The sequence below is a fragment of the Sorghum bicolor genome, chromosome 5 (assembly GCF_000003195.3).
Source record: "Sorghum bicolor cultivar BTx623 chromosome 5, Sorghum_bicolor_NCBIv3, whole genome shotgun sequence".
Lineage (NCBI taxonomy): Eukaryota > Viridiplantae > Streptophyta > Magnoliopsida > Poales > Poaceae > Sorghum > Sorghum bicolor.
The window spans coordinates 62,685,431-62,741,331 of NC_012874.2; the positions used below are offsets into that span (position 1 = coordinate 62,685,431).

A 55,901-nucleotide genomic window follows, 5' to 3' on the forward strand; every position below is an offset into this window, starting at 1 on the left:
TATTTGAAAGTTACTAATGTTTGTAGTTATTATGGTTTGACGATTATAGTTTATAATACCTAGTTGAACACTATGGGTCCAATCATCATAAAAGCAGTTTCATAGTAGTATAATTATGTTATGTTCTGTATATATATAAATAATAACATTGTTATGGGTTAACTTATGTTTTGTGGACCGCATAATTTTTCAAAATACTGATAATATAATACTAGTACTACTTTTCTATTCTGTGTCACTGTGTATGAGCTGGAATACTTGCCCCCACTATAACATAGTCAAATTGGTCCTCACCAGCATTGTTCAGGGGTACATGTTGGAGAAATCAGAGCACTGAGTCAAACCATCAAACAACCTAGACACTGTACACACTACAACTTTCACTAATACTGCATGCTTGGAGCAGTAATTTCCAGCCTGAAAAGTGAAAAGGGAGGACTCGTGGAAACCCATGATTTTCACTAGGAACAGACAGAAGTGATCGACGCAAATTCTGAAACAGTGGGAGTGAATCACAAAATCCCCATGAGACCACATATTGGACATCAACCAAGACAATTGTATCGAATCGTATAATGGCATAGGAAGAACAGATTAAGCTGTATGATCAAGCCTGCTAGTGATGTCAGGCTGCATCATCATCTTCCTCCAGATCACTGAAAGATACATCTTCATCATGTGCTATTGGAATTTTTGTGTCTCCTGGGTCACCTGTCTCCTCTTCGAGCCATTCATCCCCGTCGTCATCTTCGATGTCGCCATCCTCAACATTATCAGTTTTCTGAATGTCAACTCTTGATTGCTCACTGATGTCAGCCAGTGGCTGTTTCTGTTCATCATCTTTAGGGGCAGAGTTGTCCGTCAATGGTATCTCATACATTTGCGCACTCTGTTCTTCTTTTGCTGCATCTTCTGTAGAGAGATTGTGCGTGCTTTCTTCCATCCTAGATAGTGTGACCACGGTAGTGTCTTTCAATATGGGCAAAAGCTGTACAGGTACACTGCTGCTGATATTATCTGAAGGAACAGCTCTGGTCTCGCTGATTGTATCATTTGATAGAATATCCTGGTTGATTGGTTGTGGCTTGCCATAGTGTATGTTGCTAAAAGATGTCAGCATCGCGGAGTCATCTTGGCCCTTTAATACACCCAAAACACCTACAGGAGAACCTAAAACACCATCTTCATTGCTGAAAGGCACATGTATGGTGTCTCCATAGCTGCCTTGTAACTTCGTCCGGTACTGCAAATCGTGTGACAACTTGTCTCTAGCTTCCAAAATCTGTGCCAAGGCAATCAGGAACTGATAAGTCTGCTAGCAAACAATGTCTTGAGCTGGTAGATATCAGCTTATCTTTTGTGCAGTCAGCACAAATAAAATGTCTGTTCATACATCATAACTAGTAAGAAAGCAAAATCATCAGCAGAAACTACTAAAGCATTGAGAACCTATGGAAAATGATGTTCTGTCAATATATCTGCCCCTCAAGACTCATGCATGCATCTGAGGACTAAAAAGTATAATGAATTAATCAAAAATAGGAGCTAATCATTTTCGTCATATTGCACTTTATGTCCCATGGGCCATGGCTTTTGTTGAGTTAATATTCACTTGATGGCTAATTCTGACTTTTTGCTATTTGACATGTTTCCTGTATTCACTTTATAACATCACACTTCAGAGCTCAGACTCATGCAAAGCATCATTCTGGGAACCAAATTAGACTAAGGAAGAAACTGAATCAAAAGAAATACAGACAAAGCACTCAGTTATTATAGAAAATTAGTAGAATATAACGAAACACTTGAGCTGTACAGAACAAGCTAGTCCCATTCAAAACTAAGGATGTATTTGGATGGGTAGCCCATCATGACTTGCAAGAAAGAAATTTAATAGAAACTACTAAAGCATCAGAAACATTAGACTTTCTGTCAATATATCAATGTCTAAAGCATAGATGCCAGGGAGGGTTGTTACAATCACAATGAACAAATTTAGCTATAAATTCTATGGTGAGCTGTTGGCCTAGTGCAATATTCCACTCAAGGCACTCCCCACCACCCAAAGAAAAAGGAATGCAAACTAGTTTCACTTTTAGGCAGGAGGAAGGGAATGTAGGAAGTCACTAGCTTAGATGACATAAATGAGGTGTTGGTATTCGCATTATAATCCACCATATTTGTGACACTTACACTTCATAACTAAAGGCTTCATGATCTTATCTGACAAAAACGATAGGTTCCATGTCAGGCACAGAAGCACAAAGCTCGAGAATGTGCGTAAGTGTGCCGCATGAGGTTATGATTAACCAATATATTTTTATGATTGTTGAAAATCGAAGAAATCAATGTTTGAAATTAAATTCCAGAGTGAGGTCAAAGTGTCAAACTAATGATCAAGTTTCAGATGGAACATTTGGTAGCGTAAAGAGCGAACAACAATATGTCAAACAAACGTCATTTCATTTGAAGAATGCAAGTGCCTAGCCTTGCACAGATCGCTCACTCATTCTGAACCCGTAACTATGACGCAATTTTATTTTATTTGTTTTTGGTAAAAACACAAATTGCTTATGTACATTTTGACCATATTCAAGTCATGCATACTAACGCAGTTCTCAAACGAACATGATTGCCTTACCAGGACACAAAGCCTTAGGTGCAAGATATACCAAATCAAAGTGCAAAGCAATCACAAGCACTTAAGTTTCTTGCCACCGCAATCTTCCATGATTCCAAATACCAAACATCAAAATGTGAAACGCAATACATTCTCAATTTAACAACCAATCTAATCCTGCATCTGATTCACATTCCATTATTCACCTCGGCTAACAGATTTTAGGCTGTTATTGGTCCACAGGTGAACTTATTACTGAATCATCAAAGACAACTAAGGCCTTGTTCGTTTCGAACGGGAACGGCATGGAATGGCTTGGAACCGCTTGGAATCGTCCTAGCCAGGAAGCAATCCATGTTTACGTGGGAATGAGTGTTCGGTTAAGTCTACCATGGTTTGAAACCTGGTCCATCCTGGTCTTTCCTGCCCAATTTAGGCCGGGAATCAATCCATGAGTCAAGAGGTGTGGAACCAATCCCGGTATTTTGCTGAGTCTATTTTATTGCAATTAGCTTAGCTAATGGATTGATTCCATACCCTACCGAACAAGACTTTTGATAGAAAGGGAATAAAACCTTGCAAAAATAAAACCAGCCCTTGGATCAAATGACAGACATGGATTTACTCGATCCGTGCCGGGAACCGTTCCTAGTCGGAAATGAATCATATGCAACCGAACAAGGCCTAACTTAGTTAACTAGCATCAAGGAAAAATCCTCAGGTACTTGGTGAACTTGTATTACTAACTCATTGAAGTGTTTAACTTAAGATGCCAAGGAAAATCACCTGTGGAGTGGATAAAATCTCAGCATCATCCTTCCTGAGCTGAGGATGCAGCAGCACGAAGTATACCTTCCAGAAGCAGCCCTCGCTCATGTGGCTGGGGCAGAGTTCGATCCTCAGATCAGCCAGCTCTGGCGCCAAGCTTTCCACGGCCAGTGCATGATCTTGCTGCGCATCAGTCATGTCAAAATCTGCGCTCCATGTCAACAATGCAACTGACAATTAGTACATCTTAACTGAGACCAATGAAGAAGAGCATCTGGGGGAGGCAAGAAAGGATAGCACGAAGCCACGAACCATCGGAGTCGGCGTCGTCGGGGAGAAGGGGGAAGTCGAGCCAGAGCTCGGGCCGCGAGGCCGCGTCCCGCGCGAACGCGACCACCTCTTCGGTGACCCCCGCTGCTGCCTCCGCCCAGTCCGCGTCGCCCTCAGGGGGCAGCAGCGAGGACGCGATCTTGGCGAGATCCGCTACGGCCTGGCGGCCCGGGAGCCGCGCGAGGCCGGCGCGGAACCGGCCCGCGATCTCGGCCGGGTCCGGCCGGCGCAGGGCGCCTCCGCCTCCATCGGGCGCGGGCGCGGGCGCGGGCGCGAGGAAGGAGGCGAGGCCCTGGAAGCGGTTCGCGAGCGCGCCGGTGAGCTCGGAGAGGTCCTCGCGGACGCCGCGAGGGGGAGAGGATGACCCCGGGGAGGCCGAGGGCCCCGGGTCGCTTGCTTCGGGTTCGTCCACGGTAGCGAGGAGGGAGTTGGCGATGGAGCGCGCGAGCCACGCCATTACCGACGGCGAGGTCGGCGGCGGCTGTGCGGCGCGCGATTGGAGTTGGAGCGGAGGGGAAGGTAGCCTTGTGTCGTGTGTTCCCCTGTCACTGTCGGATGGGCCCGGTAGTTGAGGATTACAGTACTTCGTCAGGACAACCTGAAAACCAAAATCTTTTCAAGATTCCCCGTCACATCGAATCTTACGCCACATGCATGAAGTATTAAATATAAACAAAAATAAAAACTAATTGCACAGTTTATCTGTAAATCACAAGATGAATTTTTTAAATCTAATTACTCTATAATTGAATAATGTTTATCAAATAAAAACGAAAGTGCTACAGTTTCGAAAACTTTTCAGTTTTCGAAACTAAACAAGGCCGTGGTGAATTTCTTCTTCTAAATAATAACACGTTCGATGAAGCAAAGGGTAAACCTCCAATATGCCGATACTAGCAAAAATGTCCGTGCGTTGCAACGGAAGAAAAATAGCTACATTAACAGAAAAAAAGACATATATATTATACTTTTAAACTATAATTCTTTTATAGATTTATCTTAACATTGGTAATAATATCACAATGTCCCGGTAAATCTATATTGAATTAAAATTAAATCTTCATAGTTTTTTCTCTTATTGTAAGGCATAAAAAATATTTACTCCGATTCATGGACGGCCAGAGCCCATAAGCAGATCGCATGGCCACCCCCACCGCTATGTGCGGCCACGCACGTGCAAGCCTCTGTGGCATCGCTATTCTGAGCTCCGAGCTCAGCTCCTCCTGCACCTCCGCGTTGGCTTTTTCTACTTCGATCCTTATCATGGTGTATTTCCATGCCCCATACCGCTGTCGCTCAGCCTCGCTTCTGCATGGTCGGCTCCTTGCTCCGAGCCACCATCGGCTGGCTTTAGCTTCTTTCTGCGCGGCACTGCCAACCTTGCTAGCATCTATTGCCTGCTGGCAAGATCATGGTGCGCGCTAGACTTACACGTGCAAGAGGGCTAGAGTGAGCTGCGGCGCAAGATAAAGAAAGATGTGGTTCTCTCGATGATAGTAGCTTTCTAGGTACTCTTTGTCCCAATGTTTTCTGATCGGCTTATCGTTTCTAATCGGTCTGGCACCGATCAGGACGATCAGGACGATTAATCGACAATCAGGACGATTAATCGACTCCTGATCGGTCTAATCGTCCAGCATAAAGCAGGACTATATAAGTATATATCATATATATATATATATGGTATATATACCATATACTATATATTTATATATTACACATCAAGCATCAAGACTATATTTCTGGTTAGTTGACTATACTTCTAGGCAGCAGGGAAGAGGGAGGAGAAAGCAAGCAGCAGCGGGCTACTTGGATTGGAGCTGGAATAGGGAGGAAGAAGCAGGCAGCAGGGAAGAGGAGGAGAAAGCAGCAAGCAAGCAGCCCGCTGCTTGGATTGGAGCTGGAATGGGGAGGAAGAAGCAGGCAGTAGGGAAGAGGGAGGAGGAAGCAGCAAACAAGCAGCAAGCAGCACGAGCAGGAGCAGCAGCTCAGTAGCTGACGGCTGGAGTGGGAGTGAGGACTGAGAAGACAGTGGGGGTGAAGTTATAAGGGAAACCCTAATGGGCCTAGTCCAATTAAATATATCCCAAGCCAAAAGCAGCCAATCTTCCGGTCAACTCTGATCGATCAGGAGGCTTCCAGTCAACTCTGATCGATCAGGAGGCCTGATCGGACGATTAATCGACGATTAATCGAACGATCAGGTTTCTGATCGCTCTAATCGAATCGGAGACCCTAATCGAGTGCTACAGACTGATAAGGATGATTAATCGCGATTAATCAGACGATCAGAAAACACTGCTTTGTCCTCGTAGTTTGATTCTAGCCATCATCATTGTACACGGAAATTTGTAGGACTTGTTAGAAATGAAATCAGAAACCATATGTGTTAAATTTAGCATGCATTTTCAATTCACAATTGTGATTTATTTAGACCTAGGACGTGTTTGGTAGAGCTCTGACTTTAGTTAAACCAACTTCAATTGTGGCTTAATCTATGAAACAACTTTTTAGCTTCTTTTGTGAAATAACATTTTGGTAAAAAAACACAACTTCTCTAAGTCATTAAAATAGGATAGAATATCCATAGTACCCCTCTATTTTGTTGTTTTTCCCTTTTCATTTATTTCTCTCTTTATTTCCTTCCCTTGTATCGTTCTTATCCACAGCACTTGCAGAGCCACTCTTCTCCTCCAGCATGTATCCAAGCGCCGCCTCCCAAGTACCTCTTTATGTTTTTTTCTTTATTTTCTTTTCATGTGTCGTTCTTATCCAGAACCACATCTGCACGGGCGCTCTTCTTCTCCAACGCACATCCAAGCGCCGCACTCTCCTAGCTCGCTGCAGCTCGGCAGCCGACGTCACTCGCTACAATTCCTCCATGTGAAAGTCCAAGTTTAGTTTTGATAATTAATGACACCAAGTTGCTAATACTTTGTGTTTAAGTGATTTGAGTTAAGCATAGCAACACATGTGATGAAGGTGCATGGTGGCATAGAATGGTGGCCACATGATCACAAAAGGATAAAGCATGAAGTGAAGATCATGGTGATAGACGAGGAGTAAAGTGATCAAGGCAAAGGTATAAACATAGGATTTTTCTTTTGCCGGTCTAATATGAGTAGAGAAGTGAATGAGCGGGTTTAGGATAGATAGCCGACTATCAAGAGGGGAAATCACGGTCATCTCTTGAATCAAGTGCTACTAGGTCTACATCTTGAGCATATGCATTAGGATCTAGTAAAGTGCTAACTTAACTCCTTTGGTGAAAATGTTTATGAAAAGCTAACACACATGCACTTTGGTGGTGGACACTCGTTGGTGTTAGCACATTTACAAAGGAGGTGGTTTTCCTAGGGTTGAGAGGGATGTGGGTTCGGCGGGATTCGGCGCTTTTGAGAAAAATAAGTGTATATTTTCTATTGCGCCGATTGAAAATTTTGGAGAAGTCACGGGAGTGTTTTCTCACTGAGAAACACTCACCGGACGCTGAGTGCGGAGGCACCGGACGCTGGCCTCAGAAGTCCGGTGTGCTTGACCCTGCTAGAGTTAAGCACCGGACGCACTCTGAGAGCGTCCGGTGGTTAGCGTCCGGTGTGAGGAGGTTTTGCAACCCTCCCTGTGTTTAAGTCCGGTGAGCACCGGACGCTCAGGGTGTGTCCGGTGCCTCACGTCCGGTGACCCTACAGGTTTGCGGAACTCTCTGCACATGAGTCCGGTGTGCACCGGACGCGTCCGGTGTGTTGCAGGTAGCCGTTAGAAACTGACACGCGGGATTCAAGAAGGACACGTGGCATACCCCTGAGCACCGGACGCTGGGGGTCGAGCGTCCGGTGATCACTTAGTAGCGTCCGGTGCCTCCGATTTCAGCCCAGTGAAAGTGGCCAATGGCTAGTTTCTTTGAGGGGCTTATAAATTGAGGGTGGCCGGCTTTGGGAGGTAAACTCTTGCACATTTGATTACTTGAGACATACATTGAGCTAGAGAACACTCCCTCCACTCATCTCCTTGCTTGTTTACTCATCCTAGTGAGATTGAGTGAGATTCAAGTGCATTGCTTTGAGAGTTGCATTTAGTGGCACTTGATTCTTGAGTTCGCTGTGAATTTCTTGTTACTCTTGGGTGTTTCTCGACGCCCTAGACGGCTTGGAGCAGCGGTGGTGTTGAGCTCGTGATTGGAGATTGTTTCGAGCCTCACCAAGTGATTTGTGAGGGGTTCTTGAGCCTTCCCCGTGGGAGATCGTAAATTGGTTACTCTAGTGGATTGCTCGTGGCATGGAGGATCCCCATCTTGTGAGTGGATGTGCGGCATCCGCTGAGGGTTTGGCTTTGGATTGCCAATTAGCTCATCAAGTTAGTGTATCGCCACAACGAGGAGTAGCTTGCCGGAAAGCAAGTGAACCTCGGTAAAAATCTTATGGCATCTCTTGCCGAGGATTCTCTTGTGATTGTGAGTGATTGATTGGATATATCTCTACTCTACAACGTTGGTATAACAATCACTCTCCACTCTTTTACTTATTTGTATACCTTGCTAGTTGTTTAGCTTGTTTAGTTTAGTCTTCTTGTTTAGGAGTGTAACTAGCCTTCTCTTGTTGTTGTGCTTTAGTGTTTAGCCTTGTACTAGTTGTATAGGTGGCTTGCATAGCTTAGTTGAGCTAGTGCTAGAATTGCATCGCCATTTGTTTTACTAACTCACTTGCTTAGTGAAGTTTGTAAAAATTTTAAATAGGCTATTCACCCTCCTCTAGCCATTTGGACCTTTCACCATGGCGGCCTCACCTCCCTCTTCTTCCGGCCACCCTCCAACCGCCACCCCCTCCCCTCCCCTCCCCTCCCCTCCCGGTGGCAGCCCACATCCTAGTCGGACTGTCGTTCCTGAGCACGCCCGTAAGCCCATTGTCTCTCTTGCTACCATGGTGCGCCCCCGCTTGACCGTCGCCATCGGCGCATTGGCAGGTGGGAACGGGGGCAAGGTTTCCACGGTCGATGCGTGCCCAAGGCGCTTGCCCCCGACATGACCTAGCGCACGCTCTTGTGATGTCGTATGGCCGCATCGCTAAGGTCGTCAACGCCTATTGATTTGATTTTATAAGTTGTCTTTCTAGAGTTTTGATTTTGGTTTGGATTTGGATGGCTGTGGGGATTTTGATTCAGTCTCGGTTTGGTCCCTTTTCCTAGCGCCTCGCTTGCTGATTGATTTGGGTGACCTGAGGAAATCTATCTCATCTATTCGATTTTGGATCGAGATGGTTAGAGAGGGGGCCAGACGAAAGTTTGATCCAGACGAAAATTTAGGCTTGTCGCTCCACGAGCATGTGCGTCGTCGCATCGCCACCTCGCATCCTCCGCCTGCTCTTCTTCTAACTGTCAATGACCTCCACCGCCTGCGACGCCCCGCCAGAGCTCTGCACGACACCCCCGCATGCGCCCTCCGCCGGCCGCGACGTGGCCCGCAGAACTGAAAGGTCTTTGTTTGGTTTTGGTAATTGAGTGACAACTTAGGTGGACTAATAGTGTTTATGTGAGATACATAGGACATTAGTCCACAGGTGATTATATGATGATGGAGGAGCTCATTGCATATGAGACATGATATGGAGTCATATGACCAAGGTGGAGAAGATCAAGATGAGGCTTGGCTCGATAGACCGGTTGCAAGAGTGAAGGGCAAGTTAGAGGCTTTGAAGCGAGGGACCGCGTGTGACGGTGAAGCTTGAGCAAGACTTGGCGCCGATGTACCGAGGCAATGGTGAAGAGCAAGTGAGGTCAAGATCGATGAACCAATACGGTCACGTGATGATATGAAGTGGATCATATCATTTGGTGATTAGTTGGTGCATGTGTTGCATCAGCATTGGAGGAGATGGAATGGAAAGTGCAAGGCAAAGGTATAACCTAGGGCATTTCCATTTCACCGGTCATAGGTGTGTAGAGAGGTTTATGACCGGATTTAGGATAGATGGCCGTAATATCAAGAGGGGCAAACTTGTTTGCATATCGGTCATGTAGTGCCACTTGAGCGATCTAACTTTGCATACGTGTTAGGATCGAGTGGCGTGGCAAGTTGAGAGGCTAACTTCTTTGGGAAAATATTTGTGAAAATGCTAACACACTTGCACATGGTGGTGTACACTTGGTGGTGTTGGCACATTTGCAAAGGAGAAGGTGTTGGAGTTGATTTTGTTCAACTTGGAGAAGAGAGAGAAGTCTTTCGGTGTTCTCCGGACATTAGGATGGCTTTTAGATTAGAATACTACTTTGATCCATTTTGATTTGTATTGATTATTCATATAGATTGGATAACACTCTAAGTAAGCTTTCCAAAATGTCGAAGATCATCGAATTCGGAGTTCGGAGCTAAAAGTTAGCAACCTAACAAGTTGACCTGCAGGCACAGGACGCTGAGAGTCCGGTGCGCACAGGACGAGTCCGGTGGCACAGGACGCTGAGAGTCCGGTGCGCACAGGACGAGTTCGGTGTCACCGGACGCTGAGAGTCCGGTGCTGCTGCAAGTTTGTGTTGCTCTCTGCGTATGCGTCCAGTTCGCACAGGACGCGTCCGGTGTGAAGCAGCAGAGCGTCCGGTGCTACTGTTCCAGACGCGCGTGCGTGTACTAGTCGTTGGCGGCAACGGTCGAGTTCAAACGGCTAGTGACACGTGGCTGTTTCTAGAGCACCGAACGTACTGTTCCAGCGTCCGATGCTACCTACAGTGAGTCCGGTGCTCACGACTTTTGCCCAGTAAAGGGGCAACGACTAGTTTAGCCCTTGGAGCTATAAATAGAAGTGGTGGCCGGCCTTGGCTGGTGTTGAGCACCCTTGAAACTTAGTGTCCATGCTTAGGGAGTGCTAGGAAAGCCTCTAACTCACTTGTGCTTGCAAGACTGCGAATCAATAGCGAGTGAGTGATTCTAGTGCGTTGCATTGAGAGATTGCATCGAGTGACACTAGGTGTTCGTGTTGCAAGCCGGTGGTGCTTGTTACTCTTGGAGGTTGCCACCTCCTATACGGCTTGGTGGCTTGTGACTCCGTCGAAGCGCGCAAGGAGATTGTGCGGTGCTCCGGAGAAGAGATTGTGAGGGGTACGGTGCTCACCCCGCGGGGATCGCGAAGAGCAACTCTAGTTGAGTGAGACGTGAAGAGCGACAAGTGGTCTAGCCGGGTCAAGTGCTAGAGCTTGTGGTAAGCACTCCACGTGGGAGAGTGTGACTTGCGGATCACCACTAGCAAGAGGACCGGCGGCAACCTTGGAGCTTGTCTCAACGGAGACGTAGCTTGGTGGCAACCAAGTGAACCTCGGGAGAAAATCATCGTGTCAACTTTGTTCTTCCCGTTGGTTTGCAAGTCCCTAACACAAGCTTGTATTTACATTCATATATTTGTGCTTGTGTAGTTGCTCTTGTAATTAGTTAGCTTGTGTAGCTTGCTAGTTACCTTTTTGCTTGTGTAGCTAGAAGTAGTTCCCTTGCGTGACTAATTTGGTTTGTGTAACCTTGTTAGTCACATTGCTTAGTTTGTGTAGCTAAGTATCTTGCGCTCTCTAATTTGGCATTGGTTGCCTTGTTATTGAGCTTGCTAGTGAGCTTAGGCTTTGTGCGCTTTGCCTCACTAGTTTGTGTAGGAGCTCCCCCGGTATGCAAAGTATTAGTTGCATAGGTTTGTGTGACCTTGCTTCTAGAATTGATTAGGTGAGCTCTTGCTAAGGTAGCACCTTGCTTGCTTGTTTAGAATCTTTTCAAGGTGCTAGAGAACTTAGATAGAGGGGTGTAGTCTTGGCTAGACCGATAATTCTGTAGTATTTGTTTCGGTTAGCCGGCGCGATAAGTTTTAGAAAGGACTATTCACCCCCTCTAGTCCGTCATCTCGACCCTTCAAGGACGCCGCACCGTACCGACGGCGCCGGGTACGCTACGGCCCTGTACCAGCGTTGGCTTGCCTCCCGTCGCACTGCTCCACAGCAGCGCGGCCGCGACGTGCTCCGGCAACATCGTGGACCCACCCCCGCCCATCTCCGGCCACAACTGTTCAGGTAGAATCTCCTTTCTTTTTGTTCCTCGAGCGGTTCGTGCCCCACGCCCCCGCTGCTTTCTGGATTTGTTTTGATTTTTATGGCGGAGTTGCGGATGGACACGGCGAGGGATGTCTAGGCTTAGCTTCGAGTCGCAAGAGGTCGGTCTCCCTAACGTATTCGCACTGGACGCTCCAGTCTCCCTGTGGTATCCGTGTTGGACTTTGCCAACGTGCGTGTGAGGGCTTATAAGTAGCCCAGACGAAAAAAAATCCAGATCAAAAAAATGACTGAAATTTTGCCTCTTTAGTATTAGGTATAGATGAGTTTTGTACATAGGAGCATTTAGTTACCCATAAAATGTAAAATACTAACTACTTTAAAATAATAAAATGCAAAAGGCTAAAATATTAAGAGTTATATTTAGTTTCATTTAAAATACAGAATTTATTGTCCTTGTTAAAGCCACTTGAGGCTCTTTTAGGCTTTTTTTGTCTCTTTAGACCAAAATCTAAAATAGAGAATAACCACCTTTTTGCAAAAAAATTTTACATAATGTTTAATTCAATTATGTAAAATGAAAAACTAAAACCTAAACTTTTTTAAGATAAAGGGGAACTAAACACTCCTATATGATAATTTCTTAAATTCTAAGGTACATAATTTATTGCATAACGACCACCTGCCAATTGCAAACTTAGGCCTGAGGAGGTGAAAATTTTAGGTACTATAGCACTTTTATTTTTATTTTGTAATTATTGTCCAACTATGAACTAACTAGTCTTAAAAAATTCGTCAAGCAAATTATAGACAAACCGTACAATTAGTTATTTTTTATTTATATTTAATATTCCATATATGGTATAAGATTTGATGTGATGGGAATCTTAAAAAATTTTAGGTTTTGGGTGTAACTAAACAAGGCTCAAACAATAATGGCTCCTCTTGGAGTATGGTGCTACAGTGGCACTATGACGAAAAGAGTCATACATGATGCAGGGCTCTAGGGCCGTGTTCAGTTCGCGATGGAAAAAATTTTGTGACACTGTAACATTTTTGTTTGTTTGTGGTAACTATTGTCCAACCATAAACTAATTAGGCTCAAAAGATTCGTCTCGTAAATTTTGACCAAACTGTGCAATTAGTTTTTATTTTCGTCTATATTTAATACTCTATGCATGCGTCTAAAGATTCGATGTGACGGAAAATCTTGAAAAATTTTGGATTTTTGGGTCGAAGTAAACAAGGCCCTTGTGTTTCTGACAACAAAATGCTACAACTTGAGACTTTAACAACAACTTAGACGTAACTTGATCAGGACGAAATCAGCTTAATGTCACGACGGCGGTTGACTCTAGATATCAATGGTTATGTTGGTTGACTTTAGACAGTTTGTCTATGATTTATGAGACGATTTTTTTTAAATGTAGTTAGTTTATGATTAAATAATAATTATTAAATATAAATGAAAGTACTATACTAGCCAAAACTAAAAAAGTTTACCAACTAAACAGCCCCTAGAATCCACCGCCAAAGTCATTCATGAATAACCACCAAAACGTAAGTTTTCAATTGTATTAAGCCTGCCAATTTCGTTCACGCTTAGCGACGAGCAAATGATGAAAAACATTCTCTAAACATAGTGATGGCAAAAATAAAATGACATGAGAACATAATGGAAGCATTGTAGGAATAAGTGTGAAAATCGAAGATTCCAAACCACGTGAATTTGATGTTGAAGAAGACACTCGTTCAGTTCGCTGTAAACGATTCCTTCCCGAAATGCTTCGTAGAAATGGTATGCTAATTTATGTAACTTTATCAGGCGTGGAACAACTCATTCCAACATTACTCCCTCCGGCCATATTTAGGTGTTGCAGTGAGAATTATATTAAGTTTAATAAAGTTTATAGAAAATATTAACAACATTTGTATCTTTAAATAAATTTATTATAAAATTAGATTTAATGATCTATTTAGGGTACTAATTATAATATTAATATTTTATTTCATATTTTAGTTAAGTACCTTTAGTTTTTTCAAGGCAAAAAATAAGAATGACAAATAAAAAGAGAGTATATTTTGCACTATTCATGCACTGTTTACATTAGCCTTTTATTTTCTCTCGTCTTCTCTCCTCCTCTCACAGAGCCGAGTGGGTCAAGCTAGTTTTTTTAGATTCATCTGCTTTAAGTGGGGCTCTGTGAGAGGAGAAGATAGGATTTAGAAAAAAACTCTTATAAATAGTACATGAACATTAAATACATCACAGGTGGAAGCCCTACCAAACTTGAATCTTACAGCACGTATATGGAGCATTAAATATAGATAAAAAATAATTAATTGTACAGTTTGCATATAATTTGCTAGACAAATCTTTTGAGCCTAAATAGTTCATGATTGAATAAGGCCTTGTTTAGTTCACAAAAAATTTCAAGATTCCCTGTCACATCGAATCTTGCGGCACATGCATGGGGTATTAAGTTTAGACGCAAACAAAAACTAATTACACAGTTTGTCTGTAAATCGCGAGATGAATCTTTTGACCCTAATTAGTTTATGATTAGACAATATTTATCACAAATAAACAAAAGTGCTACAGTACCCAAAATCCCAAATTTTTGCCAACTAAACAAGGCCTAATATTTGTCAAATACAAACGAAAGTAATACGGTGTCCATTTTTCAAAAAGTTGGAAGTAAGGCTTTATTTAGTTCCAAAAATTTTTGGGAAACGACCACGGTAGCACTTTCGTTTGTATGTGACAAATATTGTCCAATTATAGACTAACTAGACTTAAAAGTTTCGTCTTTCAAATTATAGATAAACTATGTAATTAGCTTTTATTTTTATCTATATTTAATGCTTCATGCATGTGTCCAAAGATTTGATAAGTAATCTTGAAACATTTTGGGCCGGCCTTGTTTAGTTCTGAAAACTTTTTGGTTTTCGGTATTGTAGTATTTTCGTTTTTATTTACCAAATATTGTCCAATTATGAACTAACTAGATTTAAAAGATTCATCTCGCGATTTACAGGTAAACTATGCAATTAGTTTTTATTTTCGTTTATATTTAGTGCTTCATACATGTGTCGCAAGATTTGATGTGATACAGAATTTTGAAAAGTTTTTGGTGAACTAAGGCCTTGTTTAGTTCCGAAAACTTTTTGGTTTTCAGTACTGTAGCACTTTCGTTTTTATTTGATAAATAGTCTTCAATCATGGACTAACTAGATTTAAAAGACTAACTAGATTCAAAAGATTCATTTTGCGATTTAAAGATAAACTGTGTAATTAGTTTTTTCATTTATATTTAGTGCTTCATGCATGTGCTGTAAGATTCGATGTGACGGGGAATCTTAAAAAAATTTTGGTTTTTAGGGTGAACTAAATATTTAGTTCCAAAAAATTTTAGGAATCGACATTGTAGCAATTTCGTTTGTATTTTGACAAATATTGTCCAATTGTGGACTAACTAGGCTCAAAAGATTCATCTCGTCAATTCCGGCCAAACTGTGCAATTAATTTTTACTTTTGTCTATATTTAATACTTCATGCATGTGTCTAAAGATTTAATGTGACGAGAAATCTGAAAAATTTTGCAAAATTTTTTGGAACTAAACAAAGGCCTAATGCTGTCTCCAACAGAAGACTCATTTGGGAACCCAAACCTAAAATAGGTCTCCAACACAGTATCCATACAGAAGACCCATTTGGAGTATCGGGAGAGACATAACCCAAATTTGTAAAATTCCATATCATCATAAATAATAATAATATAATAATAATTAACATTAAAACACATAACTTAATTTACTATAACTGAAATAAAAAAATAAGTAAGATGTTTTTAACTTCACAGATAGAGAAAAAAATAAGCAACAATTCATTGTTTTTTGTTTATGAGACTAAAGCGCTCAAGGTGATCTCGTACACCTTTAGGTATGTTGGCTATATTTTTGTTCCCCGTATATGTGAGTAGGTGTGTTGACGGTCCTTAAGTACCAAATATAATCATCAAATAAATAAAGAAAAGGATCCAAATGCAACCAACACCTAGACTTAGGGTTTTATCTGACAGAATTCCACGAGTTTGGGTGTTTGTCTATTTCTACAGGGGGTTATCAGGAAATATGAAGGAAAGGCCCACACGTCGGGTTTACATAGAGATATTAACGTGCCGCGCAATTTTCTATTATCTAGAAGACTCCAGAAGCCACAGGAACGAACGGGAGGCCGAACGGGCCCAGGGGCAGGGCGCACGCCCACCCCCCTTGGGCGCCTGCCCTGGTACAAGCACCAATCACAGAATGGAGTACAGCATTACAAAGATCTCGTCGAGCTGATCGAAATGCATATATTATTTGTTATATTTAGAGTTCGGAATCAAGAGATATTAATAAAAGAAGGACTCCACATAAAAGTGCTGCGGGATTAATTGGGCCCAAATTAGATTTTGGTCCATTAAAGCCTGTGTGCATTTTAATGAGATATGGTGGAAAGTTTAGTACCACATCGCCTGCTGAACCAAAAACGCACAAAGGAGAGGACTATATAAGCAAGGCCCTTGGCCCATGGAGGAGACAAGTTCATCATAGAGTTGAGAGAAGCCCTCGAAGGAATACCTCTCCTCTAAATAAAATTTCTTTTAGGCTTAGCATCTAATGTGAGTAGAATTAGATCTTCTAGTTTCTACTAGATTGAGAGATATAGAGTGGAGGTGTAGATCACAGGAAGCCCGGCCTGTCGGTGTCTACTCTGGGATCAAGTCTCCTAACCCGAGGCTTGCTCCTAAGATTCTTCAGTAATTCGACTTCTAATTCTAGTAAGTTCTTGTTTTATTGTTCTTTGGTTTTGAGTTGACTTTAATCTCTTCCGGTTGAGTATTAGAGTAATCATTGCTAGCGTAAACGTGGTGTTTAGGCTAGGGTACTCATAGATATCTCCTGACTAGCGGGACCGTGGTAGTAGCGAGGAACGTGACATTTCCGAGTTACCTTTGTATCCCACATCTCGTTAGCAGGACGGGTAGGTTTATAGGTGCGGGTCGAACATCCTCTGTGGTGTCTAGATTCTGTAATCTTCCCCAATAGAACAGTAGATCATCCTTACCAAGGTTAGAACGAGACTACGGTTGCAGTCTTCTCTATACATCACTCACATCGAGAAACATTCTTTGTAGCCTAAAGGGGTAGTAGCAATAGATTTGGTTAGTCAGATGCACCCTTTCTCCCAGTGGTAAAAATATAAATACGATAACTCTGGATAACCTCCCGGGTGAAATGCTCACCGATATCCGTGCGCTTGCGGATCATTTCCTTATTGCGTTACCAAATATCAACAAGCATTTCTGGCGCCGTTGCCGGGGAAAAATACGGTTTGCTGAGATAACTTTTAGTCTTGCTATTATCTTGTATTATACTTTTATACTTTTATTCTTTTATCTTTTTATTTTTTCCATCTTTATGGATAACTCAAATTCCACACCTATTATTGAATTCTTTGCACCTTCGGAGACCAGCCATAGACCATGGGAGTCAACAAGTCCTGCCCCTAATTATGATCTGTGTCCGGAGTTGATTGCAATAGGTCAAAACCAACCCTTTTCTATAGCTGAGGTCCTATCTTTTAATCAAGGAGATAATGAACTTTTAGCTACACCTAGGGAATCTGTTAACCTTTCTATAAATTCTGGTTTAAACCTAGCCCTACAAGACCATGTTTTTTCTCAATATTTTCACATTGGTCTTAATCATATAACCTTTGGTAGAGTCTTTCTTTCTATATCTATTAGTAAAGGAAGGTATGTCTTCATTTGTGGACATCCTTCTTGCACTAGTCTTCATAAAAAATCCCTAGAGATAGAGAAGGAATCATCTCCCAGACAAGGAAAGGAAGTTTCAATAGCCAATTTTCAAACATTCCAATCCCATGAATCGGCTATCCAACCCATCCTTGAGCCTAATAATTTCTACTATGCTCTTTCTCTTGAACCTCCCGATAATCCTATGAATCTCTCTAGACATCCCATGCATAAGGAGGATCGAGAAGAGCAACATCAATGGCTACAGGGCATTAAAAATCCATGTGCTATCACCATTGAATGGATGGATAAAACAAACTTGAGAGACAATCCTAGAGGAATTTTAAGCATTCATGAAGAATCATCCTTGGAGTTTAAGAATGAGAGAAACAACAGTGAGCATGGAAGTTATTTCATAAATACCTCACCAAGTCCTTGCTCATATAAAACATCTCCCCAATCAATTGGTCTCTCCAACCATACCACATTTGAGATCTCCAACCCCCTCTTCCTTTCTATTTATAAAAACTTTAAAAGGGCGGTTGTCGATGCATATGTCTATAATAAATATTGCAGATCTCGTTGAGTTGATCTTGATATAGGTCAGCGTTGGAGGGGAAACCACTTCACCGACATAAATTGATGGTTTCCCAAGGACAAGCTTAGTGTCCTAAAACAAGCACTTATCAGATCGTAACATGAACTTCTAATTATTTGCAACATTGCCTTGTGTATTGAGCATATAAAGATATTTGTAGAAAAATTCCTTCGGGTATTCATGTCACTAACCTTTCTAGGATTGGAGCAAGAAGATATGAGGAATGACAAGCGCAAGGTATGCCCAACCAATCATCATGCAACATTGAATTAAAATTCATCCAATCTTGAGTTTTGCAAAATTCAAGCTTGGGGGAGTACTTCACATGAAAACATCCTTTGCCAAGTTGCTATGTCGGTTGTCCCTACCTTTGAGACATGCTTGATTTGTTAAATACTAGTCACACTACTTCATCTCCACTTGAGTAGATCTCTATAAAAGCCATCATGCTACCTATGTAGTAAGTGTTGGTTTGGAAGTACTGGACATACTTCCATTGGCATTTAAATTAAGCGTGGTGCTTAGGTTAAATAGCCTTCCTTAATCGGATTAGACATGGAGTCTAGTTTGGTTACTGAACTAAAAAATGCTTGAGTAGGCATTGGTATATTTTGTCGAACTAACCCCTGCAGGAAAACTTTCAATATCAACCTGGGAAGTCCTGAGATACAAACTTACATTGGAGATAAAGGAGACACATGAAGTTTAACAATTTGCATAAGAAGGACATAGCTCATTCATCATAAAGAGATGACCCATGAAGGGTGCCACAAACACGATGCACAACCGCTAAGAAAGGAAAGCTTCCACAAGGTGATACTATACCATCACTCTTCAAGTAAGGTAACATCTTAAGGTACGCGACTAGCACTTTCATAAGCTTCTCCTTAGTTCTAGCATACACATTAATAAAAGAGACAAACATGTATGATTTGTAGCTCCAAATTAACCAACCCAATTAATTCAACATGTTTAGTCCTTTAATCTTTATTCTTAGTACTACCTTCGTGATCCCACACTCCTAATTATATAAGCTAAAGTATTGCACATTCAATCTTTGGAAGATATAAACAAAACATAAGTATAGATAGATTATCTTTCCATTAGGTTGAGCCATCTGATCTGACAAATGTTTTAAATACTACACTCATGATCTTATTATCCATCAACTTTGTCTTGCTCACTATGCTTAAGGTTAGAGAAGAACAAATACACTTTTGGTTCTGTTGGTGTTTTCCACCAACAGGGCCCATGCACTTGATCTCTGCCTTGTCTCTATGAGCAGGTACACTTCGAGCAAAACCTGAAGGAGTTTTACAACTCCTAGACTCCACCAAGTGAAGGACCTGGATCTACGAGCACAAACACACTGAGCAGGATATTGCCAACACCGCACTTCGAACTGCTAGACAAACAAAGAACAGAGGTGATACCGTATCAAGAGGTGCAGATGTCAAGGTCCACACCTAATCAAATGATGCACCTAAAGGATGAAGACGGTGAGAAGTCTTGTCCAGAAGACATAAAACATTGGATCCTTGTCGGAGGAGGTCAAGATCGTCGACTCAAGTCGCCTTTCCTGATCAAGAAGGACGACCCTGGTGTTCCAAGCATCGAGTGCACAATCAATGGATACTCTTTTCAGAAGACACTCTACAACACCGGATCTGACAATAACATAATGGCCGTAGTCACTTATTAGCTCCTGCATGAAACCATGCTCCTACAACCAAGATACATTCAGCTCCAGACGATTTTCTGGTCATTGACATGGGAGAAGACGAGTATGATCCACCCACCATCCTTGGAAGACCGTTCCTCAACACTACCAAAGCCATCATCTATATTGGAACCGGAGAAGTCCACATGCACTTCCTCTCTGAGAAGGTACGCCACTACTTTAATGATTCTAACTATATAGTTGAAGATTCTAAGAAGGTCAGGACAAGAAGAAGGCGACGCAACCGAAATCACAGGAGGCAAATCATCAAGGACGGATGGGTAGACTACGAAGGAGAAGTGATAAGGTCTGAAGACATACAGCTTGAACAGAACTGTCCTGAGGAGACCGTAGCACCGAGTCAGGTGTGGAGAGAGAAGATAGTTACACATGAAGAGGAGGCGCCGCCGGAACCACCGACTACGCCATCCAGCGAATCCTAGGACGATTGAGAAAATAGAGAGTCCCGTTCGGAGGACTTAAAAACACCGAACGCCTTGCCAAGAGGTAAACTTGGTAGTTATCCTTTTTCCTTTCAACTATTTAAAATAGTTTGCTTAGTTAATTTGGTTCATATCATCTCGAAAAGAAAATAAAAATGTCAAAAATAGTAAGCCCCATGTGAGTATGCTCATGGCATAAAACCCATAGGTATATTCATTGTGGTGGCATAAAATAAATATGTTTTCATCTTACAATAAAAATATAAATAATAAGTGCATGATCCTGCTAAATAAAATTTATTAGGAGGAAACTTAATATGATAAAGACAAAGAGATTTTATGCTAACTTAACCAGTTCCACAAAGCTTTGTTGTCTATTTGAGCTCCACAGAATTCAAAGATCAAAAGAAGACTAGCAGACGGAGGACATCCTAATCGCTGTTAGGGTGCTGCCAACTTTCCAAAAACACCTCCACCACCTGCTAGCTACATCATAAGAAATTACGTCAAAATCCAGCTTGGGGGAGAGCACCCCCATTTATCCAGCTAAGTGTTTCTACTTGCGTTTATACTTTACTCAAATAATAAAAAGATGCATAATCATAAAAACCCAAATAAAGATTTTGTGCTTTTATATATATCTTTGCTTAGTTTGCTAAATAAATAAATAAATAAAGTTTGCTATGAACCCTTATGATAAGCTCTCACATGAAAATGATGAATAGTTTCTCTGCCATGACTAGTTCTTAAAATTGAAATCTCTCTCAAGTTTAGGCATAACTGTTATAATTTAAACCTGCTCTAAATCTGAACTTGTGAGAAGAGTACTTGATCTAAAGTCTAAGTTGTTAACGGATATGATATGGGAAGGTTGAGCTGTTGTTTATCTATTCCTAGAGATGCTAGAATTCTAGAGAATTTTATCTTTGAAAATCTTTAAAATAACACATGATGAGTTCCTGTATGATGAGAGTTTAAAATCCTACCACAGCCATATATACATGCTTATTAGACTTTGAGCCACACATTTACTTTTTACTGCTTATGAGCATTGAGTGTGGTCAAGCTGTGTAGACCCTTAGGAGCTTGTCATGCGGTTAAAATCAAGATTCACTTGCACGTTCACTCACATGCTACTTCTACTCCGGAAGTACGCATCCACATATATCCACTCATTTCCATCTCTAGAGCCACCCAAAAGTATTCTACTTCTAATCTGGGAGAGAATAGCCAAAAACATTTTTGTTTTTCCCTGTGAAATAAATGCTCGAGTTATCTTGGTTACTACCACTTGCTATATTATTTCAGGAGATGAGTGCTCTCTAAAAAAAGAGAAAAAGAAAAAAAAAATATGAGCAAATAAAAAGGGGCAAGTGCCCGGAACCTCGAAGAAAAGAAAAAGTGAGACGAGAGGTAAAAATAGACAAGTGTCCGACAGTAGAATTAGGGGTACAAGATACCCACCTAAGAGGAAAGAAAATAAAATATAGAGCATCTCATTCTCCTCAAAAAGCTTCAAAGTGCAAGAAAGGTATGTATCCCCTAAAAAGAGCAAAAGTAGAATTAGACTTTCACCATTGTTATCACCATACACCATTCACTCGCCACACATGCACATCTTGATTTGACTTATTGACTTGTTTCTCTCGATCCATGGTTTGACTATGCAATAAATGTCTTGTAAGTATGTATTAGCTGTCTCCCACCTATGAGCTCCAGATATCAAAACCTTATTAGAGTAGGGTGAGAGAGAAGGCAATATCACTATGCCTTATACCAAAAATACCACATACTTTGAGAGAAGGCATATACCATTACTGCCTTGGTAAGGATCCAGAAATACCACAAAAGAGAGATCTGAGAGAGTCATACAAGGAATCTCTGAGTTTTATTTGGAAATCTGCAAAAACTCCAGAGCTATAGTTAATCAAAGAACAAGAGACATGGCGCTTAACTTGACCGTTCTATCTTTTAACTGCTCAAGACACAAGTGACGGTTACAAGCCCCATGGTGAAAGGTAAAATGAGTAAGTTTTAAGTCTTAACAGTTTATTCTAACTCAGAGATGAGATCTTGCTTGAATGCGTGTGTACTTTTAAGGCATGAAACCACTGCAGAAACTCTTGAGTTCATCCTTGCTCACGGACGAGCAAGAGGTAAGCTTGGGGGAGTTGTTGACGGTCCTTAAGTACCAAATATAATCATCAAATAAATAAAGAAAAGGATCCAAATGCAACCAACACCTAGACTTAGGGTTTTATCCGACAGAATTCCACGAGTTTTGGTGTTTGTCTATTTCTACAGGGGGTTATCAGGAAATATGAAGGAAAGGCCCACACGTCGGGTTTAAATAGAGATATTAACGTGCCGTGCAATTTTCTATCATCTAGAAGACTCCAGAAGCCACGGGAACAAACGGGAGGCCGAACGGGCCCGGGGGCAGGGCGCCCGCCCACCCCCCTTGGGCGCCCACCCTAGTACAAGCACCAATCACAGAATGGAGTACACCATTACAAAGATCTCATCGAGCTGATCGAAATGCATATATTATTTGCTATACTTGAAGTTCAGAATCAAGAGATATTAATAAAAGAAGGACTCCACATAAAAGAGCTGCGGGTTTAATTGGGCCCAAATCAGATTTTGGTCCATTAAGGCCTGTGTGCATTTTAATGAGATATGGTGGAAAGTTTAGTACCACATCGCCTGCTGAACCAAAAACGCACAAAGGAGGAAGACTATATAAGCAAGGCCCCTGGCCCCTGGAGGAGACAAGTTCATCATAGAGTTGAGAGGAGCCCTCGAAGGAATACCTCTCCTCTAAATAAAATTTCTTTTAGGCTTAGCATCCAATGTGAGTAGAATTAGATCTTCTAGTTTCTACTAGATTGAGAGATATAGAGTGGAGGTGTAGATCAGAGGAAGCCTGGCCTGTCGGTGTCTACTCTGAGGTTGTACCTGCGCGATCAAGTCTCCTAACCCGAGGCTTGCTCCTAAGATTCTTCAGTAATTCGACTTCTAATTCTAGTAAGTTCTTGTTTTATTGTTCTTTGGTTTATGAGTTTACTTTAATCTCTTCCGGTTGAGTATTAGAGTAATCATTGCTAGCGTAAACGTGGTGTTTAGGCTAGGGTACTCATAGATATCCCCTGACTAGCTGGACCGTGGTAGTAGCGAGGAACGTGACATTTCCGAGTTACCTTTGTATCCCACATCTCGTTAGCAAGACGGGTAGGTTTATAGGTGCGGGTCGAACATCCTCTATGGTGTCTAGATTCCGTAAGCTTCCCCAATAGAACAGTAGATCATCCAAGGTTAGAACGAGACTACGGTTGCAGTCTTCTCTATACATCACTCACATCGAGAAACATTCTTTGTAGCCTAAAGGGGTAGTAACAATAGATTTGGTTAGTCAGATGCACCCTTTCTCCCAGTGGTAAAAATATAAATACGATAACTCTGGATAACCTCCCGGGTGAAATGCTCACCGATATCCGTGCGCTTGCGGATCATTTCCTTATTGCGTTACCAAATATCAACAAGGTGTAGCAATATATGCTTTCTCACTTCATAATTATCCTGCCAGATTTTTATACGCATATATAATTATAGTTAAACAACTATATGAGGTGAAAAAAGAATAATTATTTACAAAGGATAATACTCACGTATTGCAAATGGATGTTTCTATCCTTTTACCATTCCACGCACACATGGCAAGTAGAACATTAGATAAGTTCCTGAGAAAGCATTAAATTATTACTATTATATATATAGTAGAATATTAAAAGGAATAGTTTCTATTGTAAACATTATAACCAAATCATTATGACTTGCTCGGTTATAAACTCTCTATTACGTGAAGCATTAGTCCATTGTGACTGCATTTCTTGATTAACTATACTACGAGCAATAATTACTTCATCCTCATCATCTACATAAGTTGAACAGTAATTACAACAGATTATTCATCAATGATCCTCTTATTGTAGGCATTGATGTCATATTAACAACAGTTAAATTACTTGCCAGCCGATTGGATATAAGTATATCACCAATATTCTTTGCATAGAGTAAACAATCATTTGTTTCATTAGCATCCATATTTTCCTTGTTTAGTACATCCTGTCCATCTACCAATTGCGACATAGCACTACGAGAAACATGAATAGTAATATCTATATTATTGTTCACCAATATTTCTACTATACAACCATTGACAGTTTCGATACACAGTTGTTGCTCCTTTCTTCTTTTATATGCTTCTCGACGTTTTTTGATTTTTTTTCGTCCTTTTTCTCTTGAGACATTGCGTGCCATCGAGCCTTATCTCTTTCTCTCCTACGCTGCACAACATCACTTTCTGCAATATTACATCCATATATACTATAGGTTATCATTTATATATAATATAAACAATACGTTGAATTGAATATAATAATTGTCCTTCTATTTTGGTTACTTTCATTAATAATGTTAGTCTTGTCACCCAATGGTGCAGGAGAGCCCCTATTTATTGAAATAACCCACAATTCCTGTAGTCTACCTGTTCCTTAAAAAACATAGAGACCATCAGACCACAACCATATGAGCTTCAAGTTCTATTCTGCCATCAAACAATCACTCCAGAGTTACTTAAGCATTCAGGTACTATTTTTATCCAAATTACTTATTCTCAAATTCTAACGCCCAAGCAATAATTTGGAGGAAGGGAAAAAGAATTGTACAATAAAAAAACAGTGAAGCACGCACAAAACCTTGACTAAATATCTCAGTCATCTAATTGTTGGCTAAAGAATTTGTTATTCGGCATGGGGTATACTAGCATTATGGCCGGACCTGCTATGCATAGACTAAAATTATGATATGCAAGGAGATATGCTTCGACAAAGAATTTGTACTGAGCCGGAGGGCACACCAGCAATATGAATGGACCTGCTATACCAAAGCTCCAGGGAACAACAGATAATCAAAAGTAGCTATGAGAAGTAGATGCAGCGGATGGAAATCAATCAAGCACACAGAACTGCAGGTCACAAAGTCACTCAACTTGCAATTTTATATAACTGAGAGCTGAGTTCATTTCATATATGCCGTACTGAACATTGCTACAGGAGTCTTTTTTGTACATCCAATAAACAATGAGCAAGTAACTCCAGAACAAGAACAAGACATAATGGTAACAAGAGAGATCGTGCAATGTCTTTGTGGAATACCTGGACAGGAGGAAGGGGATGTGGAGACGGAGAAGAATAGTATTTGATGGCCTACACCAGGTGGAGTAACAGACCACTCCAGATTACTTAGTCACAAATACTCCAGAGTCACTGCTGAAACGTGCTTATATTGCAGCAAAAGGAACAGATAAAAAGTAAGAAGCTAGCTTGACACAATGGTTTAGGTAAAAGATTCAGAGAGATGAAATTCAGAACTTTCATTTTCTGTTAGTAGATGCAGGTGCTATTAGACTTGTCGAGTTGCATTGATCAAAGGATAATGAAATTTTATATCTTTGTCAACCAAATTGTATAGCTCAGAAATCAGAACTGTCACTTTCTGTGGCAGATAAAAATGAAAGTTGGGGTATGCTGCCGAGACCCAAGACTCACTCATTTGCTTGTTCGATCTTAATGAGATTTCACCTGCTGGCTCACTTGGGTATGCTGCCGAGACCCAAGACTAACTCACTGCTTGTTCGATCTGAATGAGATTTCACCTGCTGGCTCACTTGTCCGCACTCCTTGTATCTTTAACAGTGTAGTAGGTTCGATAGTGTGCAATAGTTTGGTTTCATTTTCCAGGTAAACAGCGCAACAAACCAAGGGTGTAGGACAGCATCATTGTGAACCTTTTTTACTTGTGGGCCATTAATTCATGATTGTTTGAAATACTTGCCAAACTAAAATTAGAATATGGAGGGATTATGTCTGTATGCTAATAGATGTCTTTAGTGTGCTATTAGGGTACCAGATATATCTAAAGAAGAGTTGAAGATATGGAAGCAAAGAGGAGGCATAGGAGTTGTGAATGCTTAAAATCGAATATTCTATTACAAGTTTTCTTCTCCTATATGTTAGTTAACTAATACAGTTAATGACAACTTATACAAGGGTTGAACCCATTCTACATGGCAATGCACACATTCCTAGACCTAGGCCTTGAGCTCCGGCGTGGACTGGGCGTGGGTCTTGACCCTCTGGATTCAGCAGTATTGTCTGTTTCCAGCGCTGGTGTTTCTTCAGTTTTAGTGGTGGTAATAATTGTGCCTGACAAATTAATGTCTTCTTGGTTTTCCAGACAAGAACAAGAAGTTTGTAGTTGCTTTCTGACATTCAGATAAGCAGTGAAGCAGCAACTTAGTAAGTGTGCATAATTTGTTTAGTCAGGGCCTATCAAGTTCAGATAAGATTTCTGATTGGCCCAATCATGTTACAGTGATACATCGATCCTTGATTACTAAGTGTGCATAATTTGTTTGATTAGGTTATTTTCAGCGCTCAAGAATCATCAAAGTCACAAAGAAAACCCTTAAAGAAGACCTCTTCTAATTGATATTATTGATTTCTGATGGGATCTTAATAGGCTTTGAGTTGGTATTGAAATCAGGAAATGCAGTATATGTTCTTTCTTCCTTTATTCACTGGAGAAATCAATATCAGCAAAAACAAATCGATTGGCGCACCTGGAGGAAGATGAAAAACTTGAAGAAGCACAGTTCAGCTTGAACAAGAATACATGCTAATGTAACCACTTCATGATTCAATGATCCTGTTGGACATGAAAGAATACTACCTACAGTTCAGTTTTTTGTCAATGATAGGGAACAATGCTCGACAAAAACCTGAACGCAAACAGCAAAAGAAATCCCATTAGAAAGTAGCAGAATAAACTAATCCCAAAAGGTAGCAAAATAATAACACTACAATGTTGCAGGCACTAACTAATAAGGTTATCTACTTCTCTATACTACTGAAAATCAGGATAGCTCCTCTGTAGGTTGAGTGAAAATGCTCAAGATCATGAGGATCTCTACAACTCTCCTTTCAAGATGCTCCTAGATGACAAAAACTCATAGTTGATATGCTAAAGACGAAACCCATTTATGGATAATGGAGAATGCCACATTCTGTGTATAAATACACCAACAGGGAGCGTCTTTTCTGTCTTCTACATGCATGACAATAAAATACTAACAACTACGGCAATCTTAATGGATAGGACTGGCAATCTTAATGGACAAGACAGGACTGACAACATAATGACATCTTCAGCAAACTCTGAGTTGTTGAAATAAATGAGCCCAATAGATAGATGAATAAACACACACAAACCATTAGCTTAAACCTCAGGTTCTGAAGCCACATCTTTCGCCTCAACTCTCTACCATGCCTGTGGAAGCTGTCAGCCTGAAATAATTTTTTTTTAAAAAAAATTCTCAGTCAAAGTTGAATGCTGATTCTTGTAACATGAGTTCAATACATCATCATACAGACATCGAACACTGAATAAATACCTGTGACCGTAAGGTCTCTGTCTTACCCACCAAAAGTTCAATCTTCTCACGACGATCCAATATCTGAACAAAAGTTCAGAATAGTCAGGAACTAATTATCAGAAACATAAGAAGTAGAACTCACGATTATGTTTAAAGATAAGAAGTTGTCTTTGTTGATTGCAGTGATTCTCCTGTTGAGTGCTAATTACAATGAACCCTAAAGATAGATTGCTTAGCTATACTGCCAGGTAGAAGACTTGGGATAAAAAGCACACAACTGAAACAGCTCAATGGCCGCACCTGGAGGCGCGCGCCCAACAGTGAGGTCGACGGCGCGGGCCGCCCAACTGCGAGGTCGACGACGCGGGCCATGATTGCGCTCCGAGGACTCGTGCGGGGAGCTGCCGAGCTGTGCAGCGTGGGGAAGCTGGGCGACGGAGAGGGCGACGGCGCGGGAAGCGATTGCGCCCTGTTGCCTCGCGTGGGGAGCTGCGATGGCCGCACCTGGAGGCGCGCGCCCAACGGCGAGGTCATGTGGTGGGGAAGCTGGGCGACGGAGAGGGCGACGGCGCGGCGCGGTTTCTTGGACGCTTGGAGGTCAGGCCTCAGGTGGACGACGTGGTGCGATAACCGCGGTAGGGGGGAGGGGGCGCGACCGAGGGGTGAAGCACGGGAGGGGGGGGCGATAACCGCCCGGAAACGATGACCTTCGATTTTTTTTAGTTGTAGAGATAAATACAGTATCACATCAGCAAAATACAATAAATCAAAAATAATAAATGACTATAGAAACCATGATAGAGTCTGCATTGGGAGTGCCCTGACAAGCACAGCACTGAATTGTGTCCGGAAGGGCCTCGCAATCGTGCCCGGAAGCATTCCCTTCCGTTCTTCTGTCCTGTCACTATCACCGGGTATACTCCATGTCCTTCAAATTGCGTGAATCTCAGAGAAAATTTAAAGAAAATCGTTTCAGTTTCTCCATTCACACTACTAGTTGGCTGATAAGCCATGACAAAAGATATTGTTGACTGATTTATTGTAAGAGAAAAATACTGCTAAATGATTGACAGATTCGGCTGATAAGCTTAAGCGAACAAGTTGGCAGTGCTTTCTGAAGTTGAAAAGAAATATGTGTTGAGATTGTCGCATATCTTTTCACCTTACTCTTGATCTCAGGACATGTTTAATTCTCATCCTAACACTTTTAATCTTATACTATCGAATATTTGGACACATACATAGAACATTAAATATAGATTAAAAAAACTAATTATACAATTTGTATGCAAAATTGTGAGATGAATTTTTTAAGCCTAATTAGTCCATGATTAACCTTAATTGCTACAGTAACACATATGTGCTAATGGTGGATTAATTAAGCTAATATATTCATCTCATGGTTTTCAAATAAGTTATGTAATTAATTTGTTTATTAGTATCTAAACGTCTTTTTCGACATCCCATGAAACATCCGATCTAACACTTTAAAAACTTTCCATCCACGAATTAAACGCATGCTTACAGATTGAATGTTGGTGGAAATTCGTGCCCTGTTTTCATTTCGATACAAGAATATTCAATAGTAGGAGTATTTACCCAAATTCCATACTAGTACTGAAATGTATCCCAATAAGCTGCACAACATTTCAAGTTGACCAATGTTAAAAAAAAACATTTCAAGTTGACCAGCAATAGGCTGTCATCACGGACCGCCATGCTGCACCTTTTTGCCATATCTGAAACGTTGACTTCTGCTCCAGTCTAACCTCTTGTTAACATGGCGCCAGTTTGACTGGAACCCTCGTAGCCTCGTCTCCGACCAAGAACCGAGCATGGCAAGCCAATGCTGCGTGCGTGCAACGGCTAAAGGATGGAAATAGATATCCGCGGTTTTTTCTAGTTAATGAACTAAATAAATAATTTCTTCTCTTATTTTTTTATTTAGTTCATTTAGTTACATTAGAGAAAAACCGTTGGTACCCGTTTGAAACACTATCCCCATCCTTAGCAACAGCAACGGCCTCTTCTTTGCCCACCGGTCATCACTGTTACATGTAATTTACGAGATGAATTTTTTAGATCTAATTAGTCCATAATTGAACAATAATTATCAAATACAAACGAAAATGCTACAATATCAAAATCCAAACAACTTTTTATATCTAAATCATACCTAAATATATCCAAAGTCCTAGCATGGGGAGAAATTAATCTTTGATGGCAGTTGCTTATTACATTAACTAGGAGGATTACTTGCGCCATGTTGCGGGTATGAAGAATGAATATAAATAGTTTGTGTATTGTCAGTTGGACAATTTGTATGTTTATAGAAATAGATTGTTGATGTAGATATTATAATTATATGAGCTAGTGAATTTGTGTGTAATAATAAATTGTCTAATTGAATAATTTGTAAGTTGAGACAAATAGGTAGTAGAATTTTGTTCGAAGATTTAGAAACAAGAACAGGAACCGAGGGCAGAAAATGTTTGGTGGCCTTTGAAAAAGGGTGCTCTGAAACCTGTCACAACTTGATCGGTCGCTTGGGCGTTGATTCGGACAAAGGCTATTGTCGCTAGTTCTGCGCTCAGTCTCGGCGACAGGCTAAAAAAAAAGCCCTTCTTATTGCTTTTGGGTCTTGTTTAGTTTCCAAAAGTTTTACAATTTTTTTCAGAATTTTTGTCACGACGAATCTTATGGCACATGCATAAAGCATTAAATATATATAAAAGAAATAACTAATTATATAGTTTATCTGTAATTTGTGAGACGAATCTTTTGAGTTTAGTTAGTTCATAATTGAATAATATTTTCAAATACAAACAAAAGTGCTACACTATCATTTTTGTAAAATTTTTTGAAAATAAACGAGGCCTTGCACTCTCCGGTCTCCTCCATCCTCAGATCAAATGAGCATTAAGGTTCAGTTTGTCTCCTTGTCAAGCACCCACCAATCTCAAAGCACCTTTGAAGCATCTGCTGTGCCGGAGGCGGGCATTGCTCGATGTATTAATCCCACAATCCACTATACTCCACTCTGTTGATGTTAATCGTAGATATGATTGAAGTGATAGTGATACCGTAACAAATTGACCGACGTTGTCGACGCACCATTGAAGCCGGCAAATGGCTGGCCTATACTTGTGTGGTCGTCGATGTCGATGGCCATGCAACAATATACCAACGTGATGTGACTCGTGCGTGCTAGATGATCGATGACTTGCATAAAGTTTTTAGTTTTGAATATTATAGTACTTTTATTTAGATTTGATAATTATTATCTAACTATAGACTAACTAAGCTTAAAGAATTCGGTTTACAAATTAAAACAAATTATATAATTAATTATTATTTTTATTATATTTAATATTATATATATAATTAATTATTATTTTAATTAATTATTGTAAAATTTGATATGACGAGACCTGAGCCAGCGTCAACTTGAAAATATACACGTGTTATCCTCCGGTATATAATAAACAATGCTCGAAAGAGATCTGCCTCCTTCTCTATCTCTCTTTTTTTGCTTGTAAATAAAATAACTAACACGCAGATGATAGCCAGCCTTGACAAGTACAGCACTGAATTGTTGACGTTTCAACAAGTCTCGTGGTCGTGGCGGCTAATTAAGACCTCGCAAAATATATATATAATACTGATAACAATGCCCTGCGATTTGCATGATCGGCCGGTCTCCTGTCCCGTCACTATCATCATTGGATAATACTGATAACAATGCCCTGCGATTTGCATGAATCTCATAGAAAATTCTAAAGTTAGGCTCTTTTAGTTCACACCTAAAAACTTTTTTCTCTATTCTATTAAATATTTAGATATATACATAAAGCTTAAAACAACTTTTTTTTTAAATACGGACAGAGTATTTCACACTACCAGTAGTACAGGAGAGGATATTATTGTGCGCTTCCCCCACGTTTTGAACTACGCCCGCCTCTGCTCTGACGATGTTGACTTTTTCCTAGCAATCTCGTTCGCTGAAAACCGACGAACTTTTCCACGAAGGGGAAAAAAAAAAGAGAAAAAGTTCAACGCTGCAGCTTCACCGAATGCAGTGTTGTACACAGTCAGAAGCCAAGTATAACATGACATGACATCACAACACAATTAGGCCCTGTTTAGTTCCCTGTCCAAAAATTTTTCATCCATCCCATCGAATCTTTGGACACATGCATGAAACATTAAATGTATATAAAAAAATAAACTAATTACACAGTTTGATTGAAAATCGTGAGACGAATCTTTTAAGCCTAGTTACTCCATGATTAACCTAAAGTACTACAGTAACCCACATGTGCTAATGATAGATTAATTATACTTAATAGATTTGTTTTGCAGTTTCCTGACGAGCTATGTAATTTGTTTTTTTATTAGTATCTAAAAACCACTTCCGACATTCTTCCGACACATCCAATGTGACACCTAAAAAATTTCCATCTCCAATCGCCTTAGGCCCCCATGCATGTCGACTTTGACCTTGACGTGTCCCCCATAAAAACTTGCTGCAGGCCAGGCAGGCAAGCCAACGCCGCCGCAGGCTGCTCGTTGCAACGCGAATGGCCTCGCTCCACGACCTCACCGCCATGCTCCTCTTGCTCTTCTGCATCCTCTCCGGCGGCGTGCACGTGTTTGCGCCGCTGCGGGTCCAGGCGCAGCAGCCCTACGGCAGCCAGATCGCCGACTGCACCAACACCCACAACGCCTCCGGCCTGCTCGGCTACTTCTGCGGCGCCGGCGCCGCCACGTCGTGCCCGACCTTCCTCACCTTCACCGCCCGGGGGCCTTACTCCACCCTCGCCACCATCGGGGCGCTCCTCGGCGCCGACCCCGCCACCCTCGTGGCGCCCGACGCCGCCGCCGCCGCCGGCGGCGGTGCGGACGCGCCGCTCGCGGCGGGCACCCGGGTGCTGGTCCCGGCGACTTGCACCTGCACGGCCACGCCGGACCCGGACGGCGGGCGGTTCTACCAGCGGAACGTCAGCACGTACGTCGCCGCGGCCGGCGACACGCTGCTCATCATCGCCAACGACACGTTCCAGGGCCTGACGTCGTGCCAGGCGCTGGAGGCGCAGGCGCTCCGCGGCGCGCCGCCGCAGAGCCTCCTCGCGGGGCAGCGCCTCCTCCCCGTGCCGCTCCGCTGCGCGTGCCCGACCGCGGCGCAGGCCGCGGCGGGGGCGAGGTTCCTCGTCACCTACCTCGTCGACGTCTCCGACGAGCTCGCCGCCGTGGCCGCGCGGTTCGGGGTCGACGACGCCCAGACCGTCGCGGACGCCAACCAGCTGCAGCCGCCCTTCACCATCTTCCCCTACACCACCCTGCTCATCCCCGTCGCCGCGCAGCCCAACGTGTCGCGCATCCAGACGCCGCCGCCGCCTCCCCCGCCTCCTCCTCCGCCGGTGGTGGCGCCGCCTGCGCCGGGGACGAAGAGCGGTAGCCGTGTCGGGGTCTACGTTGGCGTTGCGGTGGCGGTGGTTGCCGTCGCCGCGATCGCCTCCGCCGGAGCTTTCCTCGCTCTGAGAGCGAGGAGGAGGCGGGCCGGCGCCGTCCTAGCCGCCGGCGAGGCGGTGGCCAAGAAGGAAGGTAAGGCAGGCAAAGGCGACGACACGGCGGCGACGTCGTCGGGTTTCGGCGAGTACTCGCTCTCCACCAGCGAGGCGTTCTCGAGCATTTCCGTCACGGACATCAAGTCGTCGCTGAAGGTGTACACGTACGCGGAGCTCAAGGCGGCCACCGACGACTTCAGCCCGGACCGCCGCATCGGCGGGTCGGTGTACCGCGCGGCGTTCAACGGCGACGCGGCGGCGGTCGAGGTGGTGGACCGGAACGTGTCGACGGAGGTGGAGCTGATGCGGAAGATCAACCACCTCAACCTGATCCGCCTCATCGGCCTCTGCCACCACGTCGGCCGGTGGTACCTCGTCACCGAGTACGCCGAGCACGGCGCGCTCCGGGACCGCCTGGTCGCGGGCGCGGCGGCGCCGCTGACGTGGGCGCAGCGGGTGCAGGTCGCGCTGGACGTCGCCGAGGGGCTCAGGTACCTGCACGAGTACGCGCGGCCGGCGTGGGTGCACATGGACGTCAGCAGCGGCAGCGTCCTCCTGGCCGGCGACGGGCCCCGCGCCAAGCTCCGGGGCTTCGGCGCCGCCAGGGCCATCACGGGCGCCACCGTCGGCGCCGAGGAGGCGATGTTCACGATGACGAGCCGCATCGCGGGGACGCGCGGGTACATCGCGCCGGAGTACCTGGAGCACGGCGTGGTGTCGCCCAAGGCGGACGTGTACTCGCTCGGCGTCGTGCTGCTGGAGCTCGTCACGGGCAGGGACGCGGAGGAGCTGGTGGGCGACGGCGGCGTGGGCGACCCGTTCGTCGCGCTGCGGGAGCTCGCCGAGGAGCTCGACGGCGGCGGGGACGCGGTGCTGCAGCGGCTGGAGGAGCTCGTGGACCCGGCGCTGCCGGGCGGGAGCTGCCCGCAGGACGCCGTGGTCATGGTGGTCAGGCTGATCGAGAGGTGCGTCAGGCGAGACCCGGCGCGCCGTCCCACGACCGGGGAGGTGGCGCAGCGCCTCCTCAAGCTGTCGGGGGTCTCGGCGCTCAGCTGGCGGAACTCGCCGGAGTCGCCCCGCAGCTCCGGCAGCGGAAAAGGCCTCATGTACTAGCGGAGCACTACTGTAGTCTCATGGTAGTGTACGTGCCATCGGACGCGAATTGTGAAGGTAGCAGAGAGAAATCTCACGGTACTTTCACTTTTGAGTTTGAAATTTTGTTCACCACCAAGGGAAAAACTTAACACACAGTGACAGTGTACACGTGTATGTAGTATATTTGATTGTATTCACGCGCAAAATGTAGATATATGGAGCAAATCATTTCCAGACATAATTGGTAATTTGAAAAAAGAAAACTAGGAGTTACATCCCAAATAAATTTTGCTCTACATACATTCCTATGGAATGGCACAGTGTTTGATGATCCCATACGAAGTTTCTTTTGTCTCCAAGACAACTAACGCGTAAATGGCGTAAAACCAAGAGAGATTAATATCTGAATAGAACGGATTCGAAATTCTCATAGAAATTTTTCGAGTGTTAAAATCCTTATTGAATTACTAGTAATGGTAAATGATCACTAACTGCATTTTCGATGTGTGGCCGATAGGATGTACTTTCCCTATCATTGCTTAGCATCTCCAAGGGTTTTTATTAATCTCACTCTCTAAATCGTTGTTCAAAGAGCTATTTATATAAAAATTACTTCTTATATTTTTCACTCTCTAGTAGTTTTTCTATATCCTAAGTCACTCTCGCTTTCTATCTTTACCTAGCTAGAAATCTAAAATAGAAAATGACTATATTTTAGTAACCAAATAAAAAATCTATTAGAGGGTATTTTTCATAAAAATCATTATTTCTAATAATTAGAAATAATATAGAGAGTTTTTTGGAGTTACTCTAACACAGCGACATTTATTATAGTTTTAGTCCTAACTCCTAAGCACAGCTCCCTCCTTTGAATTCCTATGACCTTTCGACATTTTGATATTTTTTGTGGTGTTGTGAGTTATATATACACAAGTCATATCTTATATTTTTCTATTGCTATGTTTCAAGGGCCTCAATTTCTAAAAAAAATGCATTTCTATTTATTTCACACAAGATCTTCATTGGAGAGGTAATCATTCGCGTCTTTCAGTTTTTTCGACTTGATAAAGATTAATCATGACTATTTCATCAAAATAAACTCACTTTTACTAAATTTATTAAAGCAAAGAAATAACAATCCTATATAGAAATGCCTTAACAGTTCTAGGACATCAATCCATTGTCGTCTAGTCCGGTTAGGATATCTGGCTTTCACCCAGACGACCCGGGTTCAAATCCCGGCAATGGAATATTTCTTTTTGTTCCTTTTCCTCACGGCATCCCCCCCCCCCCCTTTTTTTTTTGTTTCCCTATGTTGACCCTGACCGTCCATTCACTGATCGGACGGCTATGCTGCCCCGCCGTAGGGTTCAATTGAACGGACCCATCCCAAGTCCCCACCCAGCAGCGCATCCCTTTACGACGACCGCCTGCACACGCCGCCGGCGATGGCCGCCTCCGCCGACGACGTCGCCCCATCAACGGCCTCCGCCTACCTCGACCCCTCCTACTGGTTCGCTCTCCCTACCTTCTCCTGCTCTACCCTCCTACCCCTCCCCCCTGACCGAGCTGAAGCAGCAAGCAATCTTACTGACTCTGACGCGACAATGGACGACGGCCTGGCCGTGCGGCCGCTCGCTCGCTTGCAGGGACGCGCGGTTCGGGAAGGAGGAGCACTACGAGTGGTTCAAGGACTTCTCCCACTTCCGCCACCTCCTCGCGCCGCTCCTCTCCCCGTCCCTCTCGGTGCGTTCCCTTCCCTTGCCCTCTCCCTCCTGGGCCTTTTACATATTTATGATGATTTACCATCATAACGGTTGCCTCTCACCCGATTATCACTCTTATAATGTGCTATACATATTTACTATCTTTAAGCGATAACTTTTACATTTAGACCACATTTGCACATGTGGCAGCCCAGACCGACTGACATGGTGGTGCTGACTCAGCATGGGCAGGCGAAATGACGATGCTGCCCCTAGCCTCATTTTCTTCTAAACACAGCAGCATAAAAACCCCTCTATTAATAAAAAAAATACAGCAACATAAAAAAAACACAGCAGATTCTTATGTTACGTTGCTGTCTGTGTGCAAATGAAATATGTTGCTGTGTTTTTTTTTATCAATAGAGGGGTTTTTATGCTGCTGTGTTTAGAAGAAAATGAGGCCAGGGGCAGCATCGTCATTTCGCCTGCCCATGCTGAGTCAGCACCACCATGTCACTCGGTTTGGGCTGCCACATGTGCAAATGTGGTCTAAATGTAAGAGTTATCGCTTAAAGATGGTAAATATGTATGGCACATTATAAGAGTGATAATCAGGTGAGAGGCAACCGTTATGATGGTAAATATGTAAAAGGCCCCTCCCTCCTCCTCCTTTTGCCCCCCAATCCTGTCGCGCAGTGTCAGTGGTGGTGAAGAGGAGAGCTCTGTTTGCATGCGTGTAGGTCCTCGAGGTCGGGTGCGGCAACTCGCGGCTTGGGGAGGAGCTCCTGCGGGAGGGCGTCGCCGGCGGCGTCACCTGCGTCGATCTGTCCCCCGTCGCCGTCCAGCGGATGCGCGACCGCCTCGCCACTCAGGGCACCAAAGGTGAATTTTTGCTGATAGAGCTAGGAGAGAAATTTGTTATCCTATAATAGCAAATTTCTCGAGCTAGGAAGCTGTCGCACCATCTGGATTGAGACGTTGGTTCTTGCTTCTTGCAGGCGTGGATGTTGTGGTGGCCGACATGCTTGATCTGCCGTTTGAGCAGGAGAGCTTTGACCTCGTCATCGAGAAGGGCACCATGGTACACGATTTTCATGAGCTCGTTCCATCTTGTATTCTTGTGTGTGTTCACTAATCTCACTAAATAATACCTTGAAGTTGGCCTACGCTTTACTGTGCTAACCATAGCGCTGTACTTTGGAAGATAACAAAACAGCTATTTTTAGCATCATTGTCTACGCGATAGCAAGAACAACAGGGGCTGGCATCTAGTCAGCACGTGTTCAAAAGCTCAACATGTACTGCCTTGTTAAAAATTAAAACTTGAAGGATTGTCTAGCATTGAAATGAACAGATTCGCCTTTAAGCAATTCATCCATTTTACAAGTTTTCTTTAACAGTACAACAATATGTTGGATTTGTGAAATGGGTTCAAAGCAGAACTTGTGCTGAAGTAAAATATATTCGGACAGGGAAGAGGACCTGGTTCGACATTCATGTCTTCAATTAATTATCATTGTAAACAACCCATAGCATGATGTATTCCATTCATTGTATTGGCAAGTGATATTATTTTACATGATGTTGTCTGTTACACTTAACAAAAGACCATCCTTTTGTACAGGACGTGTTGTTTGTGGACAGTGGCGATCCATGGGACCCCAATCCTACAACAGTGGATAACGTGATGAAAATGCTTAAATGTATCCACAGGGTTTTGAAGCCAGAAGGCGTCTTTGTATCAATTACCTTTGGGCAGGTTAGGGAGATTTACCAACAATCTTCTGTGTCAGAGTTCTTTTGGTTTTTCCACCTTTCGGTTTGGTCTGAAGATATTTCATCTACCTATTTACAGTATATAAACTTGCGCATTACATAGGAATGGGGTTTCTTTTTGAATGAAACCACTTTTCTCTCTGAACTATGTGCTACTGCACCATTGCTACTGGAAGCTGATATTGTGAAATAGTTAAAGACTGACTTTCCTATAGGATTAAATAAATAAGTAAAGATGCAAAAAGGGGATCTGAACTGAAGGCGGAATTGATGTCTTATTCTTTTCATTTATCTATTAATGTTCTGTTCTCAATGAAGTACTACTTTTCATGTCAGCCACACTTTCGACGGCGATTTTTTGAAGCTCCTGAGTTTACATGGTCTGTTGAGTACAGTACCTTTGGTGATGGCTTCCATTATTTCTTCTACACTCTTAAGAAGGTTAATTATGGACACTTCCCTTGATCTCGCTCGATCCTATCAGTTTTAGCTTGAATATTTACCTCATACAAATTATGATTCTTCCATACAAGTTTTTTCATTGCTGCAACTAATTTTTCCCTAGAGAAAAAGCTAATCTCCTTAATTATTTGCCTTTTTTTTTAATCTCTAGGGCAAGAGGTCACCGGAGTCCAGCAGTTACCAAAATACATTACCTGCTGCTCCAAAACTAAATATGGTCCACGAAGAGCTCGAGAACGAGGACTTCATATTCCTCACAAACCTTGATTAGCTATGAGTGGCAGCTTAACAAGCAACTGAGCTAACACATCAAAAGGGAGACCAGTTCAGTGTTTGTGATCCTGCAGTGATGTTTTATTTTTCCTGGGCGGCAAATGGGAATGATGCCTGTAAAATGTGTGATTTAGGATAGGATTACATTTTAGGCCTTGTTCTTTAGTAGTGCTATAATATAATACTGCAGGCCATAGATCAATCTGTGATCTGTTTTAAACATTAGTAGTTTCCATTTGAAATATACTCTTTCGACTTTCTAAACATATGGAATGAAATTGTATTATTTCTACTGTTATATGAAATCCATAAATGAAAGTACTTGTTAAATTTCATAAATACATCTTTTTCAATAACTGATTTAATTTGGCCATTCCTTTTGGTTTTGAAAGTTCATGTTTTATTTCTTTTTTTTTCAACAGTTAACTCATGATGTTTCCCACCTTTAATTTAGTGTTACAACTTACAAACTGCATAAAGATGAGATTTGAGGCTACTGTTTGATGGTAGGGAGAAATTAACCACCTTTACCTGTTTGTTGTAAAAACAAAAAAACCCCACCTTTACCATCTGTTTCCATTCTACCGGTTCCTTCAATCCCCTCCTCCGGCGCTCTCCCCCATCACTCCTCTGTCCCTCTCTCTGGTTATCGGCGGCCACAGACACCGACCCCGTCCACCGCACGGCCTCGGCCCAGCTGCCCCGGTCCCCGGATCCGCTCGTTCACTGACGACCCTGTTCACCGGATCCAGTTGTTCACAGCCGCGGCACGCCCCTCCTTTTTTCGTAGCAGCCCCGGCAGCCAACCCCGCCCTCCGTGTCGCCGGCGCCGGCTAGATGTCTTCGTCGGCGGCGTACCCTGACGCGGACGAGAATCTGGAGGCCATCATCACCCGCGTCGAGCAGAAGTCCCGAAAGATCGAGACCCTCCTCAAGCAGTACGCCCCTCTGTCCCTCTCCACCCCTCCCCTGCTTTTGATTCGCCTGCTCATTCCTCCGCGGCCTGGTGGCAGGTCGAAGCCGGTGGAGGCCCTGAAGACGGCGCTGGAGGGGTCGCCCCTCAAGACCCGCGACGAGCGATGCAAGGTTCGTTCGGTCTTGATGTGGCTCGTCTCGTTTCTTCCGTGGATTCGAATCTGGGTTTCTTGGATTGTTCATTCGTGCCGGTTGCGCGCAGTCTGCGAACTGGATCGTGGTGCACCGCGCGATGATGGCGATCAGGGACGTCGACGGCATGTTCAACTCCCTGGATCCCGAGTACTACGACATCCTCATGAAGTAAGAGATACCACGTCTCCCCTGTTGCTCCCTTTCCATCACTTGCTTCCCAGATCCAAATTTACTTGTCAGAGAAGGTCAGTGGTTTGCAATTCATTTCCTGGCAATCACAGCTTGCTAGTTGAGATTACAGAACTAGATATCAATCACTGCATTATAAATTTTGTTACTTGATCCACGGTGATTGTGTAATGGTATTGCTACAAAACACAGTTTTTTATGACATCAGTTTTGCTGATGATAACAGTTATGCTGTACCTGTACCTGACATTGCTGTGGTGGCCAGTTGGGATTTGGGATCCCCTCAAAAAAAAAAGGGATGTGGGAAATTTTGTTTTGCCCTCAGTCTAGATGTGTCTTAATCGTGTAAATTATTGGGAAATTACATTAGGGAAAACACACAATTGAATTATGCCATTACTTTTGTGGTCAAGAACCTAGAACAATTCAATTATTTAATGTGACTGTTACAACTTCCAGTAAAACATGAGTGCATTCTAGAATGCGTGCAGTCAATCTATTTTATCCTTGGTAGCAGTATCCTTGGATGAACCATTTATTGGTAGTTCAGTGTAAAAAAATCATCATAATTCCATTGGCCTAATTTGGAATAGGACTTGCTGATCTAAGTAATGCTTTGGACTGGATGACACACTGTTTTATGAATCTGTTCTATAACTACAGTTTACCATTGACAAAATGACAATGAGTTGTATGACTCTATACCTGAATAAGCTTTGAGTTATTGGGTACTATGGGCTGGCACTTGGATGTGTGTATGTCTTGTTTAATATTGCTCACGGCATGATCAAATGCACATGTATGTATGCTGATCAACATTCCTACATTTTGTATCACATCATTTTTATCTCGATTTCACATTATTAAAGGTTGCTGTGCCACTCACCTTAGAAGTTAGAACTGTGGTTAACTTAAGTTAGCTGCACACTATTTTACTCACATGTATCTCTCTCTCTCTCTCTTGGAATTGTTGCATTCTATGATTTGTGATTCTTTTTATGCTAATGTGAAGATTATTTGTCTCTAAATACCGATGTGATGCAGGTACCTTTATAGAGGTTTATCTACAGGGGATAGGCCAACATGTGACCAGTGCCTCAAAATTCATGAAAAGCTGACTGAGAAGGCAGGCCTAGGCTGTATATTGCGGTCCCTTGCTGATACTGTAAACACTGTATGAGCTTTGTCTGCTGCTGAGGGTGGATATAACAAACTTCTCTTCCTGCTCTTTACTGTGATAAATCATATCAGTAAAACTAGCTATAATAGTTAACTAGATGTTTTACGCTGTCGTTCCTTGCCATTAGGCAATTTCAGTTAGAGCATCATTGTACCTTACTAGACTAAATGTGTATTATGTTGGTTTTCAAGTTTCTGTACTACACTGTTAGTTTTGATTTTTTTTTGGCTAAGTGATTTATGTACCATCAGAGCTGAATAAATGTCTTCTTGACACCAACTATTACACTTCCAACTAGGTTATGTTCTTGATCCTAAATGTGTATTATCTAGCTATCAGAGCCCTTTTGTGGCTAATTGTGCCCTCCTCAATGCTCAGCTTCTTAATGTATTAATTGCTTAGAATGGTTATTCTTTCTTTCTTTCCCAAATGGACTTTCATAGTAGCAAACAGAAAAGGACATGTCCTGTGGTAAATGCTGAAAGTGAAATTATTCTATATATGGTGCTGAATAACATCTAGCAATCATCTCAAAACGTTACTAGTATTAGCATTCTCATCTTGTTAAAAACACTAGCCAGTATAAAACCATTGTTCTACCTGAAGCCTTGAAGGTCGAAGCCCTATATATGAGGTAGTTAAAACTCTGAAAAATATTTTCATAGACAAGTAACAAACAGTATTATTAGTCAAAATATTACTGCATTATACTCCATGTTTTTTTTGATAATTTACTCCATGTTAATGAGTTGTATATATAAGGAACATATTTGCATGCATATCTAGATTATATACTCCATGTCAATGACTCCTATAAATAGCCAAACTGCATTATATCAGTGCAACAGCATTGTCAGCAACCAAGGAATGATTCATGTGAAAAGATTCATCTAAAAGCAAAAGGTTCACCCAATGAAATGCATGTTTGCACACGAGGGCAATATAGCACAGATAATAATAAGAACAATAATGATCTTCCAAAAACAATATACAATCATAATGATATTTTTTTTTGAACGAACAAATACGATAGAATGAATGACCTACAACAAATTTGCATATTATGGTGACATCAATCAAAAGCGAAATGATACAAGTAGAAAACATCATCAAATTAAAGCAAATAACTGAATATCCAATTTATGCACTGAAGTCAAACCATTTTATTATATCCGTCAGTACTAGTAATATATATCTCCAAATAAACTGGACCATCTCCAGGATTTTTCTCCCCGAGAAAACAAACGGTTATTACCGGAAACATAGGATCGACGACCCGATCATATCATTCGATCAACCGACATTACAAGTGCAAGAAACCAGCATTGAGAATTGAGAATGAAGGCTATGTGATAGCCATGACGACAATACAACAGCTAGAACATGATGGGATCTGCACAGCAACCGGCAGAGATCCCCATGAGCCCATCCATGGCAACCTGCCCCGGCATGTCATCGAGCAGCCAGTCCTCGAGCAGCGAGAAGGTAGCGGTGCTCGCCCCCATCACCGCCGGCGCCACCATCATCTCCAACGCCGACGACTTGTTGTTAACATCACCGCCGCCGGTCATCACCATCTGTTCCTGGCAAACGATGGAGGCTTGTTCTTCCTGGAACTCTTGCATGGCGATCTTGCAGTTATCTGCTGCCGCCGCCGCCGCTGCTAGTGGTGATGGTCTCATCATCCATGTCTGGAAGAGGTCGGAGACGCCGGTGGTGGTGGTGGTCTCATGGTTGCTTGGTGTGCTGCTGCTGCAGGCGGTGTTGGGGTAGCTGCTCATGGGCTGCTGCATTCCTTGGAGGCTGTGGTGGCTGCTGCTGCTAGAGCTGTAGTAGTTTGGGCTGCAGGTGACTGCATTGGAGGCGGCGGCAGTGGTTTGGAAGGACTCGGCTGCAGCAGGTTGTTGCAGCCTCTTCACCTTCTTCTTGAGGTGTGTGTTCCAGTAGTTCTTGATGTCGTTGTCGGTTCTTTGAGGGAGGTACGAGGCTATGGCTGCCCACCTGCATCAAAGCACAGGAGAAATATATGAGACATAAAATTGACTATATATATTAAGAGCAGGCAGATATGGAAAAACTGTATTTTTGAAGCCGTAGATTATGCTGTTATACAGTTATACTCGTGGATTTGTTGTGCTGAATGGCTGACAGATTTGACAGATAAGTTCAAGCTGCTTGATCTACTTCAAGCTTGTTTGTTAGTCAATGAAATGGAATTGAATTGAATTGATTTTCAAGCTGGTGATGGATATGAAGTTGACGAGTTCAGGAAAGTTACAAATCTATGCTAGATTAAATGTAACATTTTTTGGTTCTTATAGAGTGGTACATCAAAAATTTTATGAGGTTCTAATTAAAAAGATCAATTTTAGGAATGGTGATCAAGATTATTACTTGTTGCCAAGCAACGCCTGGAGGTGGATGATGATCCCTTCCTCATGAGGAGTGAAGTTCCCACGCTTGATCCCAGGCCTGAGGTAGTTGGTCCACCGCAGCCTGCAACTCTTGCTGCACCTCATCAGCCCTAAACAAAACAAAACAAACATGTAACATAATATCAAAGAATCAATCTCTCTCTCTCTCTCTCTCTCTCTCTCTCTCTCTCTAATTACACCAAACTAACCAAGCACAGCTCTCAATAACATGCATGTACTACATCAAGTTCGGCGATCATCCAACCTGTGTTCTCTGGCACGGACCGCCAATTCCCCGGGCCGTGCTGCTGGATGTAGGAGACGAGGACGATGTCCTCCTCCGGTGTCCATGGCCCTTTCTTGACGCCGACGCCGTTGTCGCAGCACGGTGGCCTCCCCATGCCTGCTTCCTGCTGTCTCCTCCTACCTCGGACGATCGATACACCTACTAGCTAGCAAGCAGCCTAGGGCTAGTCTAGTAGATATAGTAGCTAGGCAAGTAGTCGAAGAACAAGAAGATATGAGAAGCTGTGGCTGCTTCCTACACAGCCACGTACGGCGGCCCTGCAGAACGGCCTTCTCCCCTGGAACCCTCTGCTGATACGATATCGGCCTCCTTTTATTCTAGCCAGCAGACATTGCTTTATCTCCTACCTGTCCCCTTGCACAGGTGCCCTAGCTAAGGTATAGCTGCATGTGAGTGCTTATATACTGCATGACCTCATATACGGAGTAGAGCAACTCGATCCCTGTGCTGTGCTGTGCTGTGTGCTGCGTTCGCTTTTGATCTCGCACTGTTGCTTTCCAATGCAAAAGTCAGCCAGGTGATCACATGAATATGGGCGTCTCTCTTGCTCCGGCCGTGTGTGATCTTTGCTTTGTTGCATGCGCTGCTTTCGCGTGTGTGTGTGTGTGTGTGCAAGCCAAGAACACGGCCGGTTCTGGAGGACTCCTTTTTCTGCTGTGGCGCTCATGAATGGAGTAATTGCTTGCGTTTGTCTGTGTCTCTCCAGATTTCTTGGGCATTGATGAGGACCGTGTGTGTGACTGTGAGTGCGCACCTGGCACATATGCAGGTTTGGCTCTTCTCTCTCAAGAATCTGCAGGAAAATCAAATCACTTGCTATACACATTATACTGAAATTGAAAACTCTTCGTCATATATCCCTTAGGTTGGGATTTGGACCGGATGGGAGTAGAGTAACTGCATCACTTTCACTCCTAAAGGGCGTCCCCAATGGTTGACAACGTGCTAGCTAGGAGAAGCAGCTCATCCAATCAGATGGAGAGAGGCTGATAAAAATTACAACGCTAGCGACGGAGCAAGCGCTCAGGCTAGTGTCAGAGTTTTATTTGAGTTTCATTCACATTAAATAGGCTGCCACATAGGCATTTTGGATGACATGGCAATATATTTAAGAAGAGAGAAGAAATGAGTTTTATCTAGATGAAACTCTCTTGGCACGATTACCAACTCTCTATGAATCTTGAAATTAAATGTCTATAAAACCATGGAATGAAACTCTCTATTAAGAGTAAGTGTTTTATCCAAGTTTTATTTTATTTCATATGATATAACAACCTTGGAAACAACGCTGTGAAACTTCCCACTGAGACTGGCCTCAGCTCGCACGTTTCCCGTGTTTGTTGAGTCTCTGACTTGCATTCTCTAGAGTACTAGTTTGTTTCTTTTTTTATTGTTTCTAGCTCGCACAGTGCTAGCAATTTACTCCGGCTATTGGGACGCCCTAATTGAGGATCTTATGATGGATCCTGCGCAAGTGTTCACCATCTTTCCTCAGAGATAGATTTAAAACCCTAGACACATCATACATGATTGCATGAACATGTCAACAGATAGCCAGAGCCACAAAATGTGATTTTCCTTTTTCTTTGGGTGGGTCGGAGAAGGAGGGGGGGGGGGGGGGGGGGGGAGGGGGGAGAGACTGAGTCATTTTTTTTAAAAAAAATCTAGTTAAAATTTCTTACCATGGAACCACACATCTAAAAAAGGTCTTCTTAAAAGTTTCACACCATTAATTATTTTTCCACCAAATTAGAAAAAAATATTTTGCACATTTCAGAGATGTGGTATGCTTATTTAATTTGATGGAAATTCAATATATATATACAACCAATTCACCATCATCATTAATATTTCATATGTCAATAAACATTTAATTACAAAACAAAATATTATTCATATATATTGTACACATGTACAAAAAAGTTAAATTAGTTTCAGCCTTGTTCACTCGAGAAGTGATCCAAACTTTTTTCTATCACCATCTTGCCATCAAGGTGAAAAAACTATGGCCATCCCTGTGACAAATTTTGTGATATACCTTTCTCACTGAGATGTCAAGAAACAAACAGAGATCTGAAGCACATGGTCTAGAGATGTAAAAGTCCACATTCATGATGAACGCCTTTAGAGCAAAGAAACAAAATCAAATTGGGGCCATAGAATGAAAGAATCATGCAAATGCAAATAGTATACTCAATTCAAGTAATAAGCTTGATCACAAGACTAAACTAATTTGAAGTCTAAAGAAGTGGTTAAAAACAACACGCTCTCTCTTAGCCATCAACACAGATTAAGTCATAAATTGTGTGACAAACTTTGAAAAGAACATAGGAATGGCACATTTTTACATTTTAGTGCTAACTCTCTTTAAGGAAATAAAGACTAAACTTTATGCTTGTAGTTTGGAAATTTTTTAGTCTGACTACTGAATTGCTCCTTTAGGCCTTATTTAGTTGGCAAAAACTTTGGTTTTTGGCTACTGTAGCACTTTCGTTTTTATTTGACAAACATTATCAAATCATGGAGTAACTAGGCTTAAAAGATTCATCTCACAAATTACAGGTAAACTGTACAATTAGTTTTTATTTTTATCTATATTTAATGCTTCATGCATGCGATTAAAGATTCGATGTGACGGGAAATCTTGAAAATTTTTGCGAACTAAACAAGGCCTTAGACAATGTTGGTTTGAATGAAGCAACCAGGGAAGGGAACACATTGTGCCTCGAAATATGAGCACTACATTTCTAAGTCGTTTGTCTATGGAAATGTGCCTACTTCTAGAGGTAGCTAAGTTAAAGGTCTATTTGGATCACTAGTGCTAGTTACTAGTTGGGGCTAAAAATTAGCTTAGATTACCTAATGTTGTCTAACTAGTTAGAGCAAGTTTAATAATACAGCCCACTTGCTAGTTGTAAGGTTTCTTGCAGCCTTCTCCTAGCCCACCCATACAATAGTTAGCTATTCATTATTAATACATGGCCCACTTGTCTCACTCACAAAGTTTTTTGGTTCCCGTGCCTAGGCTAGCTGTAAGCTTACAGCCCGCTTCTCCTCTCTCTCCTCTCTTCTCTCCTCCACCTCAGTATTTAGCTAGCTTACAGCCCACTATAATACTTGCTCTTAGCTAACAACTAGGTGAAGGACGCTTGACTAATAACACTTATCAGTAGCTTCAGTTTAGATGCGTTAGAGCTAATTTTTATAGCTAGTTAATAACGACTGCCCTTGTATCCAAATAGGTCCATAGCAACAGGCGAGCCTTGCATCAGCCATGGGGGTCCCCTTGGCTTATATCTACCACAGGTAAAATCCTGTTACAAATGTCTTTTTGGAAAGTAAAAGTGGCGTGTTTGGATAAACTGTCTTTTATATATGCTGGTAAAGTGGTAAAGTTTGCGCTGCTTGAGATTATATATCTATACCTAATAATAATAAAACAAAATTTCTTGTCACTCTAAATTTTTATCTAACTTTGTTCTCTATTCGGATTATGGTTTTTTATCAGATAATCCTCTTTTCAATCTGCTAAGCCAAACCCACGTCAGCTCTATATATCTCGCATACATGCATCAGCGGACCCAGCATACATGCATCACAGCATGCACATGCATGAGCACCTTAATTAGCTGCCCACTTAATTAAACAAATCGGACAATTACAAGGAGACCACTTCTCCTATTTGGTCACACATCCACACATGTAATCTCACATTGCATGCACACACCATCTTATTTCTTCAGTAATACCATCCCAACTGCACCGGCGAAAACAAGCATCACACAGTTCGCACATCTCCCATGTACATCTCATGGAGTGATCACCTTCACGTACGTATATTATGTTCTAGCCCGTATATACATCCCAAATGAGTGAATGTCATTCTTGACCACTAGGACCTCAGTTCCTCAGTGACCTGGAGTGAGACCAAGGCGAGGATGTGCGATAGCGACGATGCGGGGCAAGGTCAAGGAGAGAGGAGATAACGAATTGGGCGAGGCTCCCAAGTCATGGGGAGGCATGCGACTACCGAGACATAGTTGCATGTGGAGCTACCGGGGCGTTCTCGCGTCTGGGCTCCATGGGCGCTGAGGTGATGTGATCGTCAGCCTATTAGGGCTCCATGTGGCCGCATTGGCAAGACTTCAAGCAGACAAAGTGGGAGGCCTCAGGGTGCGAGTGGATGAGGTCGTGACTCACTCTGAGCTAGCAGGTAAGGATGAGAAAGAAGAGAAAAAGAAAAAAGAAAGAAAGAAGAGAAAATAAAAATAAAAGAAAAGGTATTATGTTTCCTTATTGATTAATTGTGTGTTGTTGGTCTTGGCTTTAACAAAAATTACATAAATGAAGTATTTATTTACTATGTAAATTCACCGGTATGAAGTAGGCTCCATTGAATTGTTGATTCTTCGATGCTATAGTTGGAAGTGGAAGTGAAAACGTGTGCCACTAGCCCTCTGTGTTCGCGTGCGCTATGGCATAGATGCAGTTGATTACTGAAGTAGTTTCTCCTCTTATATCGCAAGGGCAATTTTGCTAGTACTTCCTTATATTGTACTTTTTTATATTAATTTCAGAATACTATACTTCGATATATAGATGTGCTTGGTTTGTGCATTATGTGTATCAAATCTAATTTACTCAATGTCGAGAAAGAAAATCTCGTGCTTACAAAAGATCTAGCTACCTAGTTGCAACGTGTAACATCAACAAACTTGATTTTGTTTTCTTCATTGGGAGAATCCCTCTTATTCTTATTCCGCGGACGCATCTTTCAAGTGGCACGCAGAGACGGACATGACCCATTGGCTGGTCCAACCATGAACGAAACCATCACGTATCCAGCTTGTGACAACGAAAAAGCAAGCGACGGAGTCATGCGTGAAATGGCGCCGCCCGTGAAGTCGCGCCGTGATTGACATCAGCCTCATCATCAGGGTTTACATATGTAAGAATTCGATGACAAGTCAATGTTTATCCCGTACGTACACACACGTACGACCGAACGAGTGCACGAGCTTGCACACGGGAGCCAACGTCAAAAGCACAAGCAACCGCAGCAGCGGTCAAAAAGTGCACTCGAACCACACCCCCCACACACACAAGTAAAAAAACATACGCTCATATATATATGTACTCAATTTCTCACCTTTATATGAGCGTACTCCCTATCCCAGGAACACCTCAAAAAATTAAGATAAATCAACAATTCTCGAGATTGATAAAATTATCATAAATATCTTCCCATATAGACAGACATGTATCTACTATTCAAAGAATAATGCCAAAATCTTATAATAAACATAGGAACACTATTACAAAAATATTTACCGTGATGAGCAAAAAGCATTGAACGAGATGGTTTTTATAACAACCTTAGTTTAAAGGTCACGATTAATATGGTCTTAACCGAGACTATTGCCCTGCTTATCTCGGTTAATCGAATAAAAAAAGAAAAAAAAAGAAAAAAAAATCTATGGATAAGCCCGATCTACCCACAGGCCTGATAGGCCCGTCCTCGCATCGTACCACCGCTCGCCAGATCTCCGCCGTTGTCGCGTCCGCTTGCTGGAGGATGTTGTCCGCTCACCAGATCCGCCCAATGCTTGCCAGATCTAGCCACCATGGACGCAGAACCAGCCTCCAATGGCGGATCTGGCCACCACAGGCATGGATCCGCTCGGTCGTCATCGTCGTCAAAGGTGGTCTGGTGGCGGATCCGCTCGATCGTCGTCCGTGCCGGCAAACCTAGGTGCGGCCCCACATCGTCCTCGTCCTCGCACCGCCAGAGGGGCGCTGCTCACCCAGGCCGCCCCTCGGACCAGTTGGAGAGGCTGCTCGCAAAGGCCGTCGCCCACATCCGCTAGATTTAGGCACATGGACAGAGGTCGCTGGGAGATGAAGAGGGAGTGGTGGAGCATGGACAAAGAGGTGTTGGTGTCGCTAGGAGACGAAGAGGGATTGGTGGCGCACGACCGGACTACCGAGAGGAGCCGCCTGCTCGCCTAATTGGGAGCCTAGAGGGAAAGAGGATCCATTGTTTCTAATAAGTTTTTCTTTAGTAGATCGAGTCTAGGGTTAGTGTCTCTCCATGTCAAATTTTTTGGTATTGGAGTTTTATCTTCTTCTTGTCCTCTTCGGCGACGGTGAAGGAAAGAGAGGTGGAATCGGTTTCTCCATAGCGGCTCCGTTGAAGATAAGGACGACAACTTCGGCGTCAGCATCTTGATCAACATGACGACATGGAGACTTTTGTTTCCGGACGACGGCATCAAGGCAGAGATGATGTCACCGCTATGGAATAATTTTCTCCAGTCTCTTCTCTGTTTTATTATGGTTAGATCTAGCCACAATGAAGGACTAGGAAGAATATTTTTTAGATTAGTCATCCTCACTCTTCGGTGGCAGAAAAAAGAAGAAGGACGACACCGGAAAGAAGAAGTTCCTCAATTCCGCCTACTGGAATGTCGGCCGTCGTTCGTTGGGCATTTGTTCTCATGCCATTTGCCGAGTGTTTGCCTATGCGGTCATCTATACTGCAAAGTATCTAACAGGTTAGGTTTTGAGTTGTGCTTTACACAACGTGAGTACTATATTGTAATCCAAAGTGCCTGTGACGTGTTTGTTGTACTCAACTATCATATAATATAATTCTTCTTTCATCGCAAAAAAGGAGAAAGAGAGGAGGGGTGGGCTTCAGACAAGAAGGGACGCTGTGGGGAATAAAATTTTTTTTTTGGGGGGGGGGTGTTAGGGTTTCAGCCGGTTATTATTATACTGTGACCATGTTTTGGGCCGATTGAGCTTCCTTATGGGCTTGACCATATTAACAAGGCCCACATCCAAAAATGGGAGTATTTTATAAGCCCCACCTCAGTTAATAAATTTTAGGAGGTGATTATTACCACCTTGGTTAATAAAAAATAACCGCCTCGATTAATCCAGACATTAACCAAGGTGGTTTAAAAGCCTGCCCGTCTCTAAGACCTATTTTCAAACGCTGCGCAAAAGATTTTGTATAGTAGTAGAAAATATAAGCACTAGTATCAAGTCGAGTACTTAAATCTAGATAAACAATTTCCACCATAAGAAACTAACCAACTGATCTTCATGTGCCTTGGTCGAGAGCTTGCATTGCTTGAATTTGTCCTACTACTGTAACTTGTTTCACAACTTCTCCAATTTGGTTGTCCCATTGATGTGCTTGTTCAACTCACCCTTGAAGTTCTTGAATGAAGTGGACATGATATGAAGTGCACGTCCCTTGGCTAATGACATGTCACAACCTCTATGAACTCGATAACCTCTACAAGCTTTCATCGGATCGAATTGTGAGTTACTAGAGACAACTACATAACAACTCAGTGTATAAGTTGTCTATTGTAAGTTGCCTTACGTAACACTAAACGATTGTGTCAAGCTTGTAGCGGATGGCTCCAAGATATAAAAGGCGTTACGATGAATGAAAGGGTACTATAGAAAGAAAGAAACCATAGCTCCATAATTGAAGAAACATGATCATCTTTAAATGTGCAAGAGATATCTAAGAAACTGGTTAAAGATTACAAAGTTATTTTATCGCCAATAGAACTTACCATGATGAGACCGAAGGGCTACTTTATTTGGTCTTATCTAAAATTGTGCAATCCCGAGATAGTAATAGGAAAAAAAAATTAAGGAACAAGAAAGATGACAATAGGTTTTTACGTCAATAGAGCTAAAGTAAAGGCGCATCAAGTGAAAACAATTATAGTCAAAAAAATAATCAAAACTATCTGCAAAAAAAAAAAAAACGAATGAAAACTCAAAAATACTACAATAACCAACTAGCTACCCATGCTATTTTCGCAGACCAACTTCTAGTTAACAATTTAATCTAACGGGCAAATACGGATATCAAAAAAAATACTCCGTATCAACGTGACGCCATCGATGTTGTTGTTGTTGCTCAGCTGGAGTATGCCACGTAGATCTTCATCTCCGAAATGTCGAAGCCGTTGAACTTGGAGCCGGCACCTGTGGAGTAGGCGCCCATGTCGTCGAAGACGAGCCAGTCGCCGACGCTCATCTCCGGCAGCGGGTACCCGGTCACCACCTGGTCCTGTGAGTCGCACGTCGGCCCGAACACCGTCGACGAGTGCGTCGTCGTCTTCTCCTCCCCGCCGGCGGCGAGCGGTCTCGGCCGCGGAACCTTGTGGTCCATGAGCACGTTGTTGAGCGAGCCGTAGAGCCCGTCGTCGATCCAGTACTCGCGGGCCTCGCCGCGCGCGCGCCTCCCGATGACGCGCGCGGCGAGCGTGAACGCCGTCTCGGCGAAGTACCGCCCGGGCTCGGCGATCACCTCGACGCGCCGGCACCGCAGGAGGTCGCCGAAGGCGTCCGCCAGCGCGCCGTTGATGACCGCCGCGGCCTCGTCGAAGGCGGCGCCGGCGCTGAACCCGCCGCCGATGTCGAGGACGCGCATGGGCGGCATGCCGAGCGCCGCGGCGGCGTCGAACGCCGCGCGCGCGGACTCGATGGCGCCGCGGTACACGCCGACGCGGGAGCGGGACACGGGGCTCCCGACGTGGAACGAGACGCCGGCGACGCGCACGCCCGCGCGCTGCGCGGCGCGCAGCAGCGGGGACACCTCGTCCGCGTGCGCGCCGTACTTGTTCATCAGGTCGCCGCCGCGGCCGCCGCCGGCGACCGTGGTCCCGCCGTCGGGGCCCTTGAGGCGGAGCAGGAGCTCGCAGTTCGGGTGGCAGCGCGCCACCTTGGCCACCTCGGACTCGGTGTCGTAGGTGGCGAGCGCGACGCCGGCCGCCGCGGCGTACTCGAGGTGCGGCTCGGCCTTGCACGGGTTGGCGTAGATCAGGTCGCCGACGCCGACGCCGAGCGCGAGCACGGCCTCCATCTCGGCGCGGCTGGCGCAGTCGAACCCGGCGCCGAGCGCGGCCAGCGCGCCGAGGAGCGCAGGGTCAGGGTTGCACTTGACGGCGTAGAAGGGGCGGACGTCGGGGAGCGCACGGCGCCAGGCGGAGAAGAGGTCGACGACGGTGTTGATGTGGAAGACGTGGAAGGCGGTCCGCTGCGCGGGGCTGGACGTGGCGATGATGGAGCGGATGAGGCCGGCGACGGCGTCGTCCTTGTCGTCGTTGGTCGTCGTGAAGGAGACCACCTTCCTGTCCTTGACGCCGGGAGCCGATAGCACGGTCTGCGGCATGGCATCATCAGTTCCTTCACCCATGCTGCCGGCGGGTGAACGACGACGCTGACGATGAAGAACTGAAGGCGGTCGCGCGTCGCCAAAGCAAGCAAAGCAGGGAGGTAATAATGATGAATCGAAGGTGGCTAATTAGGCCAGTCTCAATGGGGTTTCATTAGAGTTTCATGCACATTAAATATGCTGATGTAGCGCTATATTAATGAAGAGAGAGATGATAAGAGTTTCATGAGAGTAGAGAGAGTTTCATCCCCATGAAACTCCTATGCACTATTTCCAAAATATAGATGTGTTGTAAACTGTGTCATGATAGGATGGCCTTAATCTTTTGCGTTGCTCTGCGCGCAGCATGCATGAGGCGTCTGTGGCTGCCCTTTTATATCGCGAGGAGTAGCGGTGTTCTAGGAGGGACATGACGTGTTACTACTGTCCACGGGAGGAATGGGTTAGGTTAGGGGATGTTTAATTGGTTGGAGTTGGTAAAGTTTAACAGGTACTGTAGCATTTTTATCTTATTTGTAAATTATTGTCGAATCATAGACTAATTAGGCTCAAAAGATTCGTCTCGTAAATTACTCTAAAGCTATGTTTTTTGTTTCGTAAATAGTATATATTTAGTACTCTATACATGTGTCAAATATTCGATGTAAGTATGTAACGGACGGTAAAGTTTAACCAAACACACTCAGACATAGCACGTGAACAAAATCTATGCTACCATTTATCTATGACGAGAGGACTCCTGTCTGACCGGACTATTGCTTCTTAATGAGTCATTAATTAATGGTCATATTTAGCCAGGGTTGCAAAGCAGGAACAGGGCAAATAAAGCTACCCGCAGTTGGTTGCCAGGCTTGGCATTGGCATTGGCCATTGGAGCACATGCAATCGTGCATGTACACTAAAACAATGGTTAGTACATACTAGGAATTCTAAATAACCTTGAGTGCCAAAAATCGTCAACAAAAATAGAAAAACGTACAACTAAGGAAATAATCCTTAGCTACTACCGTCAAGAAAATTCCATAAAAAGTAGAGGATAAGGAAAATTTATTTTCTTGATCGTTTTGGCACTTAAGGATAATTTCCTTGAAAACTGTTGTCAAAGAAACTATGACCACAACTAATTTGCCAAAGTGTTAAGAAAATATTAAAAGCGTCAAGTAAATAAGTTTCCATGAGGGCCAACAACCCCATCACAAAAGTAGTCTGGACCCTCAAGGAATATATATTTCCTTGGAGGAAATATGGCTTGACGGATTAGAGATGACGTTTTTAGAAATCGTCACGATGCAGCCAAAGTCCACTATAAGCCCACCATAGGCCAAACCCTATCCTGCCTCCCTCACTCCCTACCCATCAGCCGCCCCTCACACCCTCTCTCTCCCGAGACTTTGGCATTTCACCCATGATCAAAAACTGGTTTCGTAATTTTATCATCCCGCAAAGTGATTTCGCCCCTTTACCATTATGAACCTAGTGTAACCCGCTGGATTGCCATTTGGGGAGTTTTAATTCGTGGGGAAAAAAAAGGCCAATCCTTCCACTTCTACCCCTGCCTGCTCTCCCGTTCTTCGTCAAAGCTGATCGATGAAACCATTTTACGGGATGGTAAAATTACGAAACCAGTTTTTGATAATGGGTGAAATGCCCCTCACACTCCCTCTCCCTGATAGCTAGGTGCACTGCCGCCCCTCACCCTCTCTCTCCCCCTGTCAGCGGCGACGGCGGTCCTACGGCTCCTGGAAGGACATCACCAAGAACTAGATCTTTGCCACTCCTCCTCAACTCCCATCGTCGGCACCTACCAATAAGACCCCACTCCCCTTTGGTGCTTGCTGGCTAGGCTATATTTCGTGCCCCTCACATAGATATGGTCACGTTTCGTCCCTCTCACATAGATCTGGTCGGATTGGGTGCTCCTCAGGCTAGCAGGAGATCTAGCTAGGGTTCGATCGATTGCCCATATTAGATTTTTTTCCTTAGATGCGATGGTGATAGGAATCCTCCGATTTGCTCTGATTTTGGTAGTTCTAATGTGGGTTTCTGCATTTTGTGGTTTCATTGAGGATGAGTAGTACGGTGTACAAAGGATTTGAGCCTATCTACATGGCTATGAACAGCAGTTCACAACTCAGAACTTAGAAGCCGAGTGATACATTTTGCTACTATTGTCTCTGTATTTTGTATTAAGAAATGAGGTCATGGTCTCCAATGTTTCCGTGTAGGTTGGTTGCAGTTTGGGATTGTGAAAGATGGGGAACTCTTTATTTTAGGTGGTATGTTTTTAATTTCATGTATATAGGTAAGTTCTTTCAGATATGATTTAGAGCCTTGGTCAGCACATGTGCTTGCTACCCGTTATAGGTTTGATAAAATGACTGAATTAAGTTGCTTGACTTATATATGCAAATCCTTCCAGCTTTTTACTTGCCTACCTTTTTTTGCACCTATTATAGGTTTGAAAGACTAAACCAAGTGCAGTCACCGAATTTGTTGATAGGTAGTATATAATGTGTATTCAGTCACCGTTGTGGGAACTAAGATAAGCATATAATGTGTATTCAGTCACCGAATTTGTTGATAGGTAGTAATTGTTTTTAGATAGCAGTAACACTTGATAGCAGTAATTGTTTTCAGTTAGCAGCACTTCATAGCAGAACATGATATGTAGTAATTGTTTTCAGCAGGTTGATAGAAGTAATTGTTTTCAGTTAGCAGCACTTGATAGCAGAACTTGATATGTAGTAATTGTTTTCAGAAAGCAGGAGCACCGAATTGTTTTCAGTCCCTGGTTTTTAGTTTTTAGAAAACAGCAGCAACACTTGG

At 43.2% G+C, this 55,901-nt stretch overlaps 6 protein-coding genes and 1 non-coding gene across 7 annotated transcripts; 4 read left to right on the forward strand and 3 right to left on the reverse strand.

Annotated features, from left to right (window-relative positions):
* LOC8061722 lies at positions 246–4,271 on the reverse strand. Its single transcript, XM_002450922.2, has 3 exons — positions 3,701–4,271; positions 3,407–3,594; positions 246–1,282 (listed from the first exon to the last, which is right to left on the reverse strand). The coding sequence occupies exons 1-3, from the start codon at positions 4,173–4,175 to the stop codon at positions 626–628; spliced, it is 1,320 nt and encodes a 439-aa protein (XP_002450967.1). The 5' UTR covers positions 4,176–4,271; the 3' UTR covers positions 246–625.
* LOC8058624 (lysM domain receptor-like kinase 4) lies at positions 32,239–34,708 on the forward strand. Its single transcript, XM_021460982.1, has one exon. The coding sequence runs from the start codon at positions 32,369–32,371 to the stop codon at positions 34,466–34,468; it is 2,100 nt and encodes a 699-aa protein (XP_021316657.1). The 5' UTR covers positions 32,239–32,368; the 3' UTR covers positions 34,469–34,708.
* On the forward strand, positions 35,627–35,700 carry TRNAE-UUC. Its single transcript has one exon. It is a non-coding gene; the product is annotated as a tRNA-Glu (tRNA).
* On the forward strand, positions 35,805–38,965 carry LOC8061723 (endothelin-converting enzyme 2). The gene is made up of 7 exons (XM_021461509.1): positions 35,805–35,963; positions 36,100–36,196; positions 36,897–37,038; positions 37,155–37,237; positions 37,781–37,915; positions 38,269–38,373; positions 38,546–38,965. The coding sequence occupies exons 1-7, from the start codon at positions 35,899–35,901 to the stop codon at positions 38,663–38,665; spliced, it is 747 nt and encodes a 248-aa protein (XP_021317184.1). The 5' UTR covers positions 35,805–35,898; the 3' UTR covers positions 38,666–38,965.
* LOC8061724 (actin-related protein 2/3 complex subunit 5A) lies at positions 39,227–41,457 on the forward strand. Its single transcript, XM_002449656.2, has 4 exons — positions 39,227–39,605; positions 39,681–39,753; positions 39,845–39,945; positions 41,011–41,457. Exons 1-4 carry the CDS (start codon positions 39,505–39,507, stop codon positions 41,144–41,146), a joined length of 411 nt encoding a protein of 136 aa, XP_002449701.1. The 5' UTR covers positions 39,227–39,504; the 3' UTR covers positions 41,147–41,457.
* Positions 42,286–44,236, reverse strand: LOC8061725 (myb-related protein 306). The gene is made up of 3 exons (XM_002450924.2): positions 43,826–44,236; positions 43,541–43,670; positions 42,286–43,147 (listed from the first exon to the last, which is right to left on the reverse strand). Exons 1-3 carry the CDS (start codon positions 43,959–43,961, stop codon positions 42,523–42,525), a joined length of 891 nt encoding a protein of 296 aa, XP_002450969.1. The 5' UTR covers positions 43,962–44,236; the 3' UTR covers positions 42,286–42,522.
* Positions 51,664–53,498, reverse strand: LOC8058625 (ornithine decarboxylase). Its single transcript, XM_002450925.2, has one exon. The coding sequence runs from the start codon at positions 53,094–53,096 to the stop codon at positions 51,816–51,818; it is 1,281 nt and encodes a 426-aa protein (XP_002450970.1). The 5' UTR covers positions 53,097–53,498; the 3' UTR covers positions 51,664–51,815.

What these genes read in the sequence shown, in the direction of transcription:
- LOC8061725 (XM_002450924.2), bottom strand. Translation starts at nt 43,961, where the DNA reads ATGGGGAGGCCACCGTGCTGCGACAACGGCGTCGGCGTCAAGAAAGGG. An exon ending in GTCCGTGCCAGAGAACACAG is followed by an intron (nt 43,671 to 43,825) that starts GTTGGATGATCG and finishes TGTTTTGTTTAG; the next exon opens with GGCTGATGAGGTGCAGCAAG. An exon ending in CAGGCGTTGCTTGGCAACAA is followed by an intron (nt 43,148 to 43,540) that starts GTAATAATCTTG and finishes GCTTTGATGCAG; the next exon opens with GTGGGCAGCCATAGCCTCGT.
- LOC8058625 (XM_002450925.2), bottom strand. Translation starts at nt 53,096, where the DNA reads ATGGGTGAAGGAACTGATGATGCCATGCCGCAGACCGTGCTATCGGCT.
- LOC8061722 (XM_002450922.2), bottom strand. Translation starts at nt 4,175, where the DNA reads ATGGCGTGGCTCGCGCGCTCCATCGCCAACTCCCTCCTCGCTACCGTG. An exon ending in CGACGACGCCGACTCCGATG is followed by an intron (nt 3,595 to 3,700) that starts GTTCGTGGCTTC and finishes CATGGAGCGCAG; the next exon opens with ATTTTGACATGACTGATGCG. An exon ending in AGATTTTATCCACTCCACAG is followed by an intron (nt 1,283 to 3,406) that starts GTGATTTTCCTT and finishes GCCTTGGCACAG; the next exon opens with ATTTTGGAAGCTAGAGACAA.
- LOC8061724 (XM_002449656.2), top strand. Translation starts at nt 39,505, where the DNA reads ATGTCTTCGTCGGCGGCGTACCCTGACGCGGACGAGAATCTGGAGGCC. An exon ending in CCCGCGACGAGCGATGCAAG is followed by an intron (nt 39,754 to 39,844) that starts GTTCGTTCGGTC and finishes GGTTGCGCGCAG; the next exon opens with TCTGCGAACTGGATCGTGGT. An exon ending in TACTACGACATCCTCATGAA is followed by an intron (nt 39,946 to 41,010) that starts GTAAGAGATACC and finishes GATGTGATGCAG; the next exon opens with GTACCTTTATAGAGGTTTAT.
- LOC8061723 (XM_021461509.1), top strand. Translation starts at nt 35,899, where the DNA reads ATGGCCGCCTCCGCCGACGACGTCGCCCCATCAACGGCCTCCGCCTAC. An exon ending in TCCTCTCCCCGTCCCTCTCG is followed by an intron (nt 36,197 to 36,896) that starts GTGCGTTCCCTT and finishes GCATGCGTGTAG; the next exon opens with GTCCTCGAGGTCGGGTGCGG. An exon ending in CGCCACTCAGGGCACCAAAG is followed by an intron (nt 37,039 to 37,154) that starts GTGAATTTTTGC and finishes TGCTTCTTGCAG; the next exon opens with GCGTGGATGTTGTGGTGGCC.
- LOC8058624 (XM_021460982.1), top strand. Translation starts at nt 32,369, where the DNA reads ATGGCCTCGCTCCACGACCTCACCGCCATGCTCCTCTTGCTCTTCTGC.